General features: G+C 33.8%; 1 protein-coding gene and 2 long non-coding RNA genes across 9 annotated transcripts; 1 reads left to right on the top strand and 2 right to left on the bottom strand.

The window, feature by feature from the left end:
• Nucleotides 1-9991: 9991 nt before the first annotated feature.
• On the bottom strand, nucleotides 9992-13212 carry LOC144574283 (uncharacterized). Of its 7 annotated transcripts, none has more exons than XR_013518174.1 (4): nucleotides 12801-13212; nucleotides 11960-12009; nucleotides 10792-11767; nucleotides 9992-10426 (listed from the first exon to the last, which is right to left on the bottom strand). It is a non-coding gene; the product is annotated as an uncharacterized LOC144574283 (long non-coding RNA). The 7 variants fall into 7 exon arrangements; XR_013518171.1 differs by having other exon boundaries at nucleotides 10792-11869; XR_013518173.1 differs by having other exon boundaries at nucleotides 10792-11879.
• Nucleotides 13213-20879: 7667 nt separating this feature from the next.
• Nucleotides 20880-46563, top strand: LOC144573830 (uncharacterized). The gene is made up of 3 exons (XR_013518092.1): nucleotides 20880-21016; nucleotides 22178-22259; nucleotides 46505-46563. It is a non-coding gene; the product is annotated as an uncharacterized LOC144573830 (long non-coding RNA).
• Nucleotides 46564-55270: 8707 nt separating this feature from the next.
• Nucleotides 55271-57369, bottom strand: LOC144574148 (uncharacterized). The gene is made up of 7 exons (XM_078324016.1): nucleotides 57135-57369; nucleotides 56738-57010; nucleotides 56571-56652; nucleotides 56349-56415; nucleotides 56065-56244; nucleotides 55750-55810; nucleotides 55271-55649 (listed from the first exon to the last, which is right to left on the bottom strand). Exons 4-7 carry the CDS (start codon nucleotides 56373-56375, stop codon nucleotides 55474-55476), a joined length of 444 nt encoding a protein of 147 aa, XP_078180142.1. The 5' UTR covers nucleotides 56376-56415; nucleotides 56571-56652; nucleotides 56738-57010; nucleotides 57135-57369; the 3' UTR covers nucleotides 55271-55473.
• Nucleotides 57370-72089: the final 14720 nt, after the last annotated feature.

Here is a 72089-nt window from a genome sequence, read left to right on the forward strand (position 1 = left end):
TTCGGCAGAGGTGCTGCCGGGGCTATATTTAGCCGTGTGATGTCCAAACAACAAATCCAAACCGTTAGATCTTTAATCTATATTATAATCTACTTGGAGACCAAATTTTACATTTTTTGGAATTTTTTTACTATATATTAAGCTGGTTTGAAAACCACTGATTTCAGTAAATTTCTGCAGCATTGAAATCAGCGGTTTTCAAACCAGCTTAATATATAGTAAAAAAATTCCAAAAAATGTAAAATTTGGTCTCCAAGTAGATTATAATATAGATTAAACATCTAACGATTTAGATTTGTCGTTTGAACATCAAAAAATAGAAAAAACAGTGGCAGCACCGCCGGCAGCAAATTAGCCACAGCCTATATATATATATATATAGAGTTAGGCTGGGGTGCTATGGATAGCATAGTGGCCTCCCGTGCTACGGCTCAATATTCAAGTTTTCAAAATCCAAACGGTCGATCCGAACCGTTCATCTTATTCTCCATATTAATATCTGCTTGGAGACCAAATTTTATAATTTTCTGAATTTTTTTACTATTTATTAAGCCACTTTGAAAATCGCTAATCCAACGGTTTTACTGTTTTGTGCAGCCACCGTTGGATCAACAATTTTGTAAAATACTTAATAAATAGTAAAAAAATTCAGAAAAATGTAAAATTTGGTCTCCAAGCAGATATTAATATGGAGAATAAGATGAACGGTTCGGATCGACTGTTTGGATTTTGAAAACTCAAATATTGAGCCGTAGCATAGAAGCCTCTATGCTATCAAAAATTTATTTACTACACCAAAATTTATTAATAAATCATAATTTAAAAAAAGCACCGATGATGGTCCAATTAAATCCCATCACCAATTTTTTTGGGTTAAGGAAATTTCTAAAAAATTTGAAAAAAAATGTTATGTCCGGATTCAGACTTTTGCACATAGATATAGGCTCACAATTGCCAATAACAAATAAAATAGATGTTTATATAATACAAAGTGGGAAGAAAGATAACGGAGAGTCGATGAAAGGTAGAATTTGGAGAGAGTGAAAGAGACAATGGGAAGAAAGAAAATGCGCTATGAAACCGAATTTTTGTTTAAAAAATTTGCACTAAAATAGAATTGGTTAATTTTTTTTTTTGGGCTAAAAAATTTGCACTAAAATAGAATCGGTTAAAAATTTCTCATAGGAAGATTTGGGGAAAAATAGCCCGCCAAATCCAGCTCAAATCCATCAAATTTTCACAGAAAAATTGACACGAATCTTAAAGAAGACTCCATATAATTTTCATAAACACCAAATTAGGTTTGACATGGTTGAGATTAATTTGGACCGTTTGTTTATTTAAATTGCACCTCAGTCCTCAGATAGGCGAAGGATACGGACTCGACTGTGATTTGGTTTACATTCCGATCGCACACTGCTCGAATCTAACGGATCATGTTAGTTGACACTTCTTTTTTATAAAATACCAACTGCTTCTTCTTTATAGACGGATGTGTAGCGAGTATCTGCTGAAAGAACATTGGATTCAAATCCGAAATGCTACTACGATGTACGGAAGAAAATGAAAAAGAAAACCATTATTTCCCTCGGGAAACACATGATGGGCCCCACCAGCAACCATGGTACTTGGAACTTGGAAGCCAATATAGCGAGTAAAAAAAAAAAATATATATATATATATATATATATATATTTATATATATATTATTGCGAGAAATAATTCGGATCAATATTTTTCAGGCCGAATTTTCCACAGCTGTAAAAAAAATTAATATATTTCTTTATGTGTTATTGGAAAAGAATAAAAATGCTTAGATTCTGAGTTCTTGATCCCGGTTCAAAAGTCACTTTTAGGTAAATACAGAAAATATTGTGATCCTTCTGGTACATTTAATTTCTAAAAAGTTGTATCTATTGTTGAAAAAAAATAAAAACTTTAAGTTATTTAATGATTGATATTAAAAAAGAATTATCAAAATAGATACAACTTTTTATAAATTAAATGTACAACAAGGATCACAATATTTTATGTATTACCTAGAAGTGGCTTTTGAACCGGGATCAATAACTCAGAATCTAAACATATTTATTAAATATATTCGAAATTTCTAATATTTCAATAAAAAATAAAAAATAAAAACAAACAAACATCGCTTTCTCTCTTTCTCCCTCTGCCTAAACTTTCTGAGAATTGAATAACTGGACCTTGAAATATATTCAACTTTCCGGTTACCAAGTAATCAAACATTTTTCCCATATCCGGGAATTAGGTAACCGAAAAGAAGATCAATATCCGGTTATTTGGTAACCGGAAGTGTATTTTTCGAAATCCATTTAGAAACTGGGTAGATTTCGTAATTTGGTATTTTTTTTTGGGTATTTATAAAAATTTCGGGATTAAGACAGTTGGAGACTTAGACTATTAAAGTACACTTTGACTGGCTTGGGGGATAAACGGGAGAAATTGATTGGGGAAAAAAAAAATCTTTTCTCTATTTTAAAATATACAATTTGATTTTAAACCACATTTTAATTAAATGTCATATTGAGCAGTTTGGATTTATTATTTAGACTTTAAAAATTAAGATAAAGATGTAGAGTATGGTTGGTACACGAAAATAATGAAGCATTTTTGTCTTACTCGGAAAAAAAAAAAACTTCAATAGTATCAAGTGTTTCGTTAAATCTAAGTCATAAGGTGAGAGCAAGAATACCACGAGCAAATATATTGGGAATAATGTGAAAAGATTTTGTGTTGATTATGCAGATATATGCCAAAATTATATTTTTTTTATTTGTTTCCTTCTTTATGTATTGTGCTCAATTTGAACTGACAACTAAAAAGGACAAAACAATCATTCTAAAACTCTCTCACCTCAATGCTCCATCAGCATGAGATCTTTTTTTTTTATGTAATAGCAGCACAATAAGATATGTTATTCATCTATTCACAAAGATACAATAGTTCTAAACAAATTTTTAAAAGATACAGTTGTTTTCATTTTCATTTGTCGAAACTATAGAGGAATAAGAGAAATGAAACTGATGAACCAGAAAAATAAGTAAATAATTTAATTGTAGGAATCAGAGATAGTTGTAAGAAAAAATAAGGAAACGAATTGTTAGGAATTCATTCAAATCATGTAGCAGTCTGTGTGACGACTATGTTTTTAACTAAATTTAGATTTCTAGATTTCTACATATAAAATAGATGTATTTAATATCAAGAAGACAAATTACATTTCTACACATAAAATAGATGTATTTAATCAAAAGAAGACAAATTAAGTGATTGGAGGGCTGATATTCAATACGAAAATTCATATTTTAATTTCAGCCGTTGACAGATCAGAACAACTACGTGCATAATATAAGAATAGAGATATCACACACTCTGCTTAATTCGGATCTCCTAAAGTAACTCAATTTTTGAGTTTAGATATGTATCATCAAATTCAAATCGGGCCGTCAAATTAAAGGGGCCCTTTGCGCTCCACCTCGGACCGGATTGATTCGGATTCAAATCGGATGGTCCAGATCTAAATTAAATAATTGAGTTACTTTAGGGGATTCGGACCTCACTCTGCTTTGGTACGAAGAGGGGTAGTTAAATTCTTAAAATCCTTCCGCTCTTATAAACAAATACAATAGTTTTATCTTCTACGGACACACTATTTTGTTATGAAAAATGATTGGAATTCATATTTCATTGAATTGATGGAGGTCCTATTAAGCTCGGTACAATTTGGGCTTTATCTGGGCCTTGTATATGGAAAGGAATCCTTTTAGGTTTATAGTTCATGATTGAAGGGAAATAAATCTACAATTCCAAATCTAACCTTTCATTTCTTTTAAGATTTGTGCATAAAAGAAAACTTTTATAGAGATTCGTACAGTTTAAAAAAAATGAAAGGTTGGATTTGGAATTGTAGGGACCCTAAAATCCCTCAGGATCTATGTTGCATGGATACGGATACGGGTATCGTATCAGATACGATACGGATACGGCGATACGGTAATTTTCAAAAATCAAGGATACGATACGCTTATTATATATTTTATTTTTTCATTATATTAATTATATTACTAATTCCAAACTTGAATTAAACTTTGCATTATATATATTGGTTGGTTTCATCTAACAACAAAAACAAATGGCGCAGTGGACAACCGTTTTGCGCTGGGACTGGGCCTTCCCAGGTTCGAATCGCGCGACAGCATAAAAAACCTCATATTTCCTCTAGTGCAAGACGGTGTTTGCGCGGTTCACAGTTTCGGATCCGCTCGCAGTCGCGGTGCACGGGTGCGGGTGCGGTTCACGAGCGCTGACAGTCGTATCCACCGTATCCAGCCGTGTCCACACGAGTCAACAGAGTATCGGTGACCGTATCGACTGAGTAAGGATACGCCACGTCAGCCGATACGCCAGCTGGCGTATCGGATACGTATCGTGGCCGTATCGGACGCGTATCGGTATCCGATACGTATCCGATACGGGTACGGTGCCTAAACTGAAGTATCCGAGTAACATAGCTCAGGATCGTAGCAGATATTTTCCCTGATTGAAGCTGACTCTAGCAATTGTCGAGTGCGTATCCTCTGAGATATCTCAACTTTTGTGTGACCGACGTGTCCGGTGCCTATTCGGAGGTGAGGTGACGTTGGGGGTCAGTATTCTGTGTGCTTTGAGATTTGTGCATAACACATTTAAACGGTTGAGATTTTCCATAAAGTCAGTCAAAGTTTGGGATATCTCAGAGGATAAAGACTGGCAATTGTCTGTAGTTCACTTCAAAAAAAAAAAAAAAAAAAAAAAGCAATTGTCTGTAATTCGATCAACTTCACCGAATTTTTTATAATATCTAAAAAAAATAATTAAATTTAAAAAACTAACCAAAGTTACGTAAGATTTCGAAATCTACCCAAACCACAAATTTTTTTGTGGTAATTCAATCTAAAACCGCAAAAAAAAATTATTGCGGTTTAGAATTCCAAAAATACGATTTAAAAAAATCGCAATTTTTTTTTGAGGTTTTAGAATTCCAAAACCACATTTTTTTTTAAAAAAAACCTCAAAATTTTTTTGCGGTTTCAATTTTTTTTTAAATTTTCAGATTTTTTTATTTAAATAGAAATATTTATAATTTATTTATTTTTGTATTAAAATATTAGAAATATTTAATATATTTCTTTGAAAATAGATGGAATACTATATAATTTGATTTATTAGAAAAATAATTTTTCGTGTCCAATTTTTTGCGGTTGTAAGAAAAATAATATATGTCTTTATTTGTTATTAGAAAAAAAAAATATTTGGGTTCTCAGTTATTAATTCCGGTTCAAAAGTCACTTTTAAGTAAATACAGAAAATATTGTTAGTAAGAGATTTTATTTCGAATCTATTTTTCATTACTCAGGAGACTAGAACTATTATATAAACAATTCTTATATAAAAACAAGAGTAAGAAGTCCAATATTCGGATTGAAAGGTTATGGTTTGTATGTGGCTGCGATTTTTTTATGGGGAATGGTTGGGGTTTAAATAGAGGTTCCATCTAATTAAAGGTTAAGGGTTTCATCTAATTAAATGCTTCATATTGATTGAAAGTTTTATCAATTAAATTGAATGTTATTGAGTTATATTTTGAATAAATTTTGGTACTGGACGGTTCAAGGATTTTTAATAGATTCATGTTTGTTATTAAATGAAATGTTCTTAAATAGAATTGAATTCTAATTTGATTGAACCTCGAACCATTTGTCAAACGGAGAAAAAAAAAACTTATGAAAGATATATTATATTAATCTCAATTTTAATTAATCGGTTATTAAACAGAGACAGGTTATATGAAATTCTGAATTTTCTGATTTGATCTAGTAATATGTTTATTAATCGTTTTATGTTTTTTTTTTATTAACGGAAATATCTTAACATGACAAAAGTTTCAAATTAATCCATACCTTAATTTACGTGACGTTACACGTTACCTGATAATAATCAATTCAGAAATTCAAATCATATTAATTAATTACAATCAACAGTTCAGAATCAACATTCGAATCGAACAGATAATAAAATAATAATCGGTATCAAAATTATTTTAGCAAAAGAAACTTTTTTTTTTCTCAGTTTTAGTTTTCATTTTTTCACTCTTTTTTTTTTTTACTTTTCTTAATTAAAAGAGATAGAGAAGCCTTTTAATGAAATTTATGGCGGTCAAAAATTTACATGCACGGAGCCACGTGGCTTGAATGCCACGGTAGTTTTTTTTTTATAAAGTTTTGCATTTTAACCTTCATATTATTCAATATCATAAATAAGTACAAATAAATTTCATAAAAATAAATAAGATTATCGGATATTAGAGAAATGGTAGAGATTGATTGTTTTCTCCGGACTTGCTTAAATTAATCCCAAATCGTGTTGTACAAGTCAATTGCATGGAGTTTTTAGTAAAATTGACAATTCAACTTGTATTTTAATTTGTTTTCTTTGGTCCACACCCTAACCCTCCTCTCACTAATAAATCACAAGCACAACATTTATAATTTTCACTTTTCAAACAGATCTAATTTTTTAAAAGTAACTTATAACAAATTGTTGCTAAAGCTATCAGTAAATGTTTAGCAAACTTTTTAATTACTAGTGTAAAGTTATTTTATTACTAGAATTAATTATAGTTCCGCGAAGGTTCCTATAAATTGTTAAGATTTTAGTTTACCACTAAAACAATTAATTGTGATTATAACAAAATTAGCAAAACAATTATAGTACAATGTATTATATAGTACATATAAAAAAAAATACGGTGTTGATCAAAATAAGACGTGGTCTCTAAATTAATGTAGTTATATAATTTTTCAATTGATAGTTGCATTAAATATTATTTTTCATACTTTTTCTCCCCTCTTTCTTTCTCTTAGTCCTTTTGAAATTATTCAAGAACTTAATTGATCAATCATTGGGAAGGTTCAGAATTCTAGTAGTGAGAGACTATATATACATATTTAAATATTGAGTTACGTTGAAGATTATTTTATTTATAAAAGATAGAAGACTTTATATATCCTTATCTTTATTTCATTAAAAAGAATTTCGAATTTTTAGCCTTTAGATGTAGATGGCGATCTTCTCCTGTAATCACTGTCACGTGTCCAGCGCACGTTAAGGGCTTGTTCTTCTGTGTCAATTTAGTTGGAGCAACTCGTAAAGCGACTGTTAATATTAACTTTGTGCTCAGGACTGAGAAACATAGTAACGATATACGCGAATTATTCGAATCGAACTTTGAATAAAACACAAAAAAAATATAATACGTTTTATTCATGAATATAATGCGAGTCACAAATTATTCGCAAAAAAAAAAAAAAAAAAACCAAATTTTATTTTTGGAGTTTTTTTGCTTCTTTATTGTACCGAATTATTCTCAAATTATTACCCGAACCACAAACTTTTGACGCCAAACCGATCCAAACTATTCATTTGTTGCTATGCTTAGGAGTTAGGATGTGCAAAACTTCAGCTCACCAAGAATATGAATGTAAATGTTAACTTGGGGTTTTTTTTACTTTATTATTGTACCGAATTATTCTCGAATTATAGCCAAATTATTACCCGAATCACAAATTTTTGGTGTCAAACCAACCCGAGCTATTCATTTGTTGCTATGCTCACGAGTCAGGATTTGCAGAGCTTCATGGGAAAACTTTAAACTTTCGAATTAATTTAGTATAAAGTCAATCAGTCAAAATTAGAAGGTTTATAAATAATTTTAATGCATTCATTTTTTGAATTTTTTTTACCATTTGACTCTATACAAAATTAATTTGAAAATTTAAAATTTTTGTATGTTGACACATTACTCGTAAAGTAGATAGATTTCAACAATTTGGATTCATTTTTTGAAGTTAATCATATAGATTTTAGAATTGTGTTTACGAAAAAAATTTAGTGAACTTAGAAACACCCTAGTTTTACCCTTAACGTTTAACATAGTTTGAACATCGATGAGATAATAATATTAACAGAGCAATTTTTCCTTTTTACAGCGCATAAACAATAGATTATAAACAGAACTGCTGATGACTAATGCTCTGCATGAAGCAAACACTACTTTGTCAATATTTTTACCCAGTAAAAGATTCAAGTCTCCTCATTTTTTATTTTATTTAAATGTTCATGTCGGATATCTCTCTCTCATTCTGTCTCTCCCGGCCTTCTTCAACTATATTTTGTAATGTTTTGAGAGACTAATCATTTATATTTTGTTGTGATCCTTTCTTTGGATTTTCTTAAATTAATCATCTATATTTTTTTACTTGACATGTCTTGATTCAATGCTTCAAATAATTAAAATTTATTATTACAAACAAATTAGCTTACAAAAATTATGTGCCACGTAAAAAAAGGATGCATTTAACAATGTGAATCAGAGCAAATTTTAAGAATCCAAAACCTGAAAACCCGAAACCCCAAAAACTTTATGATTGATGTGGCATCTACGCTACGCCTACGCATATATGGTGTGAAGGCCGGACCGGACCGGACTGGACCCCAAAAACTTTATGATAATGGTTATATTATATATAGGTTTTTTGGGGGGTCCATTTTGTAAAAGAACATAACACATTAATTGATTGATTAATTGTACAAGCCTCATATAATTGATGACGTGGCATCTGGTGGGCTTGAATTCCTTGCCCCAATTCAGATGCAAAGGTTAATTTTTCTTCTCAGTAAACTAGGAATTAGTTTATAATTCTAATAAATAAAAGCAATGATTATTATGTTGCATTATAAAATTATCAAAGTTTACTATGAATTAGATGATAAAAGTTATCAAATTTAAATTGTGATTGGTAGCATAGAAATTTGAATTATTGTCAGATTAATTTAATTCATATATATTTTTGTATTAAGTTACCTATATTTGCACCTCCTTATTAATTATGTAATGTATTAATTAATATGTAAAATACCCCAAAATGAGAAAAAGAGGAAATTTAATAGTGGATTTTTGTAGGTAATTAACTAGCTAGCATGGTAGCATAGAGCAATAATGGCGGAAGGCGTGAAATTGAAATGATGAAGTCAATAAATTAATTGGCAATCATTTTCCTTGATTTTATAGGTTATCATATCAATAAATTAAATGGGGGCCGGGCCTCAGCCCTCATGCCCAATTCGCTGCCCACGCTGCCCAATATAATTAATCGATCCTTGCATATATTAATTGTTCCAGTTAAATGGTTGGGGACTTATATTGTGTTGTGTTGTGTACCGCAAAGATTAAAAGAGAATCGAATTACCTGCGCTGATTGCATTGTTGACGGCACGGCATGGATGCATGCATCAATTTCATCTTTGCATGGGTCTTCATTAATTAATTTGTTGCTTTATTGTTCCAGTTGCTATATCGGTTCCTCCATTTTCGCCTCTAGCTATATATATATGGAAGCGTCTAATTGTCCACAGCCTTTTGTCCACCATTTGTCCACAGCTTTGACTTGCGCGAATACTGTAAAATTACTTCTACATGCTGTATAATTATACAATATATCACATAAAATATATCAGTTAATCACAAAACATCCAGCAACTATTTGAAGTGGTCCCATGATAATTAGAAAAAAGATTGCAACTTGCACAACATGACAAAATAAATGTACTTTCAAATTGTACTTTCGGAAATTACAGTTATAGGAAGTTATTGGCAGTTAGAGTTAGTTATTAGCGGTTATTAGCGACTATTGACAGTTAGAGTTAATTATTAGCTTCCGCACTGGGTTGAATCTTGTATACTGTAAAATTAAATCTTGTATACTGTAAAATTTTCAATTGAATCTTACATACTGTAAAATTGAATCTTGTATACTGTAAAATTGAATCTTCTACACAGTAAAATTTACAATTGAATCTTGTATACTGTAAAATTGAATCAGCAGAACTGTAAAATTGAATATTGTATACAGTAGAAATTTCAATTGAATCTTGTATACTGTAAAATTGAATCTTGTATACAGTAGAATTTTCAATCGAATCTTGTATATTATAAAATTACAAGATGGATACTGTAAAATTACAAGATGGATACTGTAAAATTACAAGATGGATACTGTAAAATTACAAGATGGATACTGTAAAATTACAAGATGATATGAATCACCTATCTATCATCTCTTTCCTCCAGATTTTCACAAGATGAATACTGTAAAATTAACAGGGGAAAACTGTAAAATTAACAGATCAATACTCCATATCGCCTCTCTATCATCTCTTTCCTCCAGATTTTCACAAGATGAATACTGTAAAATGACAAGATGAATACTGTAAAATTAACAGGGGAAAACTGTAAAATTAACAGATCAATACTCCATATCGCCTCTCTATCATCTCTTTCCTCCAGATTTTCACAAGATGAATACTGTAAAATGACAAGATGAATACTGTAAAATTAACAATGCAATATTATAACATTAACAGATCAATACTCCATATCGCCTCTCTATCATCTCTTTCTTCCAGATTTTCACAAGATGAATACTGTAAAATTAACGGGACAATACTGTAAAATTAACATATCAATACTCCATATCACCTCTCTATCATCTATTTCCTCCAGATTTTCACAAGATGAATACTGTAAAATTAACGGGGCAATACAGTAAAATTAACAGATCATTACTCCATATTGCCTCTATATCATCTCTTTCCTCCAGATTTCATTTGAAATGCTAGATCTGTTACTACATACAACGAAAAATAACAAATTCAACAGAAATAACTTACAAGATTTGAATTTTGCCGTGCTCTTCAACAAAAACAACTTCTATTCGATCGCACTCCACAATTGAAGGTTCCATTGCGATCATGTATAAAAAACGAGATCGAGTCAGTAATCTCAATTGAAATCGACATTGCAAACGAAAAATGAATGACAGAAGCAAAATTTCAGTGACAAATTAGTAACATATCAATCTATACACTAAATCTGACAAATTTAAATATCAAAATCGCAAATCTAAACTGAAAAATCACAAAATCGTAACATTTCAGAAAGAAAATTTGCCGGTGAACTTTCGCAAGTAACACTGTACGCGGGTATACTGATAAATTCCATTGCAGAGTTACTCTCTACAGTGTAGATTAATCAAGAGGGATGTAGCCATGTAGGTTTTCAGATGATGTGCATGAAATTTCTCATTTTTCAAGGGTGCAAGCTATCTTTCTAAGAATTGCAACATAAAAATTCTTCTTCCTTGAGTAACATCATCAATCAGAACCTAAATTGAAAATATTAATAGATAATTTACCTTCTTCTCTGTTGTCTTCTATAAAATTTAAGAATCTCACAATTTCTAAAATAGTAAAAAAAAAAAAATATTTCTAATCCCTCCTCCTGAATAACAGAATCAAACTTATATATTCTTTTTCTTTGAGCTTACAGCATTTAAGGGTTACAAAAACAATTGCTGGAAGAAAACGCAAAAAAAGAAAAAGAAAAACCAACTACAAAAAAGGGACTAAAATAAAGAGGAGAAGAACAGTACCCTCATATCTCGCGTACCAGACAAGGCATCCAGAAGTTTCCTAATGAGGATGTTCTTCATGTTTTGTTTCACTGTCCACACGCTCGTGCTACATGGTTCCAATCACCTCTGGGATTAAGATCGGATGTACTGACGCAAATGCCCATACAAGAATTGCTAATTACACTATGGGAAAACTTAAACACATCTGCATTGACATTCTTCATGGGACTGACCTGGCACATATGGAAAGCAAGGTGTTTCAGATTTTTGAAAATCGACCCTGTCAGCCAGAAAACACTCTTCGAGATACGTTCAGCTTGGTTCAGCAGTGTCACCTAAAAAATGCTACCAATTTGACATTATTTTCAACAGCCAAGAATCATGCAATTAGTGAAAAATTAAGAGGGGAAGAGAAAGATAGATACCTTTGCTGGGTGGATGGGTCATTCTAAGAAGATCAAAGGAGAGGGGCGGCCTATGTTATCAAGATGCAAGATGAATTGATTAGATATGAACTCAAGTGCATCAACAATTCTACTCAGACTGTGAGCTGCTAGCTAAAGCATTGAAACCAGAGAACAGTCTCCGTACCGTTCAAGCAGTGGACTGGCATGCGTACCAGTTACTGGTACGTATCTCGCTAATCATGAACAGAAACCCCGGCATCAATTGTGAATATGTCCCAAGAGAGGAGAACAGGCAAGCTCATTAATTGGCAAACTTAGCTTGTACTGGAAATTTCTCTTATACAGGTTTCACTTTGCTAATGTTTGATAACAGTGAACTCTAGGAATAATAGAAGCAAAATAGATTTGTATAGGGGTATGCTCTACTTTTAAACCTTTCTATTCAGAGCTCATGTAATCTCTATTTGTCAGAATGCTGTGAAAGGTAAGTGCCTAAGGGCTTTATCGAAAAAAATAACTATAGCATTGATCAAGTATTTTAAGTATTTGATACAGATCGGATCGATCATAGGGATTGCAATTACAACAATTTTTCATTCTTTTAGAAATGCATGGTTGTATAAAACAAAAATTGGAGAAGAAATTCCCAGAAACATTTATATATTGAGGAACATTATCGATTGATCAAGGAAATATGTGCTAGGATCTAATTTAGAACAACAAGAGAGAAGACAAAATCGAATAGAACTTTCTCCAATTTAGTTACAAAAATCTAGTAAAACTTCTACAAAATTTAGATTTAGATATCACAAGAGATTCACAATGCATTCACATAATATAATTTAATAATTATACTCACAGATTTATAACTCTGAAACCTCTTCGCTTGAGCAAAATTGGTGAGAAATAAGTTGAACGGATGAGGAAGGAAAGCTACCATCGATCAGCAGTTGATGATCTTCCTCACAGAGTCTTAAGTAAAAGTTCTTTTCTCAAAGCGTACTCCACTGGATCAACAGCCTGAGATAGGAACAAAGGCATAATCGAACGGCAGGAAGCCCTGCCACGTGGCTACCGAGTCGGCTACTGACCGCATAGAGCATGACACAGAGAAGGGGCGATGCAGAGAGAGAAACGGAGTACGGTGTGGATCTCGTGTGTACGGCAGTCAGAGCGTGAGAGAGATGGGGGCGGCAGTGGTCACCTTGATCTCCTCCGCTATCTCTACCGATCAGATTTCTTTTTTTAGATTTCCTTTTGTAAATTAATTGACTGAATAAGAGACCGTTCAATTTTGTAGATTTTTTTTTTTTTAAAACGGAAAGTTAGTTTGAGAGAACCGTTAAAAGTAGTTTGGAAGGCAGACTGGATAACGTGAGATAAGGTCCGTGGACAAATTGTGGACAAAGTTATGTGGATGAAAACCTTTTCTCTATATATATATATATATTTCATGACACCTAGCTAGCTAGCTTGTATCGCTTCATTGAGCTGAGCATGCGCTGTACGTACATCCAACAAGCTGTTAATCTAACTAATTAAGCTGGACATCCAACTTAATTAGTTATATTTATTAGCATTTAGGGGCATTACAGTACGTACATCCAACAAGTTACATTATGCTAATTTAAATGACACATTCGCTACATTTGGGAACATTTGCTACACCTTGTTTCTAATGGATACATGCCTCAATTTGTATCATAAAAAAAAAAAAAAAAAAAAACAACAACAACTGTGAGTTTGTGTAGATTTCATTCATAATTCGATGTCACATGTGTTTTGGTATCGTAAAATATCATAACTTTACTATTTTATTTAAATTTCAAAATTTAAAATTAAAGTACTGAATCCAATTTGTTGATATTGTTATTTTATTCTATATCAAGCAACTAAAGAATTGAATTTAATTAATTAACAATGATAGATTAATTTCAATGCCTTTATTTTTATTTTTACATTTTAATCTAACATAATTTTACTATATATACATGTCACTCGTTTAAAATAAAAAAAATACTAATGTAAATCTTTATATTTGATATTTAAATTTTAAATTTGAAATATAAATAAAAAGATAAAAACATTAAAATATAGTATTTTCAAATAAAAGGCTCCACCTAACTAACGATTTGGAGGACCCTCTGGTTGAATTTTTTTGTAGAACCTAGTTAGATCCACGGAACCGTTGTTCTATGCAATGGATAAATTTATTTTCTATCTCTACCGAACATTTGTTTCAGTGAACCTGTTTTTTGTAAATAACATTTCTCCTTTCATCTGAAGAATTTTGTTTAATTATAGTTAAAAAAATTCAGAAGATGCATATAAACATGTTGTAAATATTTATTATTTTCATCGACTGCAAAATTGACATGAAAACTCGTGCAATTTGATCAAACTTTTAATTAAATTTATGCATTTCTTAGTATAAAAAAATAAATGTATTCCCAAAGACATCAATAATAAATTAATAATAGCATAATACATGACTGTTATGTTATTATTACTTTATGACTTGAAATATGATCCGTATAAATTAAACACCGATTTGCCCTCGCAACACACCGATTTTTAATAATTAATATATGTAACACCGTGAAATTTTAAAAATATTAAAATTGAATTAATATTTAATTGTCAAATTGAATTGAATAGATATGGAGATATATATGTGTAGAGGGAAGTATTGAAAATATACAAATTTCACCTTTTATTGAATATGGAACAAATTGGAGGGTCTATTTTGAAAAATGTCCAAAATGCATGTAAATAATTCAACTCCCTTTCTCCCTTCGTTGCTCCCTTGTGTGTTTGCTGCCAAAAGAAAGAGAAGGAGAGATCATCTTTTCTCTCTTAAAAATCCACCAAGAAACCTTGAAAAATTGAAGAAAAGAATGGAAATTGTTGAGAATCTCTCTCTCTAGTGGCCATCTAGCTTCCCCATTGGTACTCCTTTTCTCTCCTCTCTCATCAAAAATCTGAATTTTATCTCCATTGCTAGGATTTTGCTCAAATCTGAAATGTTTGTATAAATGATGAGTAATCTATCTCCATTATGCTTCTAGGTTGTTAATTTAGTGATTCTCTTCTCAATTCTATCTTAATCTTGATTTTCTATCTAGGGTTTGGTTCAAATCCGAAAATTAGATAAATATTTTGATTTGCCTAGTCTAATCCAACAAACAAAGGTGTTGATTGGTAAGTTCTTCTCTCACTCTCTTAAAATCTGAAATCAATTTGGTGTTGATCTCTTTTCTTTGTTCCCTCTTTTGTGTATGGAGATAATTAAACAAAGTCATAATATTTTTGATGAAGTGCTAATATTGTCTCCGAAAGGCTTAATATTTATTGTGTATGGTGATAACTAAACAAAGTCATAATATTTTTGATGAAGTGCTAATATTGTCTCCGAAAGGCTTAATATTTACTGTGTATGGTGATAATTAAACAAAGGCATAATATTTTTGAGGAAGTGTTAATATTGTCTCCGAAAGGCTTAATATTTATTGAGAAAGGCTTGATTATTTATTCCAAAATAGATGATACTGATTGAGAAAGTCTCTATACTGATTAGGAAAGTCTTCATATTAAATCAAAAGGAATTTTAAATCGGAAGGCTATTAAATAGGTCTCTTTTATTTGTTCCCTGTTTGGTGTATGTTGTTGTTCAATTGGAATCCAAAAAGGTGAACTTTGCATATTCTATGATGTCCAACGTATTGAATCAAAATAGCAAGTGTTGATGAATAAACTTGATTTACCATTAAATTTGTGACTGCACAGTGGGCAGATTTTTAGGCTGATTAAGAAGCTAATTTGAATGGGCAATTCTAAATCATTCTGGACAAATGAACAGTCTATTTGATGCGTCTCGGAGTCTAGTTTCTAGTGGTTCAAGTTTCAAGTTGTTTGGAGTTTCCTATAAAAAGTTATTGCAGTTTTAGTAACCAAGGGTCAGAATTTAGGGCTGCTGTCTATAATTATGTTTTTCATTTATTTTGTGTTCTTGTTTACTCTTTCTCCAATAGCGCTCTCTATTTTTAACACCAAGAAGGTGGATACAAAGTTATATGGATCACGTTAAGGAAAGTATATATGTTAATATAGGTGTAGGCTTGGTTGAGCAAGATTTTGCGGGATCTTTCGAGACGTCCGAACCATAAGTGCGAGATACGCTCTTCATAATCAGGTGCGGGGGTTCACGGGATCTGTTTTGGATTCTATTACTTAGAATTAAATAACGGTACATGTATATATATATGTGCTTATATATATATATACCGATTGAATTGTTAATTGACTTATTGTGCATGACCTCATGTTGGATCTCCATTGTTAGCATTATTTGCAGCATTGCATGAAAATAAGTAATGATATAATTGAACTGATATGATATTTTTGATCTAGCATGTTGGTATTGTTATTCGATTGATTGTTCTATCGTTTTGATAATTGAATGGAACCACAGTACTGAAATGTGAAGAGGGCAGAGGATAAGTTAATTGTGAATGAAATGAGTGAATTGTAGGAACAATGTCTAGCTTGCTACTAGACTTTGTCTCAGGGCCCATATGCGCATACGGGGAATAACCCTAATTGTGGAGGGTATCGGTAACCAAGGAGAAAGGCAGAGCTAGGTTAACTGATACCAAAAAGGTAGAGTATAGCAGGAGGATTGAAATTGTGGATAATTGATTGTTATTGGTCTCTCTTTGGAAGAGTGACAACCCGTTGCATGATCGGGAGATATGCAATCCTAAATTGGAAATTGACGAATTGATATGGATGTTTGACTATAAACCAGACCAGAGAAATGTTAAGCCAAATGAGATGGATAGTCGATATCTATCAATTGTAACCGGACTTAGCAATTGTATCTGTTATACCAAACCATTCTATGAATTCTTCGATTTCATTTGATTGTGATATGAGTTGGATTTCAATTGCTTCTATATATTGTTGCATATGCATTTCTTTTATCGAATTGTTGAATTGAAACTCGTTGCGGGTTTATTTAGTTCCGGTAATGGATTTCTTACAAATCCAGTAGCCCTGACTAAATTCCGCACTGAGAAAACGGTTGACAAGTTTTCTCACCCCCTATCCCTTCGGGAAACTTTATTCTTTTGTATGTGTTTGTAGGTAAACGCGAATAGAAGGGATTCGAGTGCTCGACCAGTGAGGTTTAAGCCGCATAGCGATAGGGTATGCCTCACATTGAGTCCATTTTGATGTCGATAGGGTTTTGGTATGGTATTTGTGTATAACCATGTTATCGGACCGTGTCGAGTGGTTTTGTAAACCTAATTGTATATTAAACGTTTACTGTGATTTAATATGAATTTTTTTTTATGTTTTAAACTGTGTATAAAATGTTAATGAGAATGGTTTATATTGATTTGGAAATATGGGGATCGATCGAGTTGAAATCGGGGAAAAGAAATGGTATAAAATGGGAATTGATTTGGGATTGTTTAATCTTTCAATTATATAGTTATTGCACGAATTTATATATACTATTGAGTATATTATCATAATCTATAAATGTATTTGTATAAACATGATTTTTAAATCGAATTAAATGAGAAGTGGTGATGTTGTAAACCGATATTATGTTAGGTTTACACCGTAATTGCCTTGTGAATGTATAGTCATCTATATATTCACGGCGTAACTGCACGACCCCTAGTTCCGGGGTGTGACAGTTATAAGTTGGTATCAGAGCACAGGTTTGGTTCATTTTTCAAACCCTAACCAGACCAAACCATAACCAGACTTGATAGGATTCGCGAGTGGGGATTAAAAGTAGAATGGGACGGTAGTTTAAATTGTCGTGAAACGTAATATGAAGCGTATTAAGTTTTCAGATAATGGAGCGCGGTCTAGTGGAAATGTTGGAGAAAGGACTGATAAGGCCAAGCACGTCCCCGTGGGGCGCGCCAGTATTGTTTGTGCGGAAGAAAGATGGAACTCTGCGGTTATGCATCGATTACCGAGAGTTGAATAAAGTGACAGTGAAGAACAAGTATCCGTTGCCACGGATTGACGATCTCTTTGATCAGTTACAAGGGTCGTCGGTCTATTCCAAGATTGATCTGAGGACGGGGTACCATCAGCTGCGGATATGTCCGAGTGATGTGGAGAGGACGGCTTTCCGTACTCGGTACGGGCACTACGAGTATCTAGTCATGCCATTTGGGCTGACGAATGCACCCGCGGCTTTTATGGACCTCATGCAGCGAGTGTTCAGAGATCTGTTGGACACTACGGTGGTGGTGTTCATTGACGATATCCTGGTTTATTCCCGGTCATATGAGGAGCATGCAGCTCATCTCAGAGTGGTGCTACAGCGGCTACGCGATCACCAGCTGTATGCGAAGTTTTCTAAGTGCGAGTTCTGGATGAACCAAGTGGCATTTCTGGGCCACATTGTTTCAGGTGAAGGATTGGCGGTTGATCCTGAAAAGATTCGAGCCGTGACAGAGTGGAAGAGACCAACTACCGTGACCGAGATCCGTAGCTTTCTCGGTTTAGCCGGTTATTACCGGAGATTTGTGATGGGGTTCTCTCAACTAGCTCGACCTCTCACCGAGCTGCTGCATAAAGGGGTAAAGTTTGAATGGGGTGAGTCTCAAGAGAAGAGTTTCGAGGAGTTGAAGAGTCGGTTAGTGTCAGCACCGATTCTTGCAATGCCGGTAGTTGGGAAGGACTATACAGTGTTTACCGATGCATCGCGTTCGGGTTTGGGATGTGTTTTGATGCAGGATGGGCATGTGATTGCCTATGCGTCTCGTCAGCTGAGACCACATGAGCAGAATTACCCGACACATGATATGGAGTTGGCGGCGGTGATCTTTGCTTTGAAAATCTGGCGACATTATCTGTATGGTGCAAAGTGTCAGATTTTCACCGATCACAAGAGTCTGAAGTATATATTTACTCAGAAGGAGCTGAATTTGAGGCAAAGGAGGTGGCTCGAACTAATGAAAGATTATGACCTCGACATTCAGTATCATGCGGGTAAGGCGAATGTAGTTGCGGATGCGCTGAGTAGAAAGAACCAGGTGAACCTGGCATCCCTGGTTACGAGAGAGTCACACTTGATAGAGGAGATGCGGAGAATGAATTTGCACGTGGGCGCTTCTCGTGAATTGGCTGTGGCAACAGCAACTCGCTTGCTTGGAGCTGAAGCGGGTACGAGTGCATCGGCAGCTATGTCGATTATTTCTGCTGCTATTGAGGTGAGACCCGAATTACACGATCGTATTCGGGTAGCGCAACATGAGGATCCGAAATGTCAGAAATTCTGAGATCATGCGACATCAGACAGAGAGACTCCATTCCGGATAGATGATGAAGGAATCTTGCGGTTTGGCAACCGTATATGCATTCCTGAAGATGTAGAGTTGAAGACCTTGGTTCTATCGGAGGCGCATGATTCGGGATACACTATCCATCCCGGGGAAGTGAAAATGTACCAGAATCTGATGCGATACTTCTGGTGGCCCAACATGAAGAATGACGTGAGGAAATACGTCGAGAAATGCCAAGTCTGTCAGCAGGTGAAGGCTGATAGACGAAGGACAGCCGGATTACTCCAGCCGTTGGACAAGAAAAGAGGTAAATTTGAGATAATTACGATGGATTTCGTAAGTGGCTTTCCAAGGACAAAAGGGCGACATGAGACCATATGGGTGATTGTGGATACGCTGACTAAGGTGGCTCATTTCATTCCGCTTGGACCTGATACCTCGGGTCGGGCCTTAGCGGAGACATTTATGAAATTTTTCTTCAGGTATCATGGTTGCCCACGTGAGATCATATCGGATCGAGATACGAGATTTACCTCTCATTTTTGGAAGAGTTTCCAAGAGGCTATGGGAACAAAACTGAGGTTCAGTACCGCGCATCATCCGCAAACAGATGGACAGTCAGAGAGGACCATTCAAACCCTGGAAGACATGCTTCGAGCGTGTGCGTTGAGCTTCCAAGGGTCTTGGTTAGATCATTTGCCCCTAGTTGAATTCGCTTATAACAACAGTTACCACTCGAGTATTGGGATGCCACCGTTGGAGGCACTTACGGGTGAGACATGCCGGACACCCTTGTGGTGGGGTTCCGCGGGCACTTATTTGCCTACAGGACCAGAAATGATACAAGAGGCTGCAGAAAAGACACAGGTTATCTTGAGCCGACTAAAGTCCGCTCGAGATCGACAAAAGAAGTACGCGGATGTACACCGGCGGCATTTGGAATTCCAAGAGGGTGACCATGTGTGGCTCCGAGTATCTCCAGTCAGGGGAGTACATCGGTTTGGTGTATCGGGCAAGTTGAGTCCGAGATATATCGGTCCGTTTCAAATTCAGAATCGAGTGGGACAAGTGGCATATGAGCTTGCGTTACCTCCGGCTTTGAGCCGAGTTCATCCAGTGTTTCACATATCGCAGCTCCGGAAGTATGTAAAGGATCCATCTCATTGCATCGATCATTCTGACCTGCGAGTAGATGAGAATCTGGCGTATAAAGAAGAACCAATGCGAATTCTGGACCGAAAAGAGCAAAGGTTGAGGAACCGAACGATTGGACTCGTATTGGTGCAATGGGGACGGCACTCGGTAAAAGAAGCAACGTGGGAATTGGAGTCGAAAATGCGCGAGCAATATCCTGAGCTATTCGACGGTTCAGGTACGTGGTTAAGTTCAAAGGATTGAACTATATTCTTAAGTGGGGGAGAAATGTAACACCGTGAAATTTTAAAAATATTAAAATTGAATTGAATAGATATGGAGATATATATGTGTAGAGGGAAGTATTGAAAATATACAAATTTCACCTTTTATTGAATATGGAACAAATTGGAGGGTCTATTTTGAAAAATGTCCAAAATGCATGTAAATAATTCAACTCCCTTTCTTCCTTCGTTGCTCCCTTGTGTGTTTGCTGCCAAAAGAAAGAGAAGGAGAGATCATCTCTTCTCTCTTAAAAATCCACCAAGAAACCTTGAGAAATTGAAGAAAAGAATGGAAATTGTTGAGAATCTCTCTCTCTAGTGGCCATCTAGCTTCCCCATTGGTACTCCTTTTCTCTCCTCTCTCATCAAAAATCTGAATTTTATCTCCATTGCTAGGGTTTTGCTCAAATCTGAAATGTTTGTATAAATGATGAGTAATCTATCTCCATTATGCTTCTAGGTTGTTAATTTAGTGATTCTCTTCTCAATTCTATCTTAATCTTGATTTTCTATCTAGGGTTTGGTTCAAATCCGAAAATTAGATAAATATTTTGATTTGCCTAGTCTAATCCAACAAACAAAGGTGTTGATTGGTAAGTTCTTCTCTCACTCTCTTAAAATCTGAAATCAATTTGGTGTTGATCTCTTTTCTTTGTTCCCTCTTTTGTGTATGGAGATAATTAAACAAAGTCATAATATTTTTGATGAAGTGCTAATATTGTCTCCGAAAGGCTTAATATTTATTGTGTATGGTGATAACTAAACAAAGTCATAATATTTTTGATGAAGTGCTAATATTGTCTCCGAAAGGCTTAATATTTACTGTGTATGGTGATAATTAAACAAAGGCATAATATTTTTGAGGAAGTGTTAATATTGTCTCCGAAAGGCTTAATATTTATTGAGAAAGGCTTGATTATTTATTCCAAAATAGATGATACTGATTGAGAAAGTCTCTATACTGATTAGGAAAGTCTTCATATTAAATCAAAAGGAATTTTAAATCGGAAGGCTATTAAATAGGTCTCTTTTATTTGTTCCCTCTTTGGTGTATGTTGTTGTTCAATTGGAATCCAAAAAGGTGAACTTTGCATATTCTATGATGTCCAACGTATTGAATCAAAATAGCAAGTGTTGATGAATAAACTTGATTTACCATTAAATTTGTGACTGCACAGTGGACAGATTTTTAGGCTGATTAAGAAGCTAATTTGAATGGGCAATTCTAAATCATTCTGGACAAATGAACAGTCTATTTGATGCGTCTCGGAGTCTAGTTTCTAGTGGTTCAAGTTTCAAGTTGTTTGGAGTTTCCTATAAAAAGTTATTGCAGTTTTAGTAACCAAGGGTCAGAATTTAGGGCTGCTGTCTATAATTCTGTTTTTCATTTATTTTGTGTTCTTGTTTACTCTTTCTCCAATAGCGCTCTCTATTTTTAACACCAAGAAGGTGGATACAAAGTTATATGGATCACGTTAAGGAAAGTATATATGTTAATATAGGTGTAGGCTTGGTTGAGCAAGATTTTGCGGGATCTTTCGAGACGTCCGAACCATAAGTGCGAGATACGCTCTTCATAATCAGGTGCGGGGGTTCACGGGATCTGTTTTGGATTCTATTACTTAGAATTAAATAACGGTACATGTATATATATATGTGCTTATATATATATATACCGATTGAATTGTTAATTGACTTATTGTGCATGACCTCATGTTGGATCTCCATTGTTAGCATTATTTGCAGCATTGCATGAAAATAAGTAATGATATAATTGAACTGATATGATATTGTTGATCTAGCATGTTGGTATTGTTATTCGATTGATTGTTCTATCGTTTTGATAATTGAATGGAACCACAGTACTGAAATGTGAAGAGGGCAGAGGATAAGTTAATTGTGAATGAAATGAGTGAATTGTAGGGACAATGTCTAGCTAGCTACTAGACTTTGTCTCAGGGCCCATATGCGCATACGGGGAATAACCCTAATTGTGGAGGGTATCGGTAACCAAGGAGAAAGGCAGAGCTATGTTAACTGATACCAAAAAGGTAGAGTATAGCAGGAGGATTGAAACTGTGGATAATTGATTGTTATTGGTCTCTCTTTGGAAGAGTGACAACCCGTTGCATGATCGGGAGATATGCAATCCTAAATTGGAAATTGACGAATTGATATGGATGTTTGACTATAAACCAGACCAGAGAAATGTTAAGCCAAATGAGATGGATAGTCGATATCTATCAATTGTAACCGGACTTAGCAATTGTATCTGTTATACCAAACCATTCTATGAATTCTTCGATTTCATTTGATTGTGATATGAGTTGGATTTCAATTGCTTCTATATATTGTTGCATATGCATTTCTTTTATCGAATTGTTGAATTGAAACTCGTTGCGGGTTTATTTAATTCCGGTAATGGATTTCTTACAAATCCAGTAGCCCTGACTAAATTCCGCACTGAGAAAACGGTTGACAAGTTTTCTCACCCCCTATCCCCTCGGGGAACTTTATTCTTTTGTATGTGTTTGTAGGTAAACGCGAATAGAAGGGATTCGAGTGCTCGACCAGTGAGGTTTAAGCCGCATAGCGATAGGGTATGCCTCACATTGAGTCCATTTTGATGTCGATAGGGTTTTGGTATGGTATTTGTGTATAACCATGTTATCGGACCGTGTCGAGTGGTTTTGTAAACCTAATTGTATATTAAACGTTTACTGTGATTTAATATGAAATTTTTTTTATGTTTTAAACTGTGTATAAAATGTTAATGGGAATGGTTTATATTGATTTGGAAATATGGGGATCGATCGAGTTGAAATCGGGGAAAAGAAATGGTATAAAATGGGAATTGATTTGGGATTGTTTAATCTTTCAATTATATAGTTATTGCACGAATTTATATATACTATTGAGTATATTATCATAATCTATAAATGTATTTGTATAAACATGATTTTTAAATCGAATTAAATGAGAAGTGGTGATGTTGTAAACCGATATTATGTTAGGTTTACACCGTAATTGCCTTGTGAATGTATAGTCATCTATATATTCACGGCGTAACTGCACGACCCCTAGTTCCGGGGTGTGACAATATATCATTTTGAATTGTCTTAAATAATTTAATATAAGTTACGTACCATATATATGACTCAAAATATATATGAAATTGATTAAAAGCACGAAATACTATACACAACATGTCGTAAATTCAATTTTTGATATTTGTTGAATTTGAAGATTATTTGTCAAATTTTTTTAACATTGGAATTCAAAATACAACTGAAATTAATTTATGAAGACAAACATGCTCCAACATGCATGCTTTTGAGACATTCTAGTATCATTGTTTTGCATAAATATTTGATGAATTATTTGATTAGAACAAATAAAATTATGAGCAAGTAATTGATACATTGTTGATGAGGAGCACATGTTGCTTTTGACAATTGTATAAGTTGGAACATAAATATTAATAAAAATAATCGAATAATAGTACTTAACTTGTTCCATAGCATGATCACTCTCGCAGTATATATATATTGTGATGTACTTTTTTTCGCAATTAATTAATAATATTTGGTGGATATGTACTTGTTCGTGCCGTAAACAAATATTTAAAGATTTTTCTAAAAAAGAATTTTATATAAACATAATATTGTTTGAAAATAATGTATTATCTCTCCTCATTTTCAACAACTATATATTTTACTTCTCACCTCTATCATCTAAGTAATTTAAATTAATGTTGTAAATAACGGTTTGCGGTCATCGGACAGACATGCATGATACCGCGAAGGGATTAATCATAAATAATCGAGAATAATCGGCCGGTTAGTCGGAAAAATCCATGATGGTTTGGACACCGCCAATGACTAATATGTATTGCATTGTATTGTCATATCCATACCCGTACATGTATCGTGTTGAACCTAAAGCAATTAATTGTTCTTTAAGAAACCTAAAGCTTCATTTGCTAGTAATAAATCCAAAATGAAGCTAACGCACTCGTTCATTATTGTCCAAAGTAGAAAATAAACAACGATCATTAATTACCGTGATTGATTTAGACCTGATTTTGAATAAATAAAACTGTTCAAAACTCTATGAACAAAAACCCTGACAAATTAGAAATGAACAAAACAAAAGGAAAACGTACCCATCCGGGCATCCATCCAGCTGGCATGTATGTATGTCAATCCATTAATGAGGTTCCTCTCAATTTTTAATTTCTAGACGAAATGGAGCGATCGAGATATCCCTAATTTATCACATATATATATTAACATTACAATACTCTGCCCGACCAAATTCCAAATTTGAGAGCAACTAGCTAGCGTCCTGGGTCAAACATCTTTCTGCACAGACCAATTGAGAAAACAATATCTTTCTAGATCTTTCTGCAAAAGTTATGATCCGATCCGATACGATACGATACCACAGACCAATTCAAAAGGAAAGAAAGAAAGAAAGAATTATCGTCATTTTGTGCTTGCACCCTGAGACTGAGATTCACATCTCGTATGAACTGCCTCTTAATTTAAGAATGCACCACCAAGATGCATCTTCTCATTTTCAATTGGAATCAATGGCATCTACCAGTTTTTATTGGTTAACAAATTTTAACATATTTTGTATATATATGAGAAAAATAAAATAAAAAACCGGATTCAACCTCTGCTGTAGCCAGACAAGGAGATTCAACTATTATAGGATGACTGACAAAGATTCAACTATTTCTTAGCTGTTTTTTGACGTTTTATACGCGTTTTATTATGAGTTCGGTTCAAAAACGTAAAAAAAAAACGTTTTATACGCGAATTAAACGCGAGTCATGTCACTATGCTCATAATATATTGTTTGTGTCTATAATTCTATATATATAGCCTAGCTAGCCTATTGGAAAGACCAACGTGCATACTCGCTAGTTCCCATTAAAAATTAGTATACCGCATTTTTATGAAACAAACAAAAAGTTCGAACAATTAGGGAATAATATGCAATAATAAATAATGCATTATTTATACAATTCGTCAGAAATAATTCATAGTATATTATCAAAATAGTAACACGAAAGCTATTAATGTTTTAGCCAATTGTTCCATATATATTTCTTAAATCATCTCAAAATATCATTAATTATAATCTGTTAAATTTTTATTGACTGATAAAACACATGAATCAAATCCCATCGTTTTTTATTGACATAATATGTATACGTTGAATTATGTATATAAATGTGTTAAATTTTAATTTTGCTTGTTCACGACAAAACATTTCGTCCAATGATCTAGCACGGTTTTTAATGCATGGAATCATGTATATATAATTATATATCAAGAGTGAACTATATAAGAATTTTAAAGTGAAAAAATGACGAACTTTATTATAAACGAGAGATAGCAGCAATATTGTTATTTTATTAGTGACAATTGTCCATTTCTTTTTTTATATATAATATTACTATTTTGAGCTTAGCACAATTTCCATTAAACTACTAAAAGAAAATGTCTAATTAACAAAATCAGACGATACCTGTATATATACCATGCGTCTTTAATTATGTTTTCAAAGTTGCACTGAGCACTTGAGCATAAGAATGTGATTTTTCTGAAATATCACATTTATTTCTCAAGCAGATAAAAGATCAATATGCACTATGCATATATAACACAGCCTGACTCGTAGGACCAATTTAAATTTTAAGAAACATATAAATAAATAAAAGAACATTCACATTTTTTTGTGTATCCCAAGTCCAAACTGACACGGATTTTTATTAAAAGTAGAACTGAACTTTTCTGAACTGTTTATGCACGCGTTGTTGTAATTATTGTGGAACTTGAGATCATTTTTCTGAACTGTTTTATGGTTTGTAAACAGTACGTTGTAATGATATCATGGAATATGAATGGGAAAGGAAGAAAAAAAAGAGAGAGGATGCTCTTTGTCTGCCTCACTTGGAATCTGGAGCAGGCCATGCCAAATTAATTGAAGTATTGATGCATCATGCATGCATGGCTTGTTTAACTATTATACTTCATCAAGTCAAGTAAAATATATGAGTGTTTTACCTCAATTTATTTCATATCATAATTATATTATGATCGAAAAATTTCATCTTTTCATATTATATATAATATATAACAATTAAATAAATAAACATAAGAATTATCTCTGATCACAAATCAGAACTTTATATCAATATTAGAATCAAACTCTCGACTCGTCATTAGTTAAATTTAACTTAAAACTGACTCGATCGACTCAAATTCAATTGGAGCAAACCATCTATTAATTTGTATCGCGTATCAAAATAATCTTTTTACAGGATCGCTTGGTCAAACCGCTGTGCACTCCCTCACCTATAAAACTTATTTGTATTATAAAACAACAAACTATTCGTGAATTATTTTGTATTATATTTAAATTACGAATTTTAAGCTTTTAATAATTATTTATTGAATCACAAACTTTCTTTCACTGTAACTATGACAAACATTTAGTATATATTTTTATTAGTTCATATATATTTATTCCAATACAAAACTATTGCCATTTTTAGTGTACAAATCTCATATGGAATATAATCAAATATATATAAAACTTAACTTTTTATTTTTTTGCATCTTATTAAAATGTTTTTATTATCTTAGCTTGACAACTCAACAAATGAATGCAATATATATATAATAGTAGGATATGGGATCATTGAGAAAGTATATATATAGCTCTGTATCTTCTAGCACTAAAGGATCGCTTGGTAAGATGTCTTTCTATAGGAGAAGTGAAAGAGATAAGGAGCTAGATGAAAAATTAAGACTGAGCGAGACTCAGTTAATTAGCGACTTTGACTGACTTATGAAATTTTTGGAAATATAGAGGATTTTTGTTTAAATAGAAAAAAAAAAATCAAGGTGTTGGATTTTCAAAATGTTATGACACCCTTTAGTAAGTGTTTGTTTAGCAAAATGCTTTCCATGCTCCATCGTGGCACTGCTTCAGTGAAGTTGCTTTTCGGAAATCTAGCACCTTGAGTGTGTATTTCGTTTAAATTAATTCAGTTTCTCTAACTAAAAAGAAATTGATATAGAGACAGGAGGATAATATAACTTTATAATTATAATTTTAATCAAGAGATATGGAATATTTTTGTTCTCTTTAAAAGTCTCGTATCAAATTTTGCAATATTAATTTAGAGATGTAATGTTAGTAATTACAAAATTATTTATTAAAATGAATCATTCACATCAACAAAATTAAATTTACATAAATAAAATTTATTTGAAATCAATGTGAAGAAAATTGTTAAATTGTGGATGTAATAAATTATTTTAATTTCAAAAGTCGTAGAAATTGAAATGTAAATGACGGACGTAAAACTTGATGAGACAATTAAACCTAGTTAGGACTTGATATTTATTTCAAAGTTGCCATGTATTTTTTGAAGGGATCACTTGGTAATCTGCATTAATTGTTGTTTTCTAAAAGTCAAATAGTTGTGTACGTACTCCCTCGATCGTATGCAACTTTTTTTTTTTTTTTCTAAAAGTAATTTAATTTCTCATTTTCAAAAAGAAGAATTAATGGATCAATAACAAAAAGAGAGAGCACGCTGTGATCAGTATTTGTGTTTCCATATAATAATACAATATCAGATTAATTGCTATGGTTGAAGATTGAGATAGGCAAATCTGACGATCAAGTACAACACGAGATATGGAAAAGCATTCTAGAGAAGAAAATCAGTATTTATTTCTAATTCTCTCAAAAATATTAGACGGATCAAGATTGACCGCATTCTAGAGAAGAAAATTAGACAACTCACGATTTAGAAAAATATCAGGGACAAATCCAGTTCCCGTATTGTTAAAAACAAATGATCTGATTGATCGAAAAAATTATTTTTTCTCTCGAAAATGTTAAACGGCTCAAGATTGGCCGCATGGAGTTTAGTATTCGTTCAGACTTCAGAGTACCAGAACAAACTGATGAATGATAATGAATATAAAATTTTACAACCAAAAAAAAAAAAAAAATATTGTTCCTATTATTAAGATGTTTCTCCTTGCCAAAATCGGAAGTACATCAGAACATGAAAACTCTGTGTATATTATTATATGAGGATTGTGAGAACCAAAAGTATATAATTTTATTTTTCTTACTCGCACGTGAAATAAACAAGGTCAAAAGGTTATACTTAAAAACTGATCGTAGTTCTAATTTTAGACAAGGTAAGAATCGTAAATTCGCAGTGGACAATTGCCACTAGTAAATTAAGAGTGTTGTTAATTATGGTAAATAAAATACCATTTATATATCTCTCGTGCAATATATAGTTAATCATATTTTCATTTTAAAATTCTAGTACACTGTACACCTCACTCTTCAAATATGCACTGTTCCCTTTTTTATGTGTACAAAAACAGAGTGATAAGCAAAAAATAATTAAAATGAACCTATTTATGTAAAATGAATTTTTAACAATGAAACGATTATCATTGATTAAGTGATTACTTAAATCTTTAACAATCTAAAATGTCTAGCCGTTGACTTATTTTTTAAATTGTATTATATTTTAGATAATAAACAATTTCAAAAAACATTCTAACGATATTTAATTGGTACCAATGTTGTAAAAAAATGTCCGTTTAGGCCGATTAATCTGTCCATTAATAGTTGATGGTGATCAAATCATTACGGATTTTTTCGACTAATCGGCCAATTATAGCCGATTATTCTCATTTATTTCCGTATTCTCAACACGATCTCTGTATTGAAATGTGCTTGGAGACTAAATTGTATATTTTTTGAAATTTTTTTACTATTAATTATTAAGCCACTTTGAAAATTATTATTTTACTGTGAACAGTAAAAAACATTAAAAATTTCTAAGCAAAAAATCTGGCGAGACTTGACAGCTCCGACGGGATCATTCAAACCATTTATTTATATGTCAACCCAGGAACAAAGGAGTCTCAAGAATAATATATATATATGTCTGTTCTTCTCTTTTGTAGCATACATAATTAATTTATATGTTATTTTGAAATCTCACATATCTATGTACATTTATTTTCTTCTACTAGTTCTTGTAATTGTGTGCATCTCATTTTACCTTTGGATTTTCTTCATTAATTTTCTGTATAAAATGCATCACCATTTGATTTTTGAAGTGCCTGTTTAGTGCATTTCATTTGATTTTTGAAGGTTTTTCCTAATATTTTTTTGAAACAAAATTTTCGGTCCTCAATTTTAATTTTATTAAAAACAAAAGATGTAAAAAAAATTCAGGGTAGTAGTGAGGTTGGATTTTGCAAAAATAAGATGTACTTGTTTATTTATTATTTTTGAAAAAATTCAGTCAAATAAGATGTAAAAAATAAAATTGAACACAGGAGAGGAGAAGAGGAATATTATTTTCATGACAAAAATTACAAACCCATCATTTATTAGATATATTTACAAGTATATTTGATGACAATCATTAATAATAAAAATGTATATAACTTTGTTATTTTCATAAAATCATTAATTTAGTAGATCCATTCGATCTATAAGAATTTTCAGTGCATTATTTGATGACAATCATTAATAGTAAAATTTTATCTAATTTAATACATTATTTGTGAAATTTTTTACTGAAATTAAAAAAAAATCTTAACGAAATTTTATAAAAGTTGTAAGGTTAGTGAAATAAAAGTAAGCTGAAGTATATGGCTTGCTCTGCACGCAAAGGACTCGCTAAAACTGTCGAATCAATCAAGTAAAAAATAATTCATGCGGAATGCACCGGTAATTTCTAAACTCAAAATTTATATTACCTCAGGTGCTATCATCTACAACCCCAAACGAATAAGTTTGAGTGACTCTCTCTCTCTCAGCTCCTCCATTCCAAATCTGTTTGATATCTTAGCAAATCTGTTTGCTATCATCATCTTTCCTAAAATCCCAAACTAAAAACTCAGGTGGTCCATTCCAAATCTGTTTGTTTGATATCTTAGGAAATCCTCTTTCCATTTTCGTTCGATCACAAGTTCACAACGGCTATTTGCCCCGCTCCTCCTATTCTTCTATTCAGTGGCATTTAGTTCCACGAGGTAGAGAGAGATCGGGAGAGCGTGCCTCTGTCTTACGCCTCTCCTCTCGCTCCAAGCCTCCGGCGCCTCTACTCTCCTCCAGCGCGTGTGAGATTATTTCTATAAAACCTCCGATCTCGTCGCATAAGAAGCGATCGTCACCGAACCACCGCAGTAGCCCTCGCTGAGCTGAGCTGGATCAAGTCTTTCAGGCGGTAGGAGTTGGAGGAGGAGGGGAGAGGGAGAGGGGAAGAGGAGAAAGGGAGATCAGGGATAGAAGGGGTGAGAACTGAGAAGGAGAGGAGGGTGGGAAGGGAGAAGTGAGGGGGAGAGAGATCCGGGAGAGAGCGCTTCCATGGAGCTCTGACAAGCGTCTTCTCCCTCTTAGGTACTTTTCTCTAAATTTCACACTACAATGTTGAAATTCTGTCAATTGGTCTAGTATTTTGCATTTTTGACCTTAATTTTGACAAATTTTTTGTTTCTTTTACAATTGTGAAAAATTTCGATTTCGTTTAGTTTCTGCTTCAGTATCGTTTTTTTACCATAATTTCTTGATAAAGGGGTTTCAAGGGCTTTTATGCATGATTATCAATTCACGCTTCATTTTTTTTTTCAATTTCAGTGAGAAATCGTGTATCTCAGGGTTTAAGATCCAGAAACAAGGATTTTCTGGGGTTTAAGATGCAGAACCACTTCAAATCTCTAGTCAATCAGGATCTGGTGCTGTTAGAGCAGGTTACACTTCTAACACAAAGCTATCATTTGAATCAAACTCGTATGAAAATATTGCTAAGATCAAACTCACAGCAGGTAGATTTTTTCCCTCAAATTGAGAAAAACTAACTTCATTTCTTATAATATGCTAGAGGATCTAAGTGAATGTTGGAATTTTGATGAGATAATTTGGCAGTGAACCTCGGATTCTAGATATCATGTTTCGTTTTGCTAAGTGCAGTGTTAAACAGAACATTTATTATGAAACTGCTGGGTCGTTAATGATTTTTTTACATGTTTCAGTCGATAATTTAATATAATATATTATATTGCTGTTAACAGATAGAGAATCACCATCAAGGCTGGTGAGGTTATTCTCGTCATTATAGAATGGAGAGACAGAGGAGAGAAGATGAGGTAAAGTACCCTTCATTGAAGAAGGGTCAAGAAGCTGAGCATTCCCTCTTCATCAGGATTGGTTTTGTGTTTAATTTATTTCTTCGGGCATAATTTAATTTCACTCCGCGCATAATCATCTATCACACACGGGTAAAAAAACAAGACGTCTATTTCATAATTATTAATGAATATACTATCAGATAGTTAGCACTTAACTCTACTTAATTTTTTAGCAAAATGGAGGCACCAACAGGCTAAGTTTTAGTCTATAATTTACACTTAAGTTTTGTTCCCATGGAAAACAAACACAAAGTAACAGTATTTAGAACATATCCAAATGATCAAAGCTGGTATTTTTGGCTCATCTCAATTGCCATTGCTGTTATAAGGTATATTATACTACAAGTAACAAGTCTGTGGCACCTTACTTCATCCAACCCTATTGACCGGTTTCCCAATCATAGTGCTGCTTTGAAGGCGCTTGCTTGGTGTCCCTTCCAGAGCAATCAACTAGCATGAGGAAGAGGTAGTAAGTGAATTATTCTTCTAATTAATCTTGTGTTACGATAATCTATTGTCGGTTTGATTTGCTGCTGGTTTGGGCCGTAGTCTGGTTCCTGGGGTACACCTAAGCTGTTTGTATTTTCAATTCTGTAGGAGCAGGAAGTTGGCACATGCACTAGCTACTGATTTTCCTTGACTTGTGCTCGAATAGACAACTCAGCAGGAGAAAGAGAGGCTGTTGGTTAGTGTTACCTTTTCAGTTTCTTTTTTGGTTATATTTATTCCATTTCTCTTGACATTATAAAAATGTTTGAAATATTGTAACAATAAACCAAGCAGGTACTGTTTTTTAATAATGTGCAATTGAAATTCCATAAAAGCTGATCTCACATGGTTGCTATTGTCTTTGGAATTAAGCGGTGAGTGTCGAGTCAAGAACAGTAGATCCAAGCAGCAATGATGGGTTTTCAATTGGTTATATTTATTTCATTTCTTCCATTACCGTTCTTCCAAATTGTCAATTTATTTCCTTCCTATTTAATTTTTTGGTTGTTTTGTGAACAAAGGTTCCAGATTTATCTACCCGTCTCTTCTGAGCTAAGTTTTTCTGGTATCTCTTCCTATCTCTTCCTGCACATAGGTAAAGTACTGTCTTTCCATCTTCTTTGCTTTTTCTCTTTATCAATGGAATCAGTTGAGAAATATATACATATTCAAGCTTGTCACCATCTTTCTGCTCCCTTCATAAGTTTGTAAACAATTTATAACAACCTTAACAACAATGATTAGAATGATAAAGATGCAATAGAAGCATATTACAACTGAGGTAAAAAAAAAAAAAGAAAGAAATGTTGCAAGTGCATTCAAGAGACATGTCATAAGTTAGTACAAATTGAGATGATATACTATTAGATCCGCACAATCTCTTACAACCTCTATCAAAAGGAATTGAACTAATCCCATCAATCAGTCAAAACAGAAGTATAAACCAGCTGGCCCCTAACGGTGTCGAAGAACTGTTCAATTCATTATGTAACAAATAATTAATGTTACCCCTGTTAAAACAATCTATGCTGACAGGTAAAGGCACTGCAATAGTCAATAGAACTGCAGGAGTGAGATGTGAACTGCATATGAAGAAAGCAGACATCATTAGGTGTATTATCCAATATACTGGTTAGTGGATAAAACTATTGTGAATTTTTTTGCCAAAATACGTAGGATAATTCGGTGTTTATGTCCAGCTGCATATACAAGTGCAAATTGCTTGCTACTGCCATGATCTCAGAAAGTAACCATAGATAAGGGAATTTTTTTTTACAATCAGTTAGATCTTTTATATAATACCTACCAGGTGCCATGCCTTTATTGACAATACAAGTGTTCTGTCCAAGCAACTTATAGTACTAGTGCTTACAAGGCAACGTGTAAAAAAACATGCCAGCATGGAAGGTTCAATACTTATTGACTAACACATGGGAAAGAAAAAAACAAAGCAAGAAGTAGAACCATAATACCAGTGAACAATAATTTGTATTATGACCTTAAGCTTTGTCAAACATTTTTTCATCAGAACTGAGCCTTCTCAAAGTAAAACAAATTGTACCATTTCTTGACATCAGCTTTGAGCCTTGTCGAAGTAAAGGATATTATACCATTTTTCTCTTTAAAAAAATTCATAATTTTTACAACTATTATATAAAATGTGGGTTGAGGAACAAGAACCAGCAATGTGAATACTAGAGCAACTATATAGAGTTTCATATTTTAATTGATTCTCCCAGTTAAGCCAGCATTAAATTGATCTGGTACAGTAATCTCCAACCTTTCTTAATTCCAGGCTCCTTTTCTTTTCTTTTCTTTGTATTGACATTAATTAGTGTTTATCCTCTGCGCCTTCCATTGTGTTGGGTTCATCTTCCAATTTAGGTCTCAAATTTGTTAGAATTGCCAACTGGTTTTCAAATTGCAAATGCATGGTATAATAAAACCATTCATGCTTGCAAATTGCCAACTGGTTTTCACCTTAATTAAATGTTTTCTCACATGATCAGATTCTTCAACCTTTTCTTCCTTGAGAAAAATGATCATGCTTGTAACTTAGGAAAATCAGATGCATATGTATAACTTGTCGGTCTTCTCTTTTTGGTTCTTGGTGCACTTCTTCTTTCTTCAGATTTGTTTGAAATCAAAACATGACTTACTGGTATGTAATGTACACTGGTAGACTGGTATGCTTGTGTTGATTGGGTCTTTCTTATTTGTATAAGATTATGCCTTAACAATAACCAGATTTTATCTGTGATTTTTTATGTGTAGGTGCTAGACATGGCATGGACCATTATTATGGAAGCGAGTTAATATCGAGCTATCTCTAAAGGTGGAAACCTAATATCAGGTCGACAGATCAGGTCAGCACTGCTTCTCGAGCCCAATTTGTTAAAGCCTCTTCGCCAAGACCAGCCTCATTGTGAACATACTTCCAAAACCATCTCATTTTTTCCCAAATATATTAATTAGTGCATCACTTGATTGATGATATCCCATGCATATATTTCCTCAATGTGATCTTCAACATCCTTAACAAGAAGTTCACAATTACTTCTTGTACCCATAGTACATGGTTATTTGGCTTTGCTTACTATCCTTTCTTTTTTTGTGTAAAAAGTGTGGGGCCCAGTGTCGGGCTGTTGAACTTATAGTAAGCTGACGTCTATCCTTCTTTTTCAGCAGTTTTGTGTAAGCAATTCATCTAACCGTGGGAGTAGTGTATTTCCTTGTCAGCTGGGGCATGGGTCTACTAGAACGTGCAGTATGTTAAATAGAAAACTTTGTTAACATTTTAATTTTCAGTAAGGCTATGGTACAATGCATAGCGCAGATTGATCCGTACTACGGATCAATATTTTTGTTTTCGATGTCCAAGTAGTTAATCTGAACCGTTCAATGTGAAATAATATAAAAAATATACTTGCAGACTAAATTTTACATTTTTTAGGATATTTTACTATTTTTTAAATAGGTAGAAAATCACTACTTTTGAAGGTCTAGAATCTTTAGATGAAGTGATTTTCAACCTTTTTAAAAAAATAGTAAAAAATTCTAAAAAAAATGTAAAATTGATCTGCAATTACATTTTCATACGAAAATCTTATTGAACATTTTAGATCGATTGTTTAAACTTTGAAAATGAAGAAATTGATCCATAACACGAACCAATATGCACTATGCATAGTACTGTAGCTGTGACTTTTATTCTTTCTTTTGTCTCTACGCCGACATTTTTTATTTTTTTGTGTGTTTCTTCAGCCCTCGAACCAGTTGCATTCTTTGGAAAGAAAGAATACTAATGAAATATAACAATACCTTGTTTGTTTTTGTAGCCTATCAACTCGGATCTGGTCAAGCTACTTATTCCAGTTGCAGTTTGCCATGGGGTCACGTCACTAGCAATATATCCTTCGCTGCTGTTGCTGTCTCATTCACGCACACTATCAAAGGTATCAATCATTTATTGTTGTTCTTTATTTTGTAATTGTGTTTTGACATTTTAACTTATATTTAATTTGACACAGCTTTGGAACCGCCTTAAATGTGTCCGCTTAATTCTGTAATTTTTGTGCCATAATACCTTCAAATTTTGTTTTTCTGTTCTGAATTGATTCCTGATTTTCAGTCTCATTTTTTACATGGTCATTGATTCTTCATAAGTTGAACTTGTTTCCTATATTCGCAGAGCATACTTACAAGCATAGTTCTGAAATCAAATGTGACAATGCTGGATATAGTTAGCACAAGAATGCTTGGTCAATTTGGCTTCCTAGCTAAGGTACGTGCAAGCTGGTAATTGACTTCAATAATCTAACTAAATATTTTTTCTAGTTTAATTTCATTTCTTTCCATTTATTTTTTCTGGAGTAGGTATTTTCTATATTTGAAGACTTGGGTATATCAGTTGACTGTGTTACTGCTATTTTGCTAATCATTTTGTAATAAACTAATGTTTACATAACTAATGTAGTTACCTACTATTTGGAGTACATGTAAAATATATGATATGCTTGTCGTAATTTTTGTTTTGTTTGATAACTCTTACTTATATTCCCATATATTCCCATGTAAAATATGTGACATGTTTTTTGCAATTTTTGTTTTGTATAATAACTCTTGCTTACATTTTTCAATATTAATGATTACTTTAAAAACTGCTGGCACTTATATTAATTTATTTGTGAAATTAGTTGCTTACCATATAAGTTTGTGGTGTAATAAACCTTTACAAATATTTATTTGCTCTCTAATAAATCTTTATATATACTTCTATACCAGCAAGAGTTCCTTTAACCTTTATATATGCTCCTTTCTTACAAACTACTGGAACTACCTTTGGATACTACCCTTGGATACGGTACCGTCTGGTACATACAAATTCAAGAAATATTTACCTGTCTAGCATAATTTATAACATATATCTTTGGATAAGGTATCGTCTAGTATATACAAATTCAAGAAATATTTAATGCTTCTGTACATTTTGTAACATATACACACATTTTGAATATAAAATGTGTACGTTAGCATACACAAAGGAAACGGCTGCACCGTAACTGCAACAAGACATCTAGTGTACTTGTAGATCAAATTTTACAATTTTCAGAATTTTTTCAATGATTTTTTAGATAGGTAAAAAATCACTTTATCTAAAGATTTTAGATCATTCAATAGTAGTGTTCTACCTATCTAAAACAAATAAAACTTAGTCTGCAAGTATATATAAATGTAGAAATCGTGTTGAACGATTTAAATTGACTATTTGGTCAGATCTCACAACCTTCACTCTTGGTTAGTACCGATAATTAATTTGTACTTTTGTTCATGTAGATAGAGCTTTTGTTGAAGTGAGCTGCTTTATTGGAACGGCGCGCATGCAACAACCATGGCTTTCTTGCGGTTGCGCTTATAAGATAAGTCTCATTCACAATATATTCTATTTTTTTTGTTGCACGGCTTATTTCTTCACCTTGTGGCTGTTTCGTGTAAATAACCGGTAGAAGTCAGCCAAAGCTGACTTGGCCGTTACTTGTTTGAGCTGATAGGTCTATAGTAGAGTTTTTTTTTAGGTGGTCAGATCTCAAAACTTCACTCTTGGTTAGTTCCGATAATTGAGTTGTATTTTTGTTTATGTAGATGGAGCTTTTCCTGAAGTGGGCTGCTTTCTTGGAACGGCGCGCATGCAACAACCTTGTCTTCCTTGCGGTTTCGCTTATAAGATAAGTTTTCTTCACAATATATTCTATTTTTTTTGTTGCACGCCTTATTATTCTTTTCCTAGTGGCCGTTTTGTGTACGTAACCGGTAGAAGTCAGCCAAAGCTGACTTGGCCGTTACTTTTTTGAGCTGATAAGTCTATGTTATAATGTTTTTTAGGTGGTCAGATCTGACAACTTTCACTCTTGGTTAGTACCGATAATTGAGTTGTATTTTTGTTTATGTATATTGAGTTTTTCCTGAAGTGGGCTGCTTTCTTGGAACGGCGCGCGTGCAACAACCATGGTGTTCTTGCGGTGTCGCTTATAAGATAAGTTTTTTTCACAATATATTCTATTTTTTATGTTGCGCACCTTATTTTTCATCTCCTAGTGGCTCTTTTGTGTACGTAACCGGTAGAAGTCAGCCAAAGCTGACTTGGCCGTTACTTTTTTGAGCTGATAAGTCTATGTTATAGTGTTTTTTAGGTGGTCAGATCTGACAACTTTCACTCTTGGTTAGTACCGATAATTGAGTTGTATTTTTGTTTATGTAGATGGTGTTTTTCCTGAAGTGGTCTGCTTTCTTGGAACGGCGCGCGTGCAACACCCTTGTTTTCCTTGCGGTTTCGCTTATTAGATTATTTTTCTTCACAATATATTCTTTTTTTTTATTGCACAGCTTATTTTTCATCTCCTAGTGGCCCTTTTGTGTACGTAACCGGTAGAAGTCAGCCAAAGCTGACTTCGCTGTTACTTCTTTGAGCTGATAAGTCTATGTTATAATTCTTTTTAGATGGTCAGATCTCACAACCTTCACTCTTGGTTAGTACCGATAATTGAGTTGTATTTTTGTTTATGTAGATGGAGTTTTTCTTGAAGTGGACAGTTTTCTTGGAACGGTGCGCTTGCAATAACCTTATCTTCCTTGCGGTTTCGCTTATAAGATAAGTTTTCTTCACAATATATTTTATTTTTTTTGTTGCACAGTTTATTTTTCTTTTCCTAGTTGCCGTTTTGTGTACGTAACCGGTAGAAGTCAGCCAAAGCTGACTTGGCCGTTACTTTTTTTATCTGATAGGTCTATGTTATAGTTTTTTATTAGGTGGTCAGATCTGACAACTTTCACACTTGATTAGTACCGATAATTGAGTTGTATTTTTATTTATGTAGATGGAGTTTTTCCTGAAGTGGACTGCTTTTTTTGGAACGGCGCGCGTGCAACAACCTTGTTTTTCTTGCGGTTTCGCTTATAAGATAAGTTTTCTTCACAATATATTCTATTTTTTTTGTTGCACAGCTTATTTTTCTTCTCCTAGTGGCCGTTTTGTGTACGTAATCGGTAGAAGTCAGCCAAAGCTGACTTGGCCGTTACTTTTTTGAGCTGATAGGTCTATGTTATAGTTTTATTTAGGTGGTCAGATCTGACAACTTTCACTATTGATTAGTACTGATAATTGAGTTGTATTTTTGTTTATGTAGATGGTGTTTTTCCTGAAGTGGGCTGCTTTTTTTGGAACGACGCGCGTGCAACAACCATGGTTTTCTGGCGGTTTCGCTTATAAGATAAGTTTTCTTCACAATATATTATATTTTTTTTGTTGCACAGCTTATTTTTCTTCTCCTAATGGCCGTTTTGTGTTCGTAACCGGTAGAAGTCAGCCAAAGCTGACTTGGCCGTTACTTTTTTGAGCTGATAGGTGTATGTTATAGTTTTTTTTAGGTGGTCAGATCTGACAACTTTCACTGTTGGTTAGTACCGATAATTGACTTGTATTTTTCTTTATGTAGATGGAGGTTTTCCTGAAGTGGGCTGCTTTATTGGAACGTCGCGCGTGCAACAACCATGATTTTCTTGCGGTTTCGCTTATAAGATAAGTTTCCTTCACAATATATTTTATTTTTTTTGTTGCATAGCTTATTTTGTTCACCTTGTGGCTGTTCAGTGTAAAGAACCGGTAGAAGTCAGCCAAAACTGACTTGGCCGTTACTTGTTTGAGCTGATAGGTCTATAGTATTGGTTTTTTTAGGAGGTCAGATCTCACAACTTCACTCTTTGTTAGTACCGATAATTGAGTTGTATTTTTGTTTATGTAGATGGAGCTTTTTCTGAAGTGGGTTGCTTTCTTGGAACGACGCGCATGCAACAACCTTGTCTTCGTTGCGGTTTCGCTTATAAGATAAGTTTTCTTCATAATATATTCTATTTTTTTTGTTGCACGGCTTATTTTTCTTTTCCTAGTGGTCGTTTTGTGTACGTAACCGGTAGAAGTCAGCCAAAGCTGACTTGGCCATTACTTTTTTGAACTGATAGGTATATGTTATAGTTTTTTTTTAGGTTGTCGGATCTCACAACCTCCACTCTTGGTTAGTTCCGATAATTGAGTTGTATTTTTATTTATGTAGATGGAGCTTTTCCTGACGTGGTCTGCTTTCTTGGAACGGCGCGCATGCAACAACCTTGTATTCCTTGCGGTTTCGCTTATAAGATAAGTTTTCTTCACAATATATTCTATTTTATTTGTTGCACAGCTTATTTTTGTTCTTCAAGTGGCCCTTTTGTGTACGTAACCGGTACAAGTCAGCCAAAGCTGACTTGGCCGTTACTTTTTTGAGCTGATAGGTCTATCTTATAGTTTTTTTAGGTGGCCAGATCTCACAACTTTCACTCTTGGTTAGTACCGATAATTGATTTGTATTTTTGTTTATGTAGAAGGAGTTTTTGTTGAAGTGGGCTGCTTTATTGGAACGGCGCGCGTGCAACAACCATGATTTTCTTCCGGTTTCGCTTATAAGAAAAGTTTCCTTCACAATATATTCTATTTTTTTTGTTGCACGACTCATTTTGTTCACCTTGTGGCTGTTCCGTGTAAATAACCGGTAGAAGTCAGCCAAAGCTGACTTGGCCATAAATTGTTTGTGCTGATAGGTCTATAGTATAGTTTTTTTTAGGAGGTCAGATGTCACAACTTCACTCTTTGTTAGTACCGATAATTGAGTTGTATTTTTGTTTATGTAGATGGAGCTTTTCCTGAAATGGGCTGCGTTCTTGGACCGGCGCGCATGCAACAACTTTGTCTTGCTTGCGGTTTCGCTTATAAGATAAGTTTTCTTCACAATATATTCTATTTTTTTTGTTGCACAGCTTATTTTTCTTCTCCTAGTGGCCGTTTTGTGTACGTAACCGGTAGAAGTCAGCCAAAGCTGACTTGGCCGTTACTTGTTTAAGCTGATAGGTCTATGTTATAGTCTTGTTTGAGGTGGTCCGATCTTACAACCTTCTCTCTTGGTTAGTACCGATAATTGAGTGGTACTATTGATTATGTAGATGGAGCTTTTGTTGAAGTGAGCTGCTTTATTGGAACGGCGCGCATGCAACAACCATGGCTTTCTTGCGGTTTCACTTATAAGATAAGTCTCCTTCACAATATATTCAATTTTTTTTTGTTGCACGGCTTATTTCTTCACCTTTTGGCTATTTCGGGTACATAACCTGTAGAAGTCAGCCAAAGCTGAATTGGCCGTTACTTGTTTGAGCTGATAGGTCTATGGTATAGTTTTTTTTTAGGTGGTGGTCAGATCTCACAATCTTCACTCTTGAAATGAGCTGCTTTCTTGGAACGGCCCGAATGTAACAACCATGGCTTTTTTGCGGTTTCGCTGATAAGATAAGTTTCCTTCAAAATATATATTTTCATTTTTTGTTGTACGGCTAATTTGTTCTCATTGTGTCTGTTTCGTGTACATAACTGGTAGAAGTCAGCCAAAGCTGACTTGGCCGTTACTTGTTTGAGATGATAAGTCTATGTGATAGTCTTTTTTGATGTGGTCCGATCTCACAACCTTCACTCTTGGTTAGTACCGATAATTTAGTTGTACTTTTGTTTATGTGGATGAAGTTTTTCTTGAAGTGGGCTGTTTTCTTGGAACGGCACGCATGCAACAACCATGACTTCCTTGCAGTTTCGCTTGTAAGATAAGTTTCCTTCACAATACATCCTTTTTTTTTTGTTGCGCGGCTTATTTCTTCTCCTTGTGGCTCTTTCGTGTACATAACCGGTAGAAGTCAGTCAAAGCTGACTTGGTCGTTACTTGTTGGAGATGATAGATCTATGTTATAGTCCTTTTTTAGGTGGTCAGATCTCACAGCCTTCACTCTTGGTTAGTACCGATAATTGAGTTGAATTTTTGTTTATGTAGATAAAGCTTTTCTTGAAATGGGTTGCTTTCTTAGAACGGCGCGCATGCAACAACCATGTCTTCCTTGCGGTTTCGCTTATAAGATAAGTTTTTTTCACAATATATTCTATTTTTTTTCTTGCACGGCTTATTTCTTCTCCTTGTGGCCGTTTTGTGTACATAACCGATTGAAGTCAGCCAAAGCTGACTTGGCCGTTACTTTTTTGAGCTGATATGTCTATGTTATAGTTTTTTTTTAGGTGGTCAGATCTCACAACCTTCACTCTTGGTTTGTACCAATAATTAAATTGTAACTTTGTTCATGTAGATGGAGATTTTGTTGAAGTGGGCTGCTTTATTGGAACGGCGCGCATTCAACAACCATGGCTTTCTTGCGGTTTCGCTTATAAGATAAGTCTCCTTCACAATATATTCAATTTTTTTTTGTTGCACGGCTAATTTCTTCACCTTGTGGCTGTTTCGTGTACATAACCGGTAGAAGTCAGCCAAAGCTGAATTGGCCGTTACTTATTTGAGCTGATAGGTCTATGGTATAGTTTTTTTTTAGGTGGTGGTCAGATCTCACAACCTTCACTCTTGGTTTGTACTGATAATTGAGTTGTATTTTTGTTTGTGTAGATGGAGTGTTTCTTGAAATGGGCTGCTTTCTTGGAACGAACCGAATGCAACAACCATGGCTTTTTTGCGGTTTCGCTGATAAGATAAGTTTCCTTCACAATATATCTTTTCATTTTTTGTTGTACGGCTTATTTCTTCTCCTTGTGGCCGTTTTGTGTACATAACCGGTAGAAGTCTGCCAAAGCTGACTTGGCACTTACTTGTTTGAGCTGATAGGTCTATGTGATAGTCTTTTTTGATGTGGTCCGATCTCACAACATTCACTCTTGGTTAGTACCGATAATTTAGTTGTACTTTTGTTTATGTAGATGGAGTTTTTCTTGAAGTGGGCTGCTTTCTTGGAGCGGCACACATGCAACAACCATGACTTCCTTGAGGTTTCGCTTGTAAGATAAGTTTCCTTCACAATACATCCTTTCTTTTTTTGTTGCACGGCTTATTTCTTCTCCTTGTGGCTGTTTCATGTACATAACCGGTAGAAGTCAGCCAAAGCTGACTTGGCCGTTACTTGTTTGAGCTGATAGGTCTATGTTATAGTCTTTTTTGAGGTGGTCCGATCTTAGAACCTTCTCTGTTGGTTAGTATCAATAATTGAGTGGTACTATTGATTATGTAGATGAAGCTTTTCTTGAAGTGGGCTGCTTTCTTGGAACGGCACGCATGCAACAACCATGACTTCGTTGCGGTTTCGCTTGTAAGATAAGTTTTCTTCACAATACATCCTTTCTTTTTTTGTTACACGGCTTATTTCTTCTCCTTGTGGCTGTTTCGTGTACATAATCGGTAGAAGTCAGCCAAAGCTGACTTGGCCGTTACTTGTTTGAGCTGATGGGACTATGTTATAGTTTTTTTTAGGTGGTCATATCTCACAACTTTCACTTTTGGTTAGTACCGATAATTGAGTTGTACTTTTGTTTGTGTGGATTGAGCTTTTCTTGAAGTGGGCTGCTTTCTTGGAATGGCACGCATGCAACAACCCTGACTTCCTTGCGGTTTCGCTTGTATGATAAGTTTCCTTCGCAATATATCCTTTCTTTTTTTGTTGTAATGCTTATTTCTTCTCCTTGTGACTGTTTTGTGTACATAACCGGTGGAAGTCAGCCGAAGCTGACTTGGCCGTTACTTGTTTGAGCTGATAGGTCTATGTTATAGTTTTTTAGGTGGTCAGATCTCACAACCTTCACTCTCGGTTAGTACCGATAATTGAGTTGTACTTTTGTTTATGTAGATGGTGCTTTTCCTAAAGTGTGCTGCTTTCTTGGAACGGCACGCATGCAACAATCATGGCTTCCTTGCGGTTTCGCTTATTGTTACATTCCGAAATTCTAAAACATGAGTAAATTGCTAAATCGATCATTTGGCTTAAATAAAAAAATTTAATTAACTGAACGATCGTTCAGAAATTTTCTGACCGACTAAAACGAAACTAAAATTTTGAAATATAATTAACGTATGAAATTATGTCTATTAAAATTTTGAGATTTAAAAATAGAATAAAATATATAGCACTAGGAATAAAATTATAATCATTCGATAAATTAGCAACTTAGAAAGTCCGTTACAATTCCTTTGAATTTTTAGGAAAGAAGAAATTGATTTAATTAGATTCGTGTGAATAAATAAGTAATTGAATTCCAAATAAGAGTATAATTATATGAAATTATTCGTACAAATAAATTATATAAATTATAAAACTCGTTCATTTAGAATTTTTAGAGAACTAACTGAATATATATAATTATATAAAAGGAGATCGAATTATTCGAATCTTAAATTGAGAGATAAATACACAAATTATATGTACAAATATAGTTACAAAAATTTATGAACTTTCGATTTGAATTTATGAAAGAAATGGAATTTAAACCAATTAAAATGAGACCATATTGAAATTTTGAATTGTTTGGACCTTTGGATTAAATCCAACACGAATCTTGAACCACCCCCTTTAATAAACCCTTCCTCTCTTTCTCTCCTCTCCCTCCCTGTCCGTGAGACCCCCCCCAGCCCGTCCCTCTCTTCTACGCCAAAAAAAACAGGGGCTCCGCCCCCCTCCCCTTCCGCCGCTGCAACGGCCAGCCCGCCGCCGCCGCCCCACTCTCTCCTCTCTTTCCTTCTCGGTCCGACCCACCAGACCCGCCAGAACCCCCGCCCCCTCTTTCTCTTTTTCTGCCTCCCCTCCCATGAAACCCTAGAAATTAGGGTTGTGGTGCTGGTGTTGGCTTGGTGCTGTCCCGGTGCTTGCTCGGTGCCGTGCTGGTGTCGGCTTGGTGCTGTCTGGTGCTTAGTTGGAGCCGGCCGTTCTTTTCCCAATCCATCTCGTGCTAGCTCTAATCGGGTAAATTATCGAGCCTCTTGTTCAATTGGTTGGATTTTGTTGAGGGAATTGTAGTTAATTACACATTTTCCTCGAGTTGTTGATTTTCCCGGCAACTGGTGCTGACTTGAGGCTTGAGCCGTGTTGATTGAGTTCTGGTGTGCCTGTTCTAATCTGACCTGTGGCTTGTGTTATGTTTTGCTGATTCTGTTGTTGCTTGGCCTGGTCTATTCTGTTTTGCTGGCTTGTGTTGAGAATGTGGTGCTTGTTGTTGTGTATGTGCTGCTGGTACTAGTCGGTACTGGCCCAGTGATACCACTGGTACTGTGCTGAATTTTTGTGTGTATACCAGCCTTTGAACTGGTAGGGACCATATTGCAAATTAATTATATTTAGGGGTCTGAATTGTAAAATATAAGGCCTTATGTAGAGTAGTATAAATTAAGAGCCTAGGTGTGAAAATGTGAGGTTTTGAATTAATGGTCGGCCTATGCATTAGAAATGTTATAAATGGACTTGGAGTAAATTGTGAATTGTTAATTAGAGGCTTAAACCTTTGCTAAATTATGGGCCTTTAATTAAATTGAGTTGGAATAAAATAATTGATACGTCAAATGGGCCGAAGGGTATAAAGGAATTGACGGATTAAAAGATGACTTTTGAAATTTAAGTTTTGATAATGTAACCGAATTAAACCCGGCATACTTATAAAATAGGTGTAGATTCGGTCGAGCAAGACTTTGTTGGACATTTCGAGACGCCTGAACCATAATTTAAGCAATACGCTCATCGTAATCAGGTGTGGGATTCTTGGACTTGTTTGATACTTTATTTTCAGGAATTAAACTGTGTATTCGTTTGTCATGTTGAATATCATTGATTGCATCATTGAATTGTGTAAAGCATTTGCATAGCCCAATCAAATTAAACTTGAATTGATGTGACTTGAGTGATTTGCATGCTGGTATTGTTGTAGGTTGTGTCGATCTATTATGATCTGATTTTGATTGAAAGTCACCACGATTTGATATGTATGTGAATGGATTTACAAAGTTAAGCACTTGGATCCAATGAATTTGCAAAGTCGGGCTGTATGCTGACTTTGATTCCCAGGATCCTAAATGGCCTTAGGTGAACGGCCCTCAATGTTTCCCAGTACCGGTTGGGACAAGGGAGGGTGATTATGTTATGATGTGTGAATTGGAATCGTGGGTGACTAGTGTGTAACGTCTATGGCTCGGTGGCATTCTCCTACGTGTTAATGCATTTGGAAGGTCAATTGAATATTACGAATATTGGAAACGATTCTAAAGAGGATTTTCTTTATGTGACTCGAACCAGACCTTAATAACTGTTAAGCCAAGCAATTGCAGATGGGTGTCAGATAAAGGGTCCAGCTCGGTGGGCCATCTGTAGGTGTCAGTAACCCTACAGATGTGGGTTTGATAAAGGGTCCAGCTCGAAAGAACATCTGTAATTGCTACAAGCCCTAATGAGTCGAGTTCAGCCAAAATATGTGTTGTGTTTGAAATTCATCTTGGAAATTCCGTAAACTGTGATTCATCTGATTAATTGTTGTTGAGCATATGCATTCCTTTTTATTATGAATATGAATTGATTTGAATTGTTGTTGTATGATTTCATTTTTGAATATGGAGTTTGATTGCAAGTCCAATAATCTAAACTGTGGCAAATTTCGCACTGAGAATTTATTCTCAACCCCACCCTTCGGGCTATTTTCAGGTTTATTACACGGATACAGAGAGACGGTTCTGGATTTCGTTTGACAACATAACCACGTGGGATTTGGGATGTGGTTATTATGCAAATGAGGATATTGGTAATGCATATAAAAAGATCCACTGCCTTGCGTATATATATGTCTTAATAAATATACGTGGCAGGCTGTCATACCCGGGATTTGGGGTGTGACACTTATAAGATAAGTTTCCTTCACAATATATCATTTCTTTTTTTGTTGCGCGGCTTATTTTTTCCCCTTGTGGCTGTTTCGTGTACCTGACCGGTAGAAGTCAACCAAAGCTGACTTGCCGGTTACTTGTTTGAGCTGATAGGTTTATGTTATAGTTTTTTTTAGGTGGTCAGATCTCACAACCTTCACTCTTGGTTATTACGGATAATTGAGTTGTACTATTATTTATGTAGATGTAGTTTTTCTTGAAGTGAGATGCTTTCTTGGAATGGCACGCATGCAACAAACATGGTTTCCTTGCGGTTTCGCTTGTAAGATAAGTTTCCTTAGCAATATTTTCTTTCTTTTTTTGTTGCACAGCTTATTTCTTCTCCTTGTGTCTGTTTCGTGTACATAACCAGTAGAAGTCAGCCAAAGCTGACTTGGCCGTTACTTGTTTGCGCTGATAGGTCTATGTTATAGTTTTTTTAGGTGGTCAGATCTCACAACCTTCACTATCGGTTAGTACCGATAATTGAGTTGTACTTTTGTTTATGTAGATGGAGCTTTTCTTGAAGTGGATTGCTTTCTTAGAACGGCACTCATGCAACAACCATGACTTCCTTGAGGTTTCACTTGTAAGATAAGTTTCCTTCACAATACATCCTTTTTTTGTTGTTGCACGGCTTATTTCTTCTCCTTGTGGCTGTTTCGTGTACATAACCGGTAGAAGTCAGCCAAAGCTGACTTGGCCGTTATTTGTTTGAGCTGATAGGTCTATGTTATAGTTTTTTTTAGGTGGTTAGATCTCACAACCTTCACTATCGGTTAGTACCGATAATTGAGTTGTACTTTTGTATATGTAGATGGAGCTTTTCTTGAAGTGGGCTGCTTTCATGGAACGGCACACATGCAACAACCATGACTTCCTTGAGGTTTCGCTTGTAAGATAAGTTTCCTTCACAATACATCCTTTCTTTTTTTGTTGCACGACTTATTTCTTCTCCTTGTGGCTGTTTCGTGTACATAACCGGTAGAAGTCAGTCAAAGCTGACTTGGCCGTTACTTGTTTGAGCTGATAGGTCTATGTTATAGTCTTTTTTGAGGTGGTCCGGTCTTACAACCTTCACTCTTGGTTAGTACCGATAATTTAGTTGTACTTTTGTTTATGTAGATGGAGCTTTTCTTGAAGTGGGCTACTTTCATGGAACGACACGCATGCAACAACCATGGTTTGCTTGCGGTTTTGCTTGTAAGATAAGTTTTTTATGGTCCAGATTTGCTGAAAACAGCGATTTTCAATAAATCTAAAAAAATAGTAAAAAAATTCCAAAAAATGTAAAATTTGGTCTCCAAACACATATTAATATGGAGAACAAGATGAACGGTTCGGATCGACCGTTAGAATTTTGAAAAGTTAATTATTGAGCCGTTGCACGGAGGGCCTCTATGATACGCGTTGCTTGCTAGCATATTCCTATATATATATATATATATATGAGGAGGGTTCAAATGCACCCTATCCTTTTTCTCTATTTTTAAAGTCCAAATAGTCAATCCGAAGCGTTAGATGCGATCTATATATTAAGATGTGCTTGGAGACCAAATTTTACATTTTTTTTGAATTTTGTTACTATTTATTAAGCCACTTTGAAAATCGCTGATCCAATGGTCCAGAAAGTGTAAAATCAGTGATTTTCAAAGTGGTTTAATAAATAGTAAAAAAATTCCAAAAAATGTAAAATTTGGTCTCCAAACACATCTTAATATATAGATCACATATAACGGTTCGGATTGACTATTCTGACTTTGAAAACGAAGAAGAATGATTTAAAAATTAGGGTATGTCTAAATTGCTGCTGGCAGTATTTCAGCAGAGGTGCTGTCGGGCTATATTTAGTCGTGTGATGTCCAAACAACAAATTCAAACCGTTAGATGTTTAATCTATATTATAATCTACTTGGAGACCAAATTTTACATTTTTTGGAATTATTTTACTATATATTAAGCTGGTTTGGAAACCACTGATTTCAGTAAATTTCTGCAGCATTGAAATCAGCGGTTTTCAAACCAGTTTAATATATAGTAAAAAAAATCCAAAAAATGTAAAATTTGGTCTCCAAGTAGATTATAATAAGATTAAACATCTAACAGTTTGGAGTTGTTGTTTTGACATCACAAAACAAAAAAATGGGTGGCAGCACCGCCGGCAGAAATGCTGCCGGCAGCAAATTAGCCACAGCCTATATATATGTAATTAATATGTGTTTAATTCTTGGTTGAGATAATCTTGTTTGATTAGTGCAAAATGTCTAGACACAAAAATAAATAAAAAATATCCAAATTTTATGAGTGTACATATATAGCTAATTATTAGTTGATATCAAAGCTAATTAAGCTTCTAGAGATGTGCTTTCTTTGGACCACTTCCAAACTGAGGATACTTGTCTGACTTGTCTCATGTACATCTTCTTTAATTACCAGAACTTTCTACTTCATATTTTTATTCCTTTTGTTGAACAAAATTAGAATTTACAAAAATAAGCAAAGGTTAATATTTAGAATAAATATTTCCTTCCCCCAGTTTATTTTCCTCATTTATCCCCCAATTATTAATTATATGAGGGGACCACAACTTCCAACACAAAAAGACAAAAGAAAATGTGTATCAGTCATTAATAATGTGGGGGACCACTTATATTTGAAAAACTTTACAATTGATGCGCATAAATATGTATACTTATATATGCAAGTATTAACATCTAATATATTAAGTATTCATATGTAAGATATCAAATATTTCTTTAAACAATCTTTTTTATCACATACTCATTTTTTACACATTTTATGGTTTTTTTTTTCTTACTTCAATGTCGCCTATATTTCTGACAATCTGTGAATTTTTTTGTGAATCTAAAGTCACAGACATTTTCTATGTAATTTTATCTTTCAAATGAGATCCATAATGAAGTACTTTTGAGTTGTCCATCGCGCAAGTATTCATACTTGATATATTATATATTAACACCTGCGCGCATATGCATCCATATTTACACATGACAGTTGTAAAATCTATCAAATATTAGGTGGTTACCTAAGTAGTTAGTGATCTCCCATTTAATTAGCGGTCACAACAGGTAATGCATTACGAGGTATGAATACTTGCTCAACAAGATATGAATACTTACACGGCAACGTATGAATATTTGTATGACGAGGTATGAATACTTGCACGATGGACAACCCGAAAGTATGTCATCATGGATCTCATTTGAAAAAGAAAAGTACGTAGAAGACGTCCATGGTTTTAAATTTACAAATTTTCTCACAGACCGTCATAAATATTGATGAAATTGAACGGAGAAAAAAAAATCCAACTCTAAAAACGTGTAAAAGATGTGTGTGTGATGTGTCCAGTTTTTTTTTTCGAAATACTTGGTATCTTAGGTATGAATACTTGATATATTATATATTAATACTTGTGCACATAGGTATCCATATTTGCACGCGTCAGTAGTTATTGACTGGGGAATGAATGAGAGAAATTGACTGGGGGATAGTTAGTTGATCCCTAATATTTAATGTAAGGAAGGGGAGCTCTGCTCTCCATACCTCTTGTGAATATAAAAACAACACTATTGACTTACTTTATACATGTATGCAAAAGGAATCTGATTTGCTACTGTCTAATTAATACTCTGATTAATGTTCAAGAATTAAACAAAACCAATGGACACGCACAATTAATTTATTCAAAGTTCTTTTCTTGAATCAAAACTAATTAATTAATATGTTCAATACATTTTGAGGAAATTAATTACGTATGAATTATATATGAAGTTGCTACATTAATTAATTGGGATATAATAGCACTCAACACCTTAATTCACTTATCAAAATTTACAACAAAAATGCTACACATAATATTTTGATCCTACAAAAAAAAAAAATCTCCATCAAAATATGTCTCTCTCTCTCTCATGATCGAGTTGATAACCATATTATAAAAAATAGCATGTAAAAGAGAATCGATCAATTGTTATAATTAAATCTAAGAGAAAAGAAACATATATATCTTTTTTGGAAGAAAGCAGTAATTCTTTTCGCTGCAGCTATATCAACAATTATTTCAAACCGCAGAAGATGAAATTATAGTTGTATATAGATTATGGTCCCCTGTAGACTGTAGTAGTCTAAAAAATTTCAATACTAACTTATAATACAATCTTAGATTCTACCAATAAGAATTCAAGGTTCATTTCACATTTAATAAAACAATGAGATATATTCTATTTGCTATCCTCGGTATATATTATATACATGTACAAATATATGCCTCTATATATATAGCGCTTTAATTAATACAAGTCTCAACTGCGGTCAAAATTTTGTCTACACCTGATATATGATCTCTAGACTAGGCACTATATATATATATAAAATGCACCCCTTTCCAACATTCGAGGTTGCACTGGATATTTACAATCTTATAATTTTTAAAATTATAAAATCAGTTTGGTGGAATAAGATATATATATATATATATATATATATATATATAGGAATATGCTAGCATGCTATGCATAGCATAGAACCCCTCCATGCAACGGCTTGGATTTTGAGTTTTCAAAATTCTAATGGTCGATCCGAACCGTTCATCTTTTTCTCCATATTAATATGTGTTTGGAGACCAAATTTTACATTTTTTGGAAATTTTTTACTATTTCTTTAGATTTATTGAAAATCGCTGTTTTTTTATGGTCCAGATTTGCTGCAAACAGCAATTTTCAATAAATCTAAAGAAATAGTAAACAACTTCCAAAAAATGTAAAATTTGGTCTCCAAACACATATTAATATGGAGAACAAGATGAACGGTTCGGATCGACCATTAGAATTTTGAAAACTCGAAATCCAAACCGTTGCATGGAGGGGTTCTATGCTATGCATAGCATGCTAGCATATTCCTATATATATATATATATATATATATAGAGAGAGAGAGAGAGAGAGAGAGAGAGATAGGCTAATGTGCTTTCGGTAGCATATGGGCCGAAATACATACGGTCCAAATTTAAAATTTCAAAATTCGAAAAGTCGATCTGAACCGTTCATCTTGTTCTCCATATTAATATGTGCTTGGAGACCAAATTTTACATTTTTATGAATTTTTTTACTATTTATTAAGTCACTTTGAAAATTGCTGATCCAACGGTGGCTTAACAAAACAGTAAAACCGTTGGATTAGCGATTTTCAAAGTGGCTTAATAAATAGTAAAAAAATTCAGAAAAATATAAAATTTGATCTCCAAGAACATATTAATATGGAGAACAAGATGAACGGTTCAGATCGACTTTTTGAATTCTGAAATTTTAAATTTGGACCGTGTGTATTTCGACCCATATGCTACCGAAAGCACATTAGCCTATCTCTCTCTCTATATATATATATCTATCTAAAAGGCTAAAAGTATAGATGGAAGATAAATATTCAGTGGCATAGAAGGAAGAATCGGTAAGGGAGCTGTATGGAGAGCCTTTTTGAAAAGCAATTCACTTGATATCATATCAAGTGTGGCAATAACCCGTGAGCTGCAAGGTGTTTGAAGTGTGGACTGAGCTCTCTGTCTTACATTACACCATTTCAACCATCATGACAATTTCACATTCAATCTCAAATTAAAGGAGAGCTGAGAGAAGGGAAGGAGTTTTCTTGACAGTACTATACTTTTTTGCAGAGAGAGAATATATATATATATATATTTTTGTTTTTGCAAGAAACCTCTTTCCCATTCTTTTTTTTTATTTGGTGAACAAATAGTAAAAATAATTAATAATTAAATAAAATAAAGAAATCAAACGAAATGCTAAAAACAAACAACCTTGATAATATGAAAAGTGGGATTGCGCACGAGATGACACGTGAAGAAAAAAATTAATTAAGTCCAACCTCATATTTTATTTCCATGCATATATTGTGTACAAATTTGATTCCATATATTTTTTCATGGGTCAATTTTAATTTCTATTCTCGAATGACCACATAACACATTTAATTCATGCTGAATGTAAATTTCCATTCCACCAAAATTCTCACAAATTGTCACGAAAAATTGGTCTAAAAGGGTGACGAGAAGGGAAGGAAAAGGGGAAGGCTTACCGAATTCATATCATGATATGTATTAACGCACTGTTTGAGTTAAAGTTTGATCTATATGTATATATTATTCATTTCATATTATAACGTATCTTAAAGGTCTAAAGGAGCATTAATTGTGCATTACAAACGTACGTAGGCCAGATTGGTCCAGAGCTAAACTCAAATGGTGTACGTGTTAATTCAAAAGATACGGATACTCTAGCTACCAACTAACCTGACCGTGCTCGATTAATTACTTGTTCAAGATGATAAAATCGGAAGGTAATTAAGCGGATATATAGAAGGAGATCAATGGAGTGCAGGTGAAATTAATTAATTAATGTGTTTACTTCAGCGTTTTTTCTCACCGACGACACTCATCACTTGGAAAATCAGAGTATAGAGATGACTTCTTCACTTACTCTTAATTTCTATCTAACCTTTTTTTTTTTCCTTTCTTTATATGCTTGGTTCTGAAACACAATTTTACCGGTATCGTGATATTTAGCATTTGAAACTCATGTATTATTTATGTATTTTAGTTTCTTTTTTCAAAGAGAAAAAAAGGTAGTTCTTCGAAATAGAATTAAGGTGCTTTGGATTTTCATTTTTTTTGGGCACTATTTAGCATTTGAAACTCATGTATTTATGTATTTTAGTTTCTTTTTTCAAAGAGACAAAAGGCAGTTCTTCGAAATAGAATGTGCTTTGGATTTTAATTTTTTTTTTTCGGCACTTGTGTTCAAATGGCCGGTAGCGCTTGGCGGGTAGAAAGAAATTGGTAAGTGTTGTCCTTATCAATATATATTTCTTCCAATAATATATATCAACTTTATAACTAATACCTCTTAATCACATGCTATTTTTTTTCCTAGTTTCTTGTGCACGTTTTCAGAGAAAGAAAAAAGTTTCTCCTTTATTTTGTAATTAATACAATTTCAGGAATATTATAATGGTTTTGCAATTAACTCAGAATTAATTTTTCATTTAAATTTGACAATTGTAATGAAGATGCACTAAGGTGGGTAGCATGATTTAAAATGGTAACAGTAAAAAAAAAAGATCAATTTAACTATTGGTTGGAATCATATATAGATTCCTTAATAATAGAAGAAGAAGATATGCTAGAACTTCGTAACACAATGCAGATATTTATGCAGAAAACACATGTAACTTGTGGATGTTATAGAAAAGATCTGAAAAGAGACTATGGCTATTTTATGTCCGCAACAGAAGCACAAAATTATGGTATTATTGATCGCGTAGCAAATTTCAAAAAAGAAAATGAATAAAATCCTGAGTGATGCCGCGTGAAACCATCTCTGCTTTATTTAAACGAACCTCAAATCACCTCATCTAGCAATTGTAGCAATCATTGTTGGATCAATTCAACGAAGATAAACAAAGAAAGAAAAAAGAATCATCAATGGCTTTCTCAAACCAAATTATGACTTTGGCTCTTGTTTTATCCCTCGTCGTTGCACTTCCTTCAGCTCTATGTTTGTATCTAATTCTTTGTTTCTTAATTTACCATCTTGATCTTGATTCTGAATAATACAAGATTATTAGCAACAAAAGTTCAATTGTTTGTATCATCTTTAATTATGTATTAGTGTTATTAGAAAATGAAGAAGCGAGCCATTGACAGTTGTGTTATTTTTACATGAAATATTTTAGGGAAAGAGATTTAATTATATATCTACACTCTCAAATTCTTTTAGTTATCGATGTATTCTCTGTTGTTGTTGTAAGCAATCTTTTGATTAATTTGCACGAACCAACATTAACCTGTAATAGGACACTCACCATCTTTAATAGGTGATTTTTTTTTTTCATATTTTTGCTCGTGTTGGATTGGGCTTGTCAGGTCCAATTACTGTCATCCCGTTTTTTCTTACCAGTGCTTGTTTTATTGATAATTTATTGTTTAATATGGAAATCTCTTCAATACTAAATTTGCCGCATCTTGTTGTTTTGAATATGCATTTATTGTATTAGTCTACCTATTACTTACTGCTTTGAAAAAATATATATATATTACCTTGGTGTTTAGAGCACGCTAGCACTGTATTCTCAAAAACCTTAATTCTAGTAGAAACAGAAACATGTGTAATTCAATTGTAGATACTAGATACTTCGCATGAAAATAATTTGACTGTTTAATTTGTTATCTTTGCATTTTTGTGTATGGAACCCACAAATATGGACCAATCTGAGCTTCCTATTCAATCTGACTTTTTACATCAATGAGGTGAAGTTGTAACCTCACTTTTACTTAGTTTGTTATGGAATAAAACAAAATTATGAAATGAAGAGAGAAGAAAGCAGCTTTGGGTGTATCATTTGCTTCTGCCCCCTTTTTTTCCTCTAGACTCTAGTATATCACCTAAACAATGCAACTCCCAATCACAGTCTTGCAATATACCTATTAACAACTATATATATAAATATTTCATTTAGAGAGTAATCACGCTTGCTTAAAAGAAGACTGACTGATAAGACAAATACATCTGTTAACATTACACTTGTGATTATTACATTTCCAACCATAATTCCACTGCAATTCCCAAAATGACCTTACACAAAACACTTAACTTAAACCCCTATTAAGTTGTAATCAATCAACCAATCACAACCAAAAACTGTTAAAACATGTATCAGTTAGAAAGCAGGAGCGAGTCTTTTCAAAACCTCAAGAATGCCGTAATAATAATTCCACTGTGGACGCTGATGTGGTGTAATAGCAGATTGCCCAAATGGGTTTTCCTTCACAAATTCTGGAATGTTCTCAACTGCAGCTATTTTTTCTAAATATATCCTCATTTCTCCACCTCTACCTGCTCATAACAAATTATGAATTATAAGAATTAACCAATAAGATCATGCATTTATTATTAACATTTATTATTTTGCAAATGAAACAAGTAACAAACTAACCCAAGGAATTGTCCTCTCTGTTGTAGAATGTGTATGGATGTGGAAAAATCGCTGTGTAAGGCTGCAATAGAAATTTAACAAGTAATAATTAGAAACTATTAAACATTGACAAATTGATCCTTCATACTAGGTTTGGAAATCATGAACGTATATGCACAATTGTGATCATTTTTGCTTTACTAATCCTTGTAACTCAGTAAGATGTTGAGATAAATTGCAAATTAAATGAAGCTATTGGTATTCTTAGCTGTTGCTGTAAGTAAAAAAAGTAAGAAAGAAAAAGAAATAAAAAGGGTTGTAGGTCAAGCAACATACAGGGTTACGCAAGGCCTTGCAAGGAGAATCGTCAACAAGAAGCGTATTAGATGGTGTAAATTGCCCATTTTCCCATGGCAAATTAGCTTCAACCTTTTCCCACAGTTTGTTTAATTCTTTAAAAAATAAGGGCTTTTTTTCCACGGTTTTGAACTTTGTATCTGTGCATTTTGATTGGTCCTGTGAGTAATCAAGGCAAATAAAATGAAAATAAATATCAATACAACTCAAGGAAGAGAATGTAAAACATATATAACTGAAGACCATAAATAAATGTTGAGTACCCAACAAAATAATAGCTTCTTTTCCATTTCTCCAAAAAGATGGTGGACAGCTTCCACTAGGTTATACCTGCAAAATCAGACTAATAATAAAAAAATATACCAGTACAAAGATCAAACTTATGTTGAAAATCAAGACTAGCCGAAACACAATAGATCTGGTGCTTCAAAAAAACACATACCTGCTTCTATATAGTATTTATATAATTCAAAGATCGAACTTACTGCTTTCTTGATGACCAAACTCCAAATTCAAAGTTTGCGAAACAAAACTTGAGAAAATCAACACAGAAGGGCCTCTTGAAACCTGACAGACATAAAAGAAGAGAAAATTAACACCAAATACATTAATCTGTAGTATAAAAATTAAGGGGTAATAATTGTTTTGTTACCTAATTTGCCGCTGATTTTGAAATCTACATATTGTTGATATTTATAATCTGGAGTAATATCAACTAATATCCCATTTATATCAAGAACAAGAAGATTTTTCTTGCATGGTGGCAGCAATTCTCTGCACAAAAGTACATTATTACTATAAGTAGATGAAGCAGCTTCCTTTGGATTATACTCATGTCACGATGACATAATATCTTTTTCATCACCTTCCCTTTTCTTTTTGGTGTTCCCTCCCTCATGACTGCCACTCCATGTATCCTTTTCACCTGTTTGTAAAAAGGTAAAAAAATGTTAAATCAAGACACAACTATCACCTATTTGCTCATAGTTAGCTATATATATATATAATGGGCTGATTGGTATGGTAAGAAAGACCTTGTAATCACCTACCTGGTTTCTCTTCTTTCTCCTTGTGTGAAAGCGAAACTTGATTTCTATCTTCTTCTACTTGAGGTTTATGCCTAATGATTTCTGGGAACTAAGAATCATGCCTGGAGTTGTTTCCAGATATGTCTTTCTCTTTCTCCAAGCAGAGAGGTGCTTCTTTAATATGTTTTTGTTCACAAACTGCTATACTAGCATCATTAGTCTCTGCTTTTCTAGATTCTCCCTTGTTGGCACCATGACCTGTCACTAAATTGATTTAGCTGAATTTCTATTCTCAGTCTTCAGTCTTCTATTTTAAAGGTGATATGTAATACATAATAGGAAAGGAAAGGTATTCAATTCACTTGAGATATTTTGATCTGATTACAAAATTTAAATGAGCATATATATATGAACGAGCTATCATTAAGTTGTACGTACATTTAATTTCTCAAGGAAATTAAGCTTGTTAACTCTATAAGATTGACTAAATCAATTTATGACCATCTAATCTAATTCCTCTTGAATGGTGTGTACATACCTTGCAACTCTTCTTCTTCTTCTGTCCTCGATTGTGTTGGTGTTAGTCTTAGACTAGTAGGATCTTCAAAAGATGCATTTATCTTGCACTTCTTCTTCTTCTTCTTCTTCTTCTTTAAAGAAGTATTTACAACTTCAGTTGGGCCAGCAAAGCAAACAACTGGTTGCTTAGCAGTATAAGTATCGGTATCATGCCGCACTTGATTTCTATCTTCTACTTGAGGTTTATGCTTAACCTCGGATGGAAGGTCAGAACAGGAGCCCTTTGTCTTTTTTTTTCTTCTCTGTCAAAACTCCTGTACCAATTGTTTGAGTCACCTCTAACAAAGATCCATCCTTCTTACTTAAGTCGCCATCTTTTCTAACTACTTTCTTCTTTGCATCATCATTTTTAGCTTTCTTCTTTGCTGGTCCTTCTATACCACACAAACACACACACACTTTTGTTAATTAGCATCTTTAATCGCATCTTATTACTCATCTTCATCTCTTCCTTGATCAGCAATTTGGTTTTACTCATCAATTTGGTTGATTTGGGTGTATTAATTGTACTATGATTGCAGAAATCAAAAGGTATTGTGTCTAAAGCTTAATGAGGCTTTAAATGGGATATGGGCAAAAGTCAAATACCTTTGTTTGTTTGTTTGTGTATATAAATATCAATACCTTTGTTTGTTTGTTTGTGTATATAAAGGTACCTTTGGGCAGAGTCGTCGAGAGAGGGAGGTGGAGGAAGACCAAAGTCGCCTCAGCGATCGAGCAGCGGAGGCCGGAGGGATGGAAGGCGATATGAAGCGGCGGCTCAGCAGGAATTGCGCAAAACCCTTTATCGGGTTAAGGGGTTTAAGGGTTTAGCAACTCGGGGTTTAAGGGTTGGGGTCCACATGTAAGAGAGAGTGAGAGAGAGAGGGGAAAAGGAAAAAGAAAAAAGAGTTTAATTAATTGAGGGTGGAATCCAGCTGTAATACAAATAGAGAGAAAGAGAAAATGGTTAATTCCATTAGACAATTTCATTGATAAAGGAAAGATTTTGTGAAAGGATTACAGAAAAAGGAACCCTCATCCTTTTTCAATTGAGTTGTATAAATAAATTGTCATGATCATTTTGTTCAGCTATAGAAATTTATTGTCGATTCCTCTTTCCTTAAATTTTTGGTTCCTGACAAGGTCTTCTATTCTAATACAACTGCACAACAATCAATTACAATTTTGTAAGCTTCTATGAAGAAATCACAAAAATATAATATTAATCTTTAAATATAATCAACATATGCACACATACATTGCTAATTCATATAATTACAAAGTAAATATTTTATTTTAACAAAACTTTCCAGGTGCCAGTTAGAAAACAAAAATTACCAAAATGTAAAGTAACATAATATCAATTTGTTGCTTCTTTACCGTCTCACTTGACGATAATGATAGTGGTTTTACTTTATTTAATAATTTAACACGGATATTTGTTGGTCTACAATTAATATTTTCTTAATTATAAAAAATTACATAAATTACAACTTTTTGGTAGTAATTATGAACAAAAGAAAAAATCTTTTGGCAAAGAAATAGAGGCAGGAGGGAAGTTTTGATTATTGGATTTACTTTCCTAATTAATCATATATATATTAACCACGTTGATGTTCTGATCCACCAACGGCTACGATTGAAAGATGAAATTTTGAATTTAATATCAGCCCTCCAATCAAATAATCTGTCTTATTTTGATTAAATGCATCTTTTTTAGATGTAAAAGTTTAAATTTAGTTAAAAACATACTTGTCACACGTACAACTACATCAATTACAATTAAAATTGAACCATAATTAGTATGTATATCCAGCGGAAAATTTTCAAATTTATGCCCTGATGTGGGGGCCATTGTTTTGGCGATGCTAGGCCGTTGATGGCATAGATATATTTGATGATTGCTTTCCATAAATATAAAATTAATATAAATGAAAATAGGGAAACATGATCTTTGAACAATATTATCTAAACATGATCTTTGATCACTTTCTTTCTATTCCACAGGCAGCATAGTATCTAAATTTAATTTTGATTGAATTTTGAAGAAGGCATAGATTGGTGCTCTCTACCCCGTGTTCCGAGAGTTATAAAAGAAAAAAAAAATTCTATTATATGATATGATTCACGCTAAAGCATATGGCACCTCTTTCGACTCTCTCTGATTTTGAGATCCACACACAGGGACTGCATGCGATCAGGGGCAGATTCAGAATTTCAATTAGGATATGACACTAATCGGATTTAAAATAATTAATCGGGTTCAAACCCATTAACTAATCGGGTACTAGATAAAAACTTATTTTGTATAGAAAGTTGAAAAAAAGATTAAAATAGTCATTACTTTTTAAGTTTCAAAATCTATAACCAAAAAATAATTAAAAATACTAATTACAATAAAAAAAAATGCTTCACACCAATAAGGTAAAAATTGTAAACAATAGTTACAATACCGTTTGATCTCTAAAAAATTATTTTGTTGAAAAAAAACAAAAATTTGTAGAAGTTGTGAATAACAATCCAAAAAAAAAAAAATACAAATATGCAAAACAAAATGTGAAAATGGATGTTCCAATGAGTGAAGAAATGGAGAGGTGATAAAAAGTTAGATACTTCAATTTCACATGTGAGATCCCGTTTCATTTATCTATATTTTATTATTTGGACCCAACCCATAAAAATCCATCTACAATATAGTCTTCAGTGATTTAATGGTTAGTCTAAATGGACAAAGAATGAAATGAAAGCATTCTTCTCCAACATGCTTCACTAAAATTTGATAGAAAAAAAAAATGGATTTCAGCTGCAATAGAGAAATAACAAAAATGACAGAGACTCAGTTCTTGTAAATTAGATTGTTGGGCTTATTACAAATTTAGTCTAGAGTAATTATATTTTCCATTGTAGGGCAAAAGTCTGAAACGCAGTTTTTATATAAACTAATTTTGGATTTTCAGGGTAGGACAGTTGCCCTACCCTGTACTTAACTGAATCCGCCCCTGCATGCGACAACTTTATCGAGCTACAGTACCATCACATTTCAGTTTGCTTCATCTCCGTGTAACTAAGCTAGATCATTCATTCTAAATTGGGATTTAGAACCAATCTATTTTAATATTATTCGTGAATATTGTTGAATAATTAATTTTTAATTAGTCTATTTTTTTTTTAAATATATCATATGATTTGAGATTTTTTTTATTCTCTTATAATATATTCCGTTGCAACCCGCGGACACGGACACAATGCTAGTATCCTTGTAATGTAGCAATGTAATCCATTCCCTTCAGTTTTAATGAATTACTATCTACAAGATGAAGAAAAAAGTATTTATTATTGTCAAACTAAATTTATAAAATTACAAAATTTTGCATAAAATTAATTGTTGAATGTAATAGTATTACAACCCAAGACTAACTATGAAATTAATTTAACACGAAATATACTTTGTTCCGGAGAAAAAGAAATAATTTGTTTAATATATATAATCAACTAAGGCATCCATTTTGGTGATAACGAAAGTTCCAAAATAGGGTCAGAAGAGAAGGAAATTAGTCCCAAAATATAGAGTGAGTCTATGGTACTATGCATATCACGGGTTGTTATCGTGCTACGGCTCTATATTCGAGTTTTCAAATTCTAACGGTCGATCCGAACCATTCATTTTTGTTCTCCATATTAATATGTGTTTGGAGACCAAATTTTACATTTTTTGAAATTTTTTTACTATTTTTTTAGATATTTAGAAAAATCACTTGATCTGAAAATTCTGGACCATCCAAAAACAGTGATTTTCAATCAATCTAAAAAAATAGTAAAAAAAATTCAAAAAATGTAAAATTTGGTCTCCAAACACATATTAATATGGAGAACAGGATGAACGGTTCGGTTCGACCGTTAGGATTTGAAAACTCGAATATAGAACCGTAGCACGATAACAAATCGTAATCCCCATGTTTGGTTGTGACCTAAAGCTAAGGACGCCTAAATTGGTTATTCCAACTTAGGTCGGTCTAAATTATTCATGTTTGGTTGAGGCCTAAAGTTAAATCATAGCTTAAACTATTCTTTGTTTGGTTAGAGTTGGTGGAGGGCTAAAGTTTTTAAAAGCCTAAATTGGTTAATTATTTATAATAAGATACTAATTATATAATATTAATATATTAATAATAATTGTAATATATTATATATTATTATAAAATTTATTTAATATATTAACAATATAAATATTAATTATTTATTAATAATAAAAAATTAATTGTATAATTATAAATTAATAATAATTACTAATTGGTCACGAAACTTTGGTATTTGTCACGAATTGGTCACTCAAGTTTGATTTGTCCCTTTTGAGTCACTCAACTTTGTTATTTGTCACAATCAAGTTCCTCTGTCCTTTTCCATCCAAAATTTTAACGGAATATGCTAATTCTGTTAGTATTTTGGATGGAATATGCTCATTCCGTTAATGTTTTGGATGGAATGAGTATATTCCGTTAATTTTTTGGACGAAATAGGAATATTCCGTTAAAATTTTGGATGGAAAATGACAGAGGGACTTGATTGGAACAAATAACAAAGTTGAGTGACTCAAAGGGGACAAATCAAACTTAAGTGACCAATTCGTGACAAATACCAAAGTTTAGGGACCTACAGCGAAATTTATCCTATTTTTTTAGATAGGTACAAAATCACTGCATCTGGACCATCCAAAAATAGTGATTTTGTACCTATCTAAAAAAATAGTAAAAAAATTTCAAAATATATAAAATTTGGTCTCTAAGCAGTAAGCACATTTTAATATGTATATCATGTTGAGCGGTTGGGATCAACTGTTTGAACTTTGTAAACAGAGATTGAGGCGTGGGGTATGGTTGAAGCACAAAACCAATGGTGCATTTTAACCCTACTCATTTTATCAATATGATCATATGATCGATCATATATATGAGGTGACATGGTTAAATAGTTTTCTTATATATATAACACGTTGAAGTAGATTTTGTATATCCTCATTGAAAAAAAATCAGAATTCTGACCGTGAGGGCTGTACATTAATTACGCACAAGATAGAAAACTCTCCTGTGGATGAGAGCTCCATACATTGTTTTTTTGATAGCAACTCTCCTGTGGATGAGAGCTCCATACATTGTTTTTTTGATAGCAACTCTCCTGTGGAGGACAAGAAACAATTAATTAAGTGTCCTTTAATTAGCTCTTTTATAGGCCTGCTAATGGGCCGGATCCAACCCAAAAATCGGCCCGGCTCAATCAACATTCATTAAAGGTCCAATTCAAACTCGGCTCAAATATGAAGAAACAAGCCCGGCTCGACTCGGTCCAATTGATCCTCTCAGCTCGGCCCGAATTCGGCTCGATCCAAAACTCGGCCCGTGGCTCGTGAGTTGTGAATAAGTCGCTGATTTGGAGCGAAGAAGCGCGAGATCACCTGCTGCTTTGGTTTACCCATCGCGAACGAACGGTTGAGATTGAGCGGGAGAGTGGCGGTGGGAAGTGTGTTCCTTTTTAATGATTGTTTATTGTTCATATTTGCGAATTATACAGTTATTTTCTCTAGACACTTATTTGAGAATCATAAATTAAGAATAATTTATACATAGAATTTACTCATTTTCATTTTTTTTTTCAAAGTTTAATATTACGAAGCAAGTAAACATGGACCGATTAACATCATAAAATGCTATAATAGCTAATTTCGTCAATTAATGACTGAATTTTTAAATATATGAAAATAGTTAGCAGACACCTAATAAACCCAAAAAAATATGTCACAAAACCTATGTTACAAGAGCTGGTACCAAACCTAATAACTACAGAATAAGAGCTGGTACCAAACCTATGTTACAAGCATCCAAAATAACTACAGATATAATCACAATACTAGAAACCATTACTAAAGCACAAAAGAAAGTTCTCCAATAGAAAGTTAAAAACAACACTGTAATCCAGTAAGAATTCATAATGGTATCAGAATCGTAGTCTCACCTCCATCCGTGTCTTTGTTGCATGTTAGAGTATCGGTATCGGTATCAGCTTTCTTGACATAAAAAAACTATATGCAAATGATCATATACAAATACAGGAAAATGGTACTTAACAAGCAGCATCCAAGAGATCACAAAAACAAAAATCTATGCTTAAATCAGCCACATCCTTACCTAGTTCATCTAATAGCAATAAATAAATTTTACAAGGTTATAATTGGGATTTGGGAGTTATCATGACTCTAGCAAATGTAAATTCACCTAAAGACTACTACATATTACAACAAAAGAGAGTTCCTCAGAACTAAAATGAATTTTTTTTTTTAAAGAAATAAAATTAAAATTGACAGAAGACGAGAAACAAGTAATATCACATCCATAATCTTAAGTGAAACTAAATTAGTGCCAGTCATTGCTTTTGCTATGCAAACAGCACATACTACCCTCTGAGAGAAGGTCACTGACATCAGGTCTATATTCTGAATAAATAACAGGACCCTTAATTTCTATATTTTGTGTAATACCAAATACAGACTTTCCAAATTAGATGTGTCAGAGTCAGAGGGAAAGTAGAGATGTGCTTCCTAGAGAAAGATATCCTTGAGAGAAACATTTCAAACTGAGATGCATATCAGAATCTCAAAGATAGCACAAATCCTAATTCATACTTGAATTCCATCTGAGATCAATATCTTCTAACAGTTTCAGTTGTAAACAGAAGGTCCGAACATATTTCACTATATATAAAAAATTTCCCTTCGACAAATATCAAGCGAAAAAATACTATTGCTAGTTGTGTATAAAACTAGAGAGGCAAAACTAACTAGTATCGAGATATCAAATATGGATCAGATATTCTACATCACTGAATGGATGCATCCATTACATATAAAACCAGAGACCACATTACCTGCTACTTCTAGTTGTTTCTCAAGCTCAAGTCCTACAGCCTCATTCTCAGCCTGGAATTTTAAACTTGTACATCAGTAAAAAAAAATTAGGAAAACCAATAATAAATAGCTAATTATATACTTTAAAGGTTATATTTGTCAGTAACACTGTAACAGTATGTTAAATTGCATATTATCACCCTTTACCAGCAGGTTAAATCACTTTTTTGTTTTGTGTTCATGCAAGTTCTTTAATTGAATTGGTGCTTGTGTGTGCATGAGCTTCATATGGTGTTTATGCAGTAGCCTTGTATGCTATCTAGTATTAACAAGGCCACCTAGTATGATATTAGGTATATGTCAAGAATCTACATGAAGATGTTGATGGCATGGCCTTGTATGCTATAGCTCACCTAATGAAGTATCTGCCAATTTTCTTACCTTAATTTTTGTGTGTTTGCATCATTTTTGACCGATCTGATCTTGTTTTTGAAGTCAGTCGCGATGAACGGAATGCGGGCTGAGAACGAACGAGAGCTGATGACAAGTGAGTTGAATTTTCTTATTGCTTGATTTGTTTCATTTCATATGAATCTGAGATCGGATCTGATATTGTTTGAAGTGATTTTCCAATTTATTTTCTATTCATAAAGATTGTCTGTGAAGAAGAAATCAGCCGAGAAGCCTAAGCCCGTCAAGAGGGGCACCAAGGATGTGAAGGACCCGATCAAGTGTAAAAATGCGTATTGGCTTGCATTTTTTGTGTGCAAAATCTGCATTTGTCTGGACAAGTAAAATAAATTACATGATGCATATAAACATTGATGTTGCCTGTTGTGACTTCTTGTGTTGTGTTTTGAAGCCACTCAAAAGGATATAAGGGTCGTCAAAGTATTTATTAAGCACATACAAACTTACCTGTCTTAGTTCCACCTCCAGTGGTCCAATCTCACACAACAACAAAGATCATAAAGTGACTGATGACTGGGAAGTGAAGTCTGGCAAATTTTCAAGTATTTTCATCTAAAATTGTGATATGTGCCGTTAATTATTGCTATCAACATGACAAGATTTTTTTTTTCATTTTCTTGAACTAAATGCGGTGTTCAATTCTTGTGTTAGAATAATGATATATTGACAGAAATTTAGCACACTACGAAACTGAATATTCTAAAAACTTAGATAGATCATAATCTGAATAAAAAAATTTCTTTCAAACATTAATGCTCTTATGTAACAAAAAATGAACTATGTGTTGTAACCTTGTCAACAAATGAATGGTATACTCTAACAACCTCTATACAGTAAATTTATCTATCCAAGTAAAAATAAACAAAAAAATAGTAACTACACAATAAACTGCCTCCAATGTTCAAAAGACAAATGGAATAAATATCATCCCCAACTTATAAGAGTTCCTTATTTCTTGGACTTGTCAGATTTGGTGGTGGAGAAAACCTAGAGACGTATAATAATTGGGTTTTATAAGAAAAAACGTATATGACTCTACACAAGCTGAATGCACAAAGTAAACAATTATGTATGATTGAATCAGTATCAAGGGCAATTTCGTCATGACATAATTTTAATCATATATCACAATAAGTATACACAATAATATATTACAAATAAACACTCAACAGATGGACAATGAAGAACACAGAACTGAACAGAAAGTAAAATTGGCATACTACACAAATATTACACAAACGTTACAGTTAATACAAAATGACAAACTACACCCTCAATGCAAGATTCAGGGAGAAAAAAATACAAAAAAAAAAAAAAGTCAGCATATCTCTGATCAAGTTACATTGATTAATATTTTAGTTATCACGTACATTGCACAGATATTTGCATCAGCCGTTTAAAGCTCAACAGTGAGTTCATTTCATCAAATTTCAATCTTTTTTTTTTTAGTACAAGCGCTTATACACTGCAATCTGAGCTCTAGAAGCATCATTACTAGAGTTGCCATCATTCTGACACTCATTGTCCAAACTTGAATCTGACGAGTCAGAAGGGTCATCAGAGGTTTTTGTGTTTGTTTTTCTTCCTTCGAGCATCTTTCACGCTTCTTCCTTGTAGCTCCAATCGTTTGCGCTTCCCAAATTAACAATAAAAAATACATGAATTAGTCACTGGTACAACAAATAATTTCTTACGAAAGTACGTCAAAAGTATGTCAAAAGTACAGCAAATATTAAAACATGATTTTTTTTTTCTTTTTCTTTTTGTATTTCAGAAGCCCATAGTGGCGTACATGAGCAATTATTGGTAAATTCAACTAGTCACATAAGAATCACGAAGGGCATAATAATGCTCGGCAACCTAAAATATTTGTAAATTTGATCATATCAGATGAGCAAATTTACTAATTTAATATGAGTTACTTTCCAAGAAGAATCACGAAGGGCATAATAATGCTCGGCAACCTTCTTTCGCAACTCCAATTTCTCATACCTCTCTGTACCATATTCTCCCCTTTCGGCTACTTTCTGAAATATTTCACAATTCAATTCAGTGCTCAAAACCAGTATTGCATCCTGATGATTGGCGACACTTGGAATCAAACAGCTGTATTGGTAAGCCCTAATATCAGGAATAAACCAATCGAGCAAGCATCAAGAATAGACATAAATCCAATCAAATACGCAAAATTTGAATAAAACTCAGACTAGAGTAAACTTTAACTCACTCTGCACTGAATGCTGTAGCCTCTACAAACCAAATTAGGGCAACTGAAACATAAACTAAAAAATTAGACTTGCCCATGATGATTCAAAAATAAGTATAACTATCTCTCTTTTCGGAAGGTTTTGTTGCACAGGTAGTTTACTTCATCAATAGATATTTAGAAGTTAGTTGTATTGACTTGATAAAAAAAAGTAGCAACGTATATGTATAGCAAAAGAAAGTAGCAGTATAACAGATAGTTTACTCTGACTCATGAAAACCCATAGGTGTCTTTCATTGAAAGCAATAAAACAAGCATTACAAAGTACAAGCTCAAAAGTAGCTTACCCAAAAACCCGAAACCATACCAGTAACTAATATAACTAATGCCTTCAAGTTGTGCTTGTGGCAGCTGTTAGTTGCCACAGACTCCTCCCTTCAAATAACCCCTCAGCATTCTTCAAAATGCCGCAACAAAATCACTTAAATAAAATACAACAAAAAAATTTAATGGGATTATAAATCAGAAATAAGTAACAAATCACGTCCAAGTCAGCTTTGGCTGACTTCTACCGGTCAGGTACACGAAACTGCACATTTAATGGGAAGCAAGCAAACAAGCCAGCAATTCCTCAGCTATCTAATGCAATAGAAAAAAGGTAAAAAATAGTAACAATTCACGTCCAAGTCAGCTTTGGCTGACTTCTACCGGTCAGGTACACGAAACTGCACATTTAATGGGAAGCAAGCAAACAAGCCAGCAATTCCTCAGCTATCTAATGCAATAGAAAAAAAAGTAAAAAATAGTAAACAATAATTATTGAAACGTACCTTCCATAAAATATGGCAAGAAGAATACCTGAATCAAACCAAATAGATTTGCAGTTTAGTTACCATCAAAATCAATCCCATCAAGTTGTGCTTCTCAGCTCAGCTTCCGCGGACTCCTCCCTTCGAATATTCCCTCAGCTTCCTTCAAAATGCCACAAGAAAAGCCCTTAAATTGAAATACAAGAAAAAGTGAATTCAGTTCCATGGGATTATAAAACAGAAATAACTAACAATTAACGGTCAAGTCAGCTTTGGCTGACTTCTACCGGTCAGGTACACGAAACGGCACATCTAATGGGAAGCAAGCTAACAAGGCAGCAATTCCTCACCTTTCTAATGCAATAGAAAAAAGGTAAAAAATAGTAAACGACAATAATTGAAACGTACCTTGCTTAAAATATGGCAAAAATAATACCTGAATCAATCCACACATATTTGCAGTTTAGTTACCTTCAAAATCAATGCCATCAAGTTGTGCTTCTCAGCTCAGCTGCCGCGGACTCCTCCCTTCGAATATTCCCTCCGCTTCCTTCAAAACCAATAAGAAAAGCCCTTAAATTGAAATACAAGTAAAAGTGAATTCAATTCCAGTGGATTATAAAACAGAAATAACTAACAATTAATGGCCAAGTCAGCTTTGGCTGACTTCGACCGGTCAGGTACACGAAACAGCACATCTAATGGGAAGCAAGCAAAAAGCCAGCAATTCCTCACCTATCTAATGCAATAGAAAAAGGTAAAAAATAGTAAACAAGAATAATTGAAACGTACCTTGCTTAAAATCTGGCAAGAAGAATACCTGAATCAAACCACACATATTTGCAGTTTAGTTACCTTCAAAATCAATGTCATCAAGTTGTGCTTCTCAGCTCAGCTGCCGCGGACTCCTCCCTTCGAATATTCCCTCAGCTTCCTTCAAAATGCCACAAGAAAAGACCTTAAATTGAAATACAAGAAAAAGTAAATTCAGTTGCATGGGATTATAAAACAGAAATAACTAACAAGTCACGGCTAAGTCAGCTTGGGCTGACTTCTACCGGTCAGGTACACGAAACGGCACATCTAATGGGAAGCAAGCAAACAAGCCAGCAATTCCTCAACTATCTAATGCAATAGAAAAAGGAAAAAAATAGTAAACAACAATATTTAAAACGTACCTTGCTTAAAATCTGGCAAAAAGAATACCTGAATCAAACCACACATATTTGCAGTTTAGTTACCATCCAAGTTAATGCCCTCAAGTTGTGCTTCTCAGCTCAGCTGCCGCGGACTCCTCCCTTCGAATAATCCCTCAGCTTCCTTCAAAATACAACAAGAAAATCCCTTAAATTGAAATACAAGAAAAAGTGAATTCAGTTCCATTAGATTATAAAACAGAAATAACTAACAATTAACGGCCAAGTCAGCTTTGGCTGACTTCTACCGGTCAGGAACACGAAACGGCACATCAAATGGGAAGCAACCTAACAAGACAGCAATTCCTCACCTATCTAATGTAATAGAAAAAAAGGTAAAAATAGTAAACAACAATAATTGAAACGTACATTGCTTAAAATCTGGCAATAATAATACCTGAATCAAACCACACATATTTGCAGTTTAGTTACCTTCAAAATCAATGCCATCAAGTTGTGCTTAACAGCTCAGCTGCCGCGGACTCCTCCCATCGAATATTCCCTCAGCTTCCTTCAAAATGCCACAAGAACAGCCCTTAAATTGAAATACAAGTAAAAGTGAATTCAGTTCCATTGGATTATAAAACAGAAATAACTAACAATTAACGGCCAGGTCAGCTTTGGCTGACTTCGACCGGTCAGGTACACGAAACGGCACATCTATTGGGAAGCAAGCAAACAAGCCAGCAATTCCTCACCTATCTAATGCAATACAAAAAGGAAAAAAATAGTAAACAACAATAATTGAAACGTACCTTGCTTAAAATCTGGCAAGAAGAATACCTGAATCAAACCACACATATTTGCAGTTTAGTTACCTTCCAAGTTAATGCCATCAAGTTGTGCTTCTCAGCTCAGCTACCGCGGACTCCTCCCTTCGAATATTCCCTCAGCTTCCTTCAAAATGCCACAAGAAAATCTCTTAAATTGAAATACAAGAAAAAGTGAATTCAGTTTCATTGGATTATAAAACAGAAATAACTAACAATTAACGGCCAAGTCAGCTTTGGCTGACTTCTACCGGTCAGGAACACGAAACGGCACATCTAATGGGAAGCAAGCTAACAAGCCAGCAATTCCTCACCTATCTAATGTAATAGAAAAAAAGTTAAAAATAGAAAACAACAATAATTGAAACGTACCTTGCTTAAAATCTGGCAAGAATAATACCTGAATCAAACCACACATATTAGCAGTTTAGTTACCTTCCAAGTTAATGCCATTAAGTTGTGCTTCTCAGCTCAGCTGCCGCGGACTCCTCCCTTCGAATATTCCCTTAGCTTCCTTCAAAATGCAACAAGAAAAGCCCTTAAATTGAAATACAAGAAAAAGTTAATTCAGTTCCATGGGATTATAAAACAGAAATAACTAACAATTAACGGCCAAGCCAGCTTTGGCTGACTTCAACTAGTCAGGTACACGAAACGGCACATCTAATGGGAAGCAAGATAACAAGCCAGCAATTTCTCAACTATCTAATGCAATAGAAAAAAAGGTAAAAATAGTAAACAACAATAATTGAAACGTACCTTGCTTAAAATCTGGCAAGAAGAATACCTGAATCAAACCACACATATTTGCAGTTTAGTTACCTTCAAAATCAATGTCATGAAGTTGTGCTTATCAGCTCAGCAGCAGCGGACTCCTCCCTTCGAATATTCCCTCAGCTTCCTTCAAATTGCCACAACAAAAGCCCTTAAATTGAAATACAAGTAAAAGTGAATTCAGTTCCATTGGAATATAAAACAGAAATAACTAACAATTAACGGCCAAGTCAGCTTTGCCTGACTTCGACCGGTCAGGTACACGAAACGGCACATCTAATGGGAAGCAAGCAAACAAGCCAGCAATTCCTCACCTATCTAATGCAATACAAAAAGGAAAAAAATAGTAAACAACAATAATTGAAACGTACCTTGCTTAAAATCTGGCAAGAAGAATACCTGAATCAAACCACACATATTTGCAGTTTAGTTACCTTCCAAGTTAATGCCATCAAGTTGTGCTTCTCAGCTCAGCTGCCGCGGACTCCTCCCTTCGAATATTCCCTCAGCTTCCTTCAAAATGCCACAAGAAAAGCCATTAAATTGAAATACAAGAAAAAGTTAATTCAGTTCCATGGGATTATAAAACAGAAATAACTAACAATTAACGGCCAAGTCAGCTTTGGCTGACTTCGACCGGTCAGGTACACGAAACGGCACATCTAATGGGAAGAAAGCACACACGCCAGCAATTCCTCACCTATCTAATGCAATACAAAAAGAAAAAAAAATAGTAAATAACAATAATTGAAACGTACCTTGCTTAAAATCTGGCAAAAAAAAATACCTGAATCAAACCACACATATTTGCAGTTTAGTTACCTTCAAAATCAATGCCATCAAGTTGTGCTTCTCAGCTCAGCAGCAGCGGACTCCTCCCTACGAATATTCCCACAACTTCCTTCAAAATGCCACAAGAAAATCCCTTAAATTGAAATACAAGAAAAAGTGAATTCAGTTGCATGGGATTATAAAACAGAAATAACTAACAAGTCACGGCTAAGTCAGCTTGGGCTGACTTCTACCGGTCAGGTACACGAAACGACACATCTAATGAGAAGCAAGCAAAGAAGCCAGGAATTCCTCACCTATCTAATTCAATAGAAAAAGGGAAAAAATAGTAAACAACAATAATTGAAACGTACCTTGCTTAAAATTTGGCAAAAAGAATACCTGACTCAAACCAGACATATTTGCAGTTTAGTTACCTTCAAAGTTAATGCCATCAAGTTGTGCTTATCAGCTCAGCTGCCGCGGACTCCTCTTTTCGAATATTCCCTCAGCGTCTTTCAAA

This window comes from Carex rostrata, chromosome 22 (assembly GCF_964058835.1).
Source record: "Carex rostrata chromosome 22, lpCarRost1.2, whole genome shotgun sequence".
NCBI lineage: Eukaryota > Viridiplantae > Streptophyta > Magnoliopsida > Poales > Cyperaceae > Carex > Carex rostrata.

Coding starts and splice junctions, on each gene's coding strand:
- LOC144574148 (XM_078324016.1), bottom strand. CDS start 56,375: ATGGAAAAGAAGCTATTATTTTGTTGG. Junction 56,245..56,348: donor AGAAGCTATTATTTTGTTGG/GTACTCAACATT, acceptor GATTACTCACAG/GACCAATCAAAATGCACAGA. Junction 55,650..55,749: donor CAGAGAGGACAATTCCTTGG/GTTAGTTTGTTA, acceptor TGTTATGAGCAG/GTAGAGGTGGAGAAATGAGG.